Below are 72,089 nucleotides of genomic sequence, written 5' to 3' on the forward strand. Positions count from 1 at the left end.
TACTCATGCATGAATGGAACCATCAGCAGCCATGGACAGGGCTTAGGGCAGCTTCACGTGGGTACCAACACACTGTCAGCTTTTGATCAAGGGCATCACTGACTAACACAACTGCCATTAAGTGTGTAAAGGGAGGTCCCTGAGTCCGCCAGTGTTTGTCACCTTCTACAGATGGCAGTGATGGCTCTGTGGTGCTCCCCTTAATTCCTCCTGTAAAAACATATTGGCAGCTTTGTTTTATAGATGATGAAATAGAAAACCAGGATTGAAGTAAGTGTTTGAGGTCTATATGGACTTCCAGAAGCCTGGACTGAGAGCTACGTAGGGCTTGGCACAGGGTGTCTGGTCCCCTCCTTCCTCTCCAGTCGGTACCTCTGCAGGGTTTCTTCAGATGCTCAGTGTCCCTAGAGTGCAGCCAGGATCTGACCCAGGGAGCGATATACGGGAATGGCACAACCTGGGGGAAGTAATGACACCCAGAGATGACATGTACTGAGTTCTGGCTATCTTCAGCCCCTGCCACCGAAGCACAGGCTGCCTCTGGGAGACCTACTCACTCTCCCCATCTCTAGAGTGGGTTGAAGAATCTTGAGTGTTTTCACAGTGATGCTTCTTGGGGCCTTGTGCAGGGAGAAGCTGCCACGGGAGGTTTTGTTCTGGGGCCTCCTGGCGTCTCCAGCACACCTTCCCATGGGCAATTCTTGCCCCTCTCCTTTCTTCCTCTCACCCTTGTGTCTCTGGCTTCCTGGGGAGACCATTTCCCACCCCATCTCTCCTCACCTGCTCTTTTTCCTGCTTTCATTTGACCACAGTCAGGGGCACTTTTGCTGAGGACAAGCCAGGACACAAGGAATCAGTCACATCTTTGCCCCTCCGACACCATTCTTCCTCCCTAGGGCCCCTGTGAGCCTCTCCTCCTGCTTTCCTTTCCTTCCCTCTTGCCCTTTGCCTTCCCTTCCCCTTCCCCACTGCCTCCTTTCCTCCATCTCTACCTTCTTCCTTATTGACTCTGAATATCCGCCCCATTTCCCCAGCAATTTCTCTACATTCCCCAGCATGCTCTCTTCCCTCTGTCTCTGACTCTCTCTCTCCCTCTCTTTCTCTGTCTCCCCCCTCTGTCTCTTATCCCATCTTTCTAGCGGAGTCTGTCTTACAACCCTAACCTCTCCGTTGGCACCACCCTCAGACCTGAGACAGGAGCACCCTTCATACCCAAGACAGAAACTTCCAGAATCCACATGGGAAGAGGTTGAGGGCTTGATCCAGATATGTCAGCAACTGTTGCCTTGACTGTCCTGGAAGCCAGGTGAGCCCAAGAGTAGAGAGCAGTTTCTTTTTGACCTTTAATATAGTCGTTCTCAGCCTTCCTAATGCTATGACCCTTTAAACAAACCATAAAATTAATTTTGTTGCTACTTTATAAGTGTAATTTGCTATTGTTATGAATCATAATACAAGTAGCTATGTTTGTCAATGGTCTTAGGTGACCCATGTGAAAGAGTCATTTGACCTCCCCCAATAGGGTTGTGACCCACACGTTGTGAATTGCCACTTTAAAACAACCCAAAGTTGTGTGAGCCAGGTGCTGTGAGGAGTGACACTGAGCAGAAATTGGGTAGAAGTCCTGTCTGTCCACTTCAGCACTGCCATGAACATCTACTGAAGACAAACACTTTCCAGACTTGGTTGGTAGTGGTGTAGAGAACTACAGCCACACCACTGTTCTCCATAGTTCATGGCCTGTGGTGACTCCTGAGAGGGCCATGGAGAGCAATGCCTTGCCCACTGCAGGCAGGGGTCTGAGGGGTGGGAAGCCTTCTGAAAGAGCTGTTTGCCTCAGAGGAGACCCAGGGAACAGGGATTCTAGTGACAAGATGTAGAGCAGGCCCGGGTCTTCTGGTCTTGAATCTTCGCACCTTCTGACTGTGCTAACCTGGTGAACACATGCCTCTCTGGGGCTTGGTCTTCTCATCTAGAAAATGGGGTCATTTTCATGGTAATCTCTTGGTGTGAGCACAAGACTTAAATGACAGACATAGTGTGTCTGAATCTTCAAAAAATACAAAAAAACTTCCATTGCTTTTGTTGTTGTTTTGAGATAGGATCTTTCTTTGTAGCCCTGGCTATCCTGGGACTTGGTATGTAGACCAGGAAGGCTTCACACTCACAGAGCTATACCTGCCTTTTCCTACCAAGTGCTGAGACTAAAAGTATATCACCACACTTGACTCAGTGGTCTATTTTTTTAAAAATGGTGGGGTATTTGGGGGTTTAAGCATGTGTGTTAATGTGTGTAGAGGACAGAAGTCAACATTGGATGTCATCCCTTAAGAGATATCCGCTTGGGTTTTGAGACAGGGTCTCTTACTGTGGCTCACTAGTTAAGCTAGACTGGCCTGGCTGGCCTAAGGAGCACCAAAGACTCACTTGTCTCTGCCTTCCTAGTGCTAAGCTTATAAGGACTTGCCACCAGGTCTCCCAGAATGGGAACAGTGGACTCAGTCTGTCTGACCAGCCATGTGCCTCTCAATGGGACATCTGCCTTGGTGAGCTTTCCTAATTGCTTCTATAAGAGGAACAGAACTTGTGGATGTCACAGATGAGTCTAAAGTTTCTGTAGTTGTGATAGTCTCTTCTCAAGAAGTCATTGTCACCATTTTACCCCATTGGTCAAAGGTAGTGAAGACAATCTCATCGTGACTGGGGTCTGAGAGGACAATCTCCCCCAAGCTGAGGAGACTCATGTGGGAGAACTCCTTTCTCAAGGAAACTTCTAGAAGGAAATAGGGTCCCTGCATGCCCTGGAGTCTCAACCCAAGCCTTTGGAAGCTTCTGCCCCTGGGGTGTCGCAAGAGTGAGTCATCTAACAAGGAAAAACATTAGGAAAACCTTCCCCTAGTCCTCCCTTCCTCCTCTTGTTGCTCATAAGTAGGGATGTTGAGCAGGATCAAAGCCAGCCACACCTCTTGACATCACCATGTTTCACACCAGGATAAGCCAGGGAGGGGGCTGAGGGGGCTAGAACAAGAAGAGTGCCCACACACCAACGCACACATGCATTGTCTTGGAACACACATGCACACATGTGTGCTCACTCACAGCATGTCCACACTCATATATGTGCTTGCTTTTGCTTCCTGACCACCCCTTGCAGTGGCCCTGTGTGAGTTCCTTGCAAAGATGCAGCCCTTTCAACAGGATCCACTAGTCCACGTGGGAAAAAACAAATTAATAAGTTGCCCAGGGCACCCAGTAATGATTGAGATCTACCGTGAATCAGGGGACACCAGGGCCTTGAAACTTGAAAGAGGACCTTTCCTGAAGGGAGGCGATGGGTCTTGGTAATTGTTCTAATAACAGTTAGGTAGGCCTGGGTTGGTTCCTTTTATCCTGTGATGTCATAGGTGGCTTTCTCCATCGGAGAAAGGCTGGGGCCTCCACCCATCACTAACACCCTCTGGCCCACACTCACCCAGCTGGGGACCTGCCCAGCTGTGATTTTGGGGTTGGGGAAACTTGAGGATAGTTAAAACAAGTGAGCTAATCGCCTGCATGCCCCATTCTCCCAGGATGGGACTGGAATTTCCACTTGCCAGGTAGGCTTTTGGAGTCTTCGGCCAGAAAACTCATCCCAATGCATTGTTCCAGCTTCATCCAATGCCCCCCCCCACAAGCTTCTATCTATGGCGCAGTTAAAACCCTGTCTGCTGCCTGAGTGATGGTTGAATGTCAACTGATGCCCCTCTTCAGATGCCTTTACTCTTGGGAAGTTGGAAGTCTTGAGGCTGAAGAGTCACTCTGATTTTTCCAGGGAGGCAGTAGCCACAGGGTAGGAGCAATGGGAACATCAGCAAGGCCTCTGCCAATGTCTGGGTCTAGTGTTGATCAAAGGAATTTTGTCTTTATCTGTATTTTTTCTGTAAATCATCCTGAGATACTATGCCCCCAAGAGTACACTTGGCTGTGGTTCCCACTTGAGAGGGCAAACTCTCCTACAGACACACTCAGGGTCCCTGGGGTTGCTGGAGAATAGCATCCCCGTGTTCACTGTTCAATGTGACACCACCTGGTTTGTGCCTAGCATGCAATGCACCTCTCATCCTCTACAAAGGCTTTTCTAAGGTGTTGTCACAGCTTCCCTATGAGTCTGGTAGGAATTGCATGCCCTTGGCTTTCCTGGAAAACTTTGTGTTCAGTTCAACCCTTTGACAGGCACTAGGCCCACATGTAGGATTTGGAAAAAGAGCCCCTTGATTTATTCTATTAGGGCGCCAAACTGTTTTACACATGGCTGACTCACAGCATCTCAGACATGCATGTGATTGATCACTGTGAGGTTGACTTTTTTTCATGTTAGATTCTGGTACATCTGGCTATGGATGAATCTCCCTTCTGAGAATGCTGGTGAGGTCAGTAGGGAAGGCCAGTGAAGACGTGCAGGTGTGCAGGGAGCAGGCACAGGGCTTCAAACCCCAGATTCTGTTGCTTCTTTGCCAGGTGATGTGGTTCTCCTTGTTTTTCCTCCATAGTTTTCTCAGCTGCAGAAATGATTGACAGCACCTTGTAGGACTATATGAGGATTACATATTTCAGTCCAAAGATCCAGGGAGACCAGGGCTGGAACCTAGAGTGTCCATTACTATAGTAGCAACTGTGATTTTTAGTATGGTGCAGATGGTAGGCTCAACTCTGACTTTTCTCAGTCCCACCATGACAGACAGGTGTGGAAGGCTTTTCAGTTTTTAAATGGCCAATTTCCAAAATCACTTTATTACCTAAATGCTAAAGAGAAATTCAGGCTGATTTAAAACTTAGATCGCAGTAGATTGCTAGGGACCAAACCCAGAGCTTGGCGCATGCTAGGCATGCATACTGCCACTGAGCTATGGTACTAGGCCCGGTGTTTAAGTGGATGATGGTCCAAAGGCTAGTTAGGGCTTTATTCCTTGGTTTATCTATTTACCTAAATTTCTTCTCTTCCTTTTATGAATGGTGACTATCCATTGTTTAAATAGTTTACTAAGTGGGAGCAGGATGAGTCACAGGCCATCACTCCTTGCTCCTGGTTAAGTTCTTGTGGGCAAAGGATTCTAAGACCACCCTTAACTCTTAATGAGTGCGTCAAACCAAATTTCCCCTTAGATCAGACTTCTTACCTGCACTCTATTCTGGATTTCCTGTATGCACAATACAGAGGAGACTGGTCTGGTTCACAGGTTACGAGGAATCCCCATGAGCATAGCCATAAGGAGGCCTGGAGGCCCTTCCACCCTAATGCCCAGATACCTGTGGTCCTGGCTCCTTGGACCCATCCACTAGAGCAGTTCTTAGGTTTTGCCCACTCACTACCCCCTTTTCCTCTGGCATTTTTACACTGGGTATATTGGTTCATAAAGTAGGTAGGAGCTGGAGTTATGACTCAAGCAGTAAAGAACACTTGTTGCTCTTCTAGAGAACTCTTGTAGAGAGACTCACTACTATCTGAAATGCCAGTTCAAGGTCATCCAGTGCTCTCTTCTGACTGCCACAGACAGCAGGCATCTACATGATACTTAGACATACATGCAGACAAACACTCATACACATAAAATAAAGTGAATAAAATCTAAGGGCATATAGGGGCTTGGGTGATGACTCAGTTGGTAAAAACACTTTCTGTACAGTCTCCAAGAGCTGAGGTCAATCCTTAGCACCCGGGTTAATAAAGCTAGGCATAGCAGCATACATTCCCTGGGTTCTGCTGGCCAGCTTGCCTAGCCAAACTCATGAACTCCAGGTTCAGTGAGAGACCTTGTCTTCAAAATTGAGGAGAGCAGTTGAGGAAGATACCCAACATTGACCTATGACCTACTTGTGCATATACAGGAGCACTTAGTAAACAGGTAACAGATCAAAAGTACTGTTCACAAGTCATAAATTTATTTGGCAACTTTTTGGCTATACATATAATCTCATTTTAAGGACAAAAGTAAATTGCTATGCTAATGAGACAGATTATCCACCTAACACAATAGAATAGAAAGGTACACTGATTTGATACATGCTGAGGAATGATGATAGAAAAATAACAAAGGTCTTCATTTTCTTTAATGAAGCCATCATGTTTCTATAAGAGCAGAAACCTTGGCACAGTAAAAATATGGCAGTTCTTGGACAGCAGTATTGACTTTGAGCCACGGCACTAGAAGCAGCACTCAACAACATCGGAAAGTTCACGCAAGTGTGTTCAGAGTCAAGGCTGCAGTGATACATCACCGGTGAGTACTGTGAAAACCACCCATGAGCCATTATGCTTTGGAACTTGAGTTAATTTTTAGTTGTCATAAATATTGTATTTATAAATATTTAGTTGTTATAAATATTACAATGGTGCCTTTTAGCTGAGTTATTTTATTCTCTTTTTTCATGTTTCCCATTATTTTCTTTTTTTAAATTCCATTTTACACTCCAACCAAAGTTCTTCTCACCCCTCCTCCCACCACCCCTCCCTCCAGCCCACCCCTTATCCACTCCTCCCAACAGACAAGGGCTCCCACGGGGAGTTGACAAAGTCTGGCTCATTAAGTTGGGGCAGGACTAAGCCCCTCTCCCCTGCGTTAAGGCTGAGCATGGCATTCCCTCATAGGGAATGGGCTCCAACAAGCTAGCTCCTGCACCAGATCCTACTGCCAGGGTGCTCCCCAAATAGACAAAGCTTCACAACTGTCTCCCACATACAGAGGGCCTACTTCAGTGCCATGGAGGCTCCATAGCTGCTGCTCCGTAGTTCACGAGTTTCCACCAGTTTGGTTCAGCTGTCTCTATAGATTTGTCCATCATGATCTTGATCTCTTCCTTGTAACGTGTATTCCCTCCTCCCTCTCTTCGACTGGATTCCTAGAGTTTGGCTTGGTGCTTGGTTATGGATCTTTACATCTGGGTCCATCAATTACTGGATGAAGGCTATTTGATGATAGTTAGGGTAGTCACCAATCTGATCATAAGGGAAGGCCAGTCCAGGTACCCTCTCTACTATTACTAGGAGTCATAGCTGGGGTCATTCTTGTGGATTCTTGGGAATTTCCCTAGCACCATCTTGACCCCCATCTTGGGTTGTGTGTGACCCAGAGTGTGAGAACCTTTTTCTGAGAACAATATAGCTACTTAAACACCAAATGGAACACTCTCTGGGGTTTTGAATACAGACTTTATTTTGTCCACTCCCTACCTCAGAACAGCCTTTGGGTATTAGGGCCATGTGGATGCTCATCTAACACAGGTCAGAGCATGTGTCCTTTGTCTTAGCTTTTTGCTTCTTGCTGTAAGAAAGTACTAAGAACTATACAATTTTCAAAGGATAAAGGTTTATCCAGCTCATGATTGTGGAGGCTGGGAGGTCCAAGGTTGGGGGAATGTATCTTCTGAGGGCCTTATTGCTGATGGGATGCCTATAAAGTCCTGGGGGAAGAGAGGGACTCATCCAAGAGATGGAACCACACTTTCCTTTATAACAGATCCACTCCCCAAGTACCTTGATAGCCCATTAATCTATGAGTGCATTAACCAACCATTGGCGAGGGCAGAGCCCTCATGACCTCATCACCCTGTAAAGGCCCCACCTGGTCCTGCCTCTTAACAGTCACAATGGAGATTAGATTTCAACATGAGTTTGGTTAGGACATTCAAGCTGTGTCTCCTGCCCCCAGCTCCTAGCCAAGGAAGGAAAGATAGAGCTGACGTTGCAAAGGCTGTCCCTTCTTTTCTCTGTCCCAACTCCTGTCCATCCTCAAGGCTCAGCTCCCATGCTGTCTCCACTTGGAAGCCACCTCTGGCCACTTTAGTTCACATGGATCCCAGAGCTTCTCTGGCTCCTGGTGTGACTATGAAGCAGGGCCAAGCTTGGCTGGGCTCATCCCAGTCTTCCACCTTCCGCTGCTCCCCACTGTGGTGACTGATGTCTGGTCAGGATGAGACAGCAAAAGGTTGCCATGGATCTTCAGAGACTGAGAAAGGGACCTGCCCTGCTGCTCCACTGGCCCTCAGCATCTTCCTGAGCTGAAAGCCATGATGGGGGATGGGGCCTCATCCGCACTGGCTCTGGAAGAATGAACTTGAAGTTGCTCAAAGGACACAAGGTTGTAAGCTGGGTTCTATGTGCTGGATTTGAAGGTGAAGAATGAAGGAAAGGTAATTGAGAAACTGGTATTTCAGGAGAGCCTTCTCACAGCTGATTTAGCTCAAACTTTTTTTTTTTTGGAACTGTCTAAGAACTAAATCTTTTTGGTTCTCTCAGTTCTCCTGCTTCTGTCTCTTAGCTTCTCTGTCACTATGACCTTGCTTTGGACCCAAAGCAGGAAGGCAGAAGGTGGTAGGCCAATAGGGTCTCAGTTCCAGACAAACTGTGTGTGTGTGTGTGTGTGTGTGTGTGTGTGTGTGTGGTGGGTTCAAAGGTCAGGAGAAGCGTATCCAAGTCAAGCTGGCCACAGGCAAGGTGGACTCCGTTCCCAGGTCTAGGCATCTGACTCTGCTTCCTGGCTGGACACACCTTGCTTGGCTCTCTGGAGATTGTCCTTCTGCCCCAGGAGTTTTCGCACACAATGGTTGGCAGGCTCCGGTGTTCATTTTCAACACTGTTTTAAAGGTGAATGGCATTTGTCACATTCCTTCCTGGCTGGCTTTGATGTGGGGCGATTTCCCACTCCCTAATGACAGCTGAGGAGCCAGCTAACACCCAGCACCTCTGGGCGGTTGTGCTATCCCCTGTGCATCTGGTTCCCACAGCTGCTTGTTTTGAGTATCTATTTCAGGGACCTTAATTAAGATCCTCGTTAATGACGGAGAGGAACTTCTCCAGCGATTACTCCTGACTTTACAGCTCTCTCTGGCTCTCTTGGGCTCCCTCCTCCTCGACTCCCACAGTCTCCACTCACAGTGCTCATGGAGCCCCACAGTGGACACAGCTTCCTGGTGGGTCAAGGCATGCTAGAAAACTTGTCCCCAAACACTCCAGCGATGTCAAGTAGGATGGGTGAAATGTAGTTCTCAAAATCACTATATACATGAGCTTAGTACTAAGCAGGAAATGTTGACATCTGAGGCTGAACACTGCTGGCTCCTTAACTAGAAGCAAGGGCTGGAGATGGAACTCAGGTGGAGTGCTTGCCTAGTGTGCACAAAACCTGGATTCAATTCCTGTTCTCTCTCTCTCTCTCTCTCTCTCTCTCTCTCTCTCTCTCTCTCTCTCTCTCTCTATCACACACACACACACACACACACACTCACATGCAACTAGAAAGAATGGGTGCTGCAAAAATTCTAACTGGAAGCAGGTTTTGATACCAAGCCTCTCTCCATGGCCCAAGCATTTGTATGCATTCACTCTGAGATGGAGAATCTAGCCAATGAGTGATGTCCTAGGAACAAGAACTCTACAGTGTGGAGAAAGCACAGGTGCAGGCCCTTTGGTGCCTGTTCCTGTTGCAGTTCTGCCCTGGCCACACTTCTCTGACCTTGGTTTTCTTGTCTGCAAAAAGGGAAGGTTAATCCCAATGGCATATTAGGCTATGGAACAGCAATGAGATCCTGCAGGGAAATTTGTTTGGCACAGATTGCTCAGAGTCGGGTCAAGTTAACATTCAGGTGTGTTTTTCTCTCTGGAGGAAGCAGGGATTGGACCTATTTGGACAACAAGCCTTGGACTGAGCTGCAGCCACATGGAGAACAATTGGACCTCCACCCTTCCATGCCCTCAGTTCCCTCTTTGGCCTGGGCCTCCTGGGCATCCTTCTCAGTGCCTCTCTTGTCCACCTAATTCAAGGTGCTCTTCCTGTCCCCAACCCCCATGGCAATCCAACACGCACCTCCATCAACACTGCCCTCCGTTGAATCCCATCTCGTGCAGAGCCAGCTTACATCTCCAGTGAGAAGTCCTGGCGTTCTAGACCCCGAAGTTCATACTGGTCAACACTCACTTTGTGGTAAAGACTGATAATAAACTCTTGGAATTTAAGAGAGGGTCAGCTGCCAAAGTGGGGTCCAAGAGACAGCAGTGCTCAGTCAGGTGTTCCTCCAAGGGTGGCTTAGACAGACAAAAGATGGAGGGTGAGAGGCAGACATGGGTTAGTGTGGCTGAGGGAGACTGTCACCCTGACCCTCACCTAGGTACTGGTGGCCAATCCTAATAGACTGAGCACTCAACAGATGAGCCTTCCTTCTCTCTGAGCCTCAGTTTCCCCACCTGTAAAGTGAAGAGGTGAATGGAGACACTTGGGTTCCTTGATAACATAATAGGGTACCAGAGGGCCCTCCTCTCTTTGCCTTGTGTCTCTACACACATACCTAGGACTATACGCTCTTAGTTCCCTAATACAGCTGACCCCCTCCTGCTTTCTGGGAGGGGGCTGGTTTGGGAGGGTCAGAAAGTGTATAACACAAGTTCAGAACTTGGAGTACAGAGCTGTGCTTCCTGCCTGGACACTCACTAAGGCATGCTTGTGGGAAAACCATGGGGCGATTCTGAGCCTGTTTATTTATTTGTAAAATTGAGATGATAATTAGCCTCCCACCACCTACCTCCTTGTGGTTGTGAGGCAGATGGAAGGTGATCTTCTGCTCTGCTGATGTGATGAGTTATTATGACTAACTCTAAAGAGCAAGTTGGAGTTTAAGACAAAGGAGACAGGGGTCAGCCAGAGGGACTGGTCCAGGAGCCTAGGGCTTGTGCAAGGGTGAACTGTGCTTCTGCGGACCAGGGCTAGAAGTGGGAGGTCATCTGAGAAGGGACCTGCAGTGCCCAGGAGGCTGTGGACAGCAAGAAGGGCAAATGACACACACGCCTTTGTTTCGCTTTGGTCTTTGAAGGTACTCAGTGTTGGTGAACTCCACCATGGGCTTTAATGTGGCTCAAGAAGAGTTTATGGGCCTGGGAAGATGGCTGAGTAAGTAAGAGCACTTGCTGGGCAACCATGAGGGCCTGAGTGATGCCCAGCAGCCAAGTAAAAGGTAGGCAATGTCCGGGCGTGCTCCTGAAGGCAAGTGCTGTTGGAGGCAGAGGGCAGGAGATCTGCCAGGGTTCCTAGCCATCGGTCTAGCTTCAGGCTCAGTGAGAGACCCTGCGCCAGGGGAATAAAGTGGAATGCGATGGAACAAGACTCCCCATGCTCTCCTATGACCTCTACACACATGCACAGACATGGACACCTGCACACACATGTGCACATATGTTACACCCGCGGGGGGGGGGTCTTGATGTAGAATGGAGGATCGCTGTTAGGACAGCCTAGGTTATAAAGTAAAATGTTGTCTCAAACTGCTAAGAAGGAGGAGGAGAAAGAAGAGAAGCTTTGCCTTCCTTCTCAGAACCTCAGAGGAGGGGCACTTCACTTCGGTATCTCCAGACTTTCAGCACCCCAGGAAAACATGCAGACAGCTGGGATCCCTATCAGGGGTGGGGATGGGAACCAGCTCTGCTCCAGCCATGCAATCTGAATTTTCTGGGGAAATTCAGCTTCAGTACAGAACCCCAGGACACAGCTAGTCTCACTGTTCACTTACTGCCAGAAAGGAGACTTCAGAGCAAACCGGCTCTCAGCTAGCTGTCATTGTTGGTAGCTGTCACTCAGCTCTTAGACAGTCCTTTATTCCATGCAGATCTCCTCATAGTTAACTTGGTATATGTTTCACAAATGGTTTATCTTGGAAGGAAGAACAGGTAGAAGACTTTACTGACACTTAATCACACACACACACACACACACACACACACACACACACACACACACGATAGGTTTTTGGCTGGGTTAGCTCTAAAATGTTCCTAGGCTACAACTGTACTGAGCCTGGAAGAGGGCACAGCCAGTAAAGCACCTACTATGCAACTATGAGGACTGATGTGTGGATCCCCAGCACTAACAAAACACAAACAAAACAACCTGGGCTTGGTGGTGAGTGCCTTAGTCCCAGCCCTGGAGAAGCGAAGGCAGGAAGGTCTCTGGAGTTCCTGGCTGGCCATCAACTGGTAAACTCCAGGTTCAGTGAGAGACCCTGTCTCAAAAATTAGACGGAAGTTGGATGTGGTGGTGCACACCTCCAATCCCAGCTCTCAGGAGGCAAAGGAAGGTGGATCTCTTTGAGCTTGAGGCCAGCCTGGTCTGCTACATAGTGAGACCCTGTCTCAAATGAACATAAGAAAACACTAAAAATAAGACAGGGATCAGTGGAGGACGATGGCTGACATTGACCTCTGGCATCTACACGTGTGCACACAAATGTGCATGCACACACATGTACCCATGCTTTATTTCACTACTTGTTCATTTCCAGGAACATGAACATTCTCAGAGAGAAGACATGACTTTCTAGGGCCACCTTTCCTCAGCCAGATGTCTGGCGGCCCTTGGCATCACCTGGAACAGCTTCAGCTGAAGGCTGGTCATGAGACCATTTGGTTCCCTACCACCTCCCAAAGCTTGGTCTAGGACATCCGGGAAGCATAGCTCTAGGGTTCTTTAGACCACACCGTCTATCACCTGCTAAAACATGTGTGTGACTGGACTGAAACCCTGTCACTGATCCCCCAGACAATGGCCCCCCCCATGCTTGGCTGGGAAACATAAGAAGCCAAGCTCAGAGATGTCTGTGAGCCCCCCCAAAAGTGCCCCTGTCCCCTCTGGGTGGGATCAGGGAGATGCTGCTCCGTTTTCCAGGCGTCAGGAATGTGGCTGTCTGTCCTGAGCTGGTGGTCTGCTTTAATCTTGAGGATCCTGGGAGTCACGAGGAGGATCATGTTACATGCTGGCACTGGCAGTAAGAAATATTAGAGCCAAATTTGTGGCCCACCCCTCATGAATGGATCAAAGTTTATGGGATGTTTATTTTGTATTAGTCCCATCCTTGGCTCCACTTTATAGCTTTAGCCTGCAAGGACACCCCCCCTCCCACCTGCTTCTAATTTATGTCATCTTACTGAGCGCTCTGTAAGCTGTCTTAAATCCTTCTGTGAAACAAAAGGATGCCTTACCAAACAGACAGACAAACAAACAAGGGAATACCCTTTCTCTCTTCGAGACAGCATATCATAATTTTTGGCTTGGGAGACAGGATCCCCAATAACTCCTACTGCCCCCCCAGGGCTGTTGTTCTCCAACAAGACTAGCCAAGCAGATAAACAAAGCCGAGCATCTCCTCCCCTAGGAGTGGAAGGGCAAAAAGCAAATAATAACACCGGAAGTCAGGTGGTGATTGGGCTGCAAGCAGAGTGGGCCAGTGGTGCACACACTGAGAGGGAGCATCATCGGAGCAGAGTCTGGGGGGCGGGGGGAACATCGGAGCAGAGTCTGGGGGGAGCATCATCGGGGCAGAGTCTGGGGGGAACATCGGAACAGAGTCTGGGGGAAACATCGGAGCAGAGTCTGGGAGGGAACATCGGAGCAGAGTCTGAGGGGGAACATCATCGGAGCAGAGTCTGGGGGGAACATCGGAGCAGAGTCTGGGGGGGAACATCGGAGCAGAGTCTGGGAAGAGCATCATCGGAGCAGAGCCTGGGGGGGAACATTGGAGCAGAGTCTGGGGGGGAACATCATCGGAGCAGAGTCTGGGGAGAGCATCATCGGAGCAGAGTCTGGGGGGGAACATCGGAGCAGAGTCGGGGGAACATCATCGGAGCAGAGTCTGGGGGGGTGCATCTGTAATAAAAGATTTTGCAGGCAGGGGGAGGACTGGGCATGGCGCCAGTACGGAGGCTGCGGCGCTCAGGCTGAGTGAGCAAAGAGGAGTCTGATGACTGGTCCTCTCAGGCAGTGAAGACCTGTGCTCTGACATGAAAAACCACCTATGGGTTTGGGCAGAGGCCTGACATGATCAGACTTAAGCGCTAGCACAATCCCTGTGACCCGTAGGGCACAAGGACAAAGTGGGGAGCTGCAGAGTCCAGACAGCAGCAGATGAGGTCAAAACAACAGTGGTCCGAATCGGGAGTTCTCCACACTCTATGACTCCTCTAGAAGTCAGGTGTGTGTGTGTGTGTGTGTGTGTGTGTGTGTGTGTGTGTGTGTGTGTGTGTGTTTGTTTGCGTGAGTGTGTGTGTGTCTGGGATGCACTTGTGTGTGAGGTTGTGTATGTGCACGGGTGTAGAAGTGTATGTGTGTGTGCGTGTGTATGAGTGTGTGTATGAATGTGTGTGTGAGTGTGTATGAGTGTGTGTGTGTGCACGGGTGTAGATGTGCATGTGTGTGGAGGCCAGAAGTCAATCTCATGTGCTGTTCATCTTGTTTTTTAAGACAGGGTCTCTCACGGACCTGGAGCTCAACAACTAAGTGAGTCTGGCTGGCTCAGAGATCCTCTGTCTCTTTCTTCCCCACGCTGGGATTACAATACCTGGCTTATTCTGTGACTGATAGGGATCGAACTCAGGTCTCATGTTTGCACTGAAAACTCTACTCATGGAGCCATCTCAGCCCCAGAGTTCAGTTTTGCAGCTGGTTTATACACTCATATTGCATGCTGTTTGTCACTTTTGTACCCCAAATGGTGTTGTGGAGAAGATGCCCAGAGCTCCTTCTAGCTCACTGCTCCTTCTTCATGTCCTGAAGGGCCTCAGGGCCCTTGTCTCTCTCGTTTCCATCCCCCGCTCACCAGCATCCCCTCCCACTTGGCATGGGATTCTGTCAGCCTCTGGACTTCTCTGTGTGGTGAACCTTTCCTAGCATAGCTTCAGGTTTTGTCCCTCTCATCTTAGAAATGACGACATCATTTTCAGGACCCAGCCACAGAGGAACTGTGGGCTCCTACCCCAAAAGTTTCTAAAGAATTCGGGCTTGGGAGATGACTCAGTGCATAAAGGACTTGCCTCACAAGCATGGGGACCCAAGTCCAGATCCTCAGACCCATAGAAAAAAGATACGTGGTGGTGGCACATGCCTGTAACCCTAGCTCTAGGGGCAGTGAAAGAGGATCCCAGGGGCTTTCTGGCCAGTGAGGGTGGTAGAAATCGTGAGCTCCAGAGTCAGTGACAGTGAACCAAAAAATACAATGAAGAAGTGATCATGCAGAGTGCACACCCATGCAGGCACACACACAGTTATTAAGGGATGACAGGTGGCGACGTCACTGTGCAAATAGCATGGGGCCCATGAATCCAGCCTCACTTTCTCTGTGTGCTCCAGAACAATCACACCCATACTTGCAGTCACAACCACACTCGTGGATAACCACCCCAGCCCCCCCCCCCCGTCCCGGATGCATTGTGATTCTTGAGCCCTAGACCCAAATGTTGGATCAGCCTATTGACCTCAGTCAGCCCTTTGTCATTTTTGCAGGTTAGAAGCAGTAAGTTCAAGCCTAGGCTCACACTCTCCCTCCAAACCTGCTTCTCCTCCCTGCAGTCTCGTCCCAATGAATAGCGACATAATCCTCTGAGTTGCCTGAACCAGAGTTCTCTGAGTCATTCCTGGCTCTTCCCTGTATCCCGTAGGTCTCCAGGATCAAGCGAACATTATTTCTATTATCTTGTGCTCCATCTCCTCCTCTCAGCCTTCTGGCCACTGCCCAAGTCCAGGGGTTCAGCATCTCCTGCTTCTGTGCTGCAATGGTCTCTTCTTTTCCACCTCTGCTCTCAGTCTTCCTCCACCTCATCTCTGCAGTGGAGTTTCTAAGACACAAACCTGATTTCCTTCTCATTTCTATGACTCCCAGAACAAAGTCATACTCTGGCACTGGGTTTTGAGGACTAGGCCCTGCGTGTCTCCAGCTCCCGGCCCAGGACACACCCTCTTCTCCTGGCAGGTGATACCTGTAGTGTCACCACCTGCAGGCCACATGGAGTCATACCTCTTTCATTTCATCCTACCCTCCCAACGGCATGTCCCCTCCCTAGCTTCCTTTGATGGCTGCTGTCCTTCCAGGGTTTTCCTATGCACTTCCAGTATATTCAGATTCAGGGTGACAAGTTGCAGTTCTTCTGACACCATCGATAGCAAAGGCAGCGTAGCAGCACTGACCACAGGCCTCCGGAGAAAGGAAGGGATTTCGGGATGGAGGCCTGAAGTGAGCCAGCAAGTAAGGGAGGGGGGTTCCCAGCATTGAGGGCTGGCCCGCCTGGTGAATCCCAGAGGACGGATGACCAAGGAGGGTGTGTGGTGGGACAGGTCCTGTTGACAAATTCAAAGTAAGTGAACTGGAAACCTGGAAAGCGGGTCACTTTGCCTTGATGAGAGCAGCAGGGTCTCAGAGCTGACTGAGCTTGTCATGGGTGGGGCAGTGCCTTGTGACCTCTGGGCAGCACTCTGGCTCTGGAGGATGGGAAGGAATCTCAGTTGGCAGGAAGCCCCGAGGCCCCGGCACCCGCAGGAGCACCTCTTTTTTTCTCTTTGTTGGCTGGAGTGACTACTCCAGAACACGCACACCAACAGACACACCTAAGAAAACTCACGTCTGGGAGGTCATGGGGTTATCTGTGGAGCACCACCCTGGGTCCCGCCCTCCTGCACCTCGGGACCTCTCTGTTCTCAGTGTCCTGGAAGGAAGCTCCCCGTCAGTTCGTGCAAATCAGGCTGCCTGGATTGTGGAAGCCACAGCTCAACCACCTTTGCTTAGATATATAACACACCCATGGGATGATCACTGTTGGGAGACCAACAAGGATGTTTGTGGACCAGAAGGCCTTGTACCTGCTGAAAGCCCATTCTGAAGGGAGGAGAAAGACAAGCCAAAAAGGACCGGGGTAATAAATCTAACAAGAGGGAAATGAAATCCGGTGTAAAAGAAACAGTTTAGCAGAAGATGTATCAGCCATGGGACTTAGGAAGGTCACTAAATACAGAACACCGAAGAAAAACATGAATGCAAAAACCTGGGAATGAAACATGGGTGAGACAAGAAACTCATAATGAAATATAAATGAATTGTGATAAATATCATGAAAACAATGCCACTGAATAAATGTCCCTCTTGTTTACTGAGATAGACTTTTTTTTGTTTGGTGTCTGAATTTTGTTTAGATTTCTATGCCTAAATTAGAAACCAACAGGCAGGACATTAAGATGGAGGGTGGAAGGCTGTCGCATCTGCCACGCAGCCTGTGTCCGAGAACGTGCAGAGGGTGTCGGGGATTGACAAGACAGAGACTCGTTCAATGATGTAAAGAAAACTTTAAGCAGGCCCCAAAAAGGTTCAAGAAAACTTCCTAAGAAAGGCTCCCTCCAGTAAAGCTTCTGCTCTCTCCTCTACCCTGGCTGGTTCTGTTCTGACACCAAAAACTGATCTGGGCGTGTCAGAAGAGGCGGTTAGTCTTTGGACAAGGTTGAGGTCAGGGCGGTTTCCATGGGCAGGCCTTTTCCAGGAACTTATTGCCCCGGCCATTGTATTGTTTTTAGTAAACATGTTTTTAGAAAACATTGTCTTACAGCCGCCTACTCCCAGGCCGAAGGGGAAGTGGGTCTCTGCTCAAGGTCTGGTGTCCCCACAGAAGGCTGAGCTGGCGCAGACGCTGGTGATTTCATGGTGGAAATAGAGATCTGATTCCCCTAAGTTGTCTTCTAGCCAATACATGTGCCCAGTGGGACACACACACACACACACACACACACACACACACACACACACACACTGAATAAACGAAGTGAAATAAATAAAGGAACACATTTTTATTGCATGAAGTTCTGGAAAGGAGAAATAAAAAGCAAATCTGAAAACAAGAAGGTAAGCTATGAGGGATGAGCTCAAACGCACACATGATAATAAGTGTGACTAAGCTAAACTTCCAAAGAGAAAGAATTTCAGCTTGGTTGTAAAAGTCGAATGAAGAACTGTGATGAAACCTTACAATAAACAGATAATTATAAAAAGACACAAACTGCTAGAAATGTAAGAAGCCAGTGAAGGTCCAAGAATTGCTAAGTGACAGCCAGAAGGTCAGCACACTTCTCTCACAATGAGGCAGACTTAGGTGACACTGGTGCTAACTTTGGTTCAATGTACATTAGAACACCATACCCCATATTCTAAGAAAATTCTTTTCAAATACTCCAGAATTGCCTATAAAAATTGTTTATGTATAATCACATAAATGAATTATCCATCAATTTCTAAAACCTACTGAACAACGATGGAGCTAGGGGTGAGCAAAATCACTTGGAAATAACCTTCACTAATTATTTTAGGGGCTGGAGAGATGGTTCCACAGTTAACAGCACTGGCAGCTCTTGCAGAGGACCCAGGTTCAATTCCCAGTACCACCAGGTTCAGGGGAATCCAGTGTCATCTTCTGGAACGTATTCATACACACACAAAAATAATTAAAAATACTATTTTTCTCATAATAGCATATATATAAAACCATATGTGGCAAAACCCATGAGGTTCTCAAAAAGGGACTCATCGATTTAGTTATTCATTTTAAGAATGGGAAAGAACTAACTGAGGCCTTTGTTCTGATGACTTACTTTTGATAGAGAAGGAAGAGCCAGAGAGAATAGAGAAAGGACCTCCATCCTGTGGGAAATGGAATTAATGAAGGAATATGAGAACAAGGTCCTATGGACTTAGCTTGTCAGTAAACATTCATCCCTGTCTAATCAGTCAGTGCTCTCAAGGCAATGCTGAGATGAACAAGAGGAGGAATCCATTACCAGTTCTGTTTGTTTGTTTTTGTTTTTTTAACGGAGTCTTACTATATGGTTCTGGTTGTCCTGGAGCTCACTAGGTAAACCAGGCTGTCCTCCAACTCATAGAAATCTGTCTGGCTGTGCTTGGGATGAAAGGCAAATCCTGTCACACCTAACTATGTGCACACTCTTAAAGAGAACTCTTCTAAGACTACCGAGAAAGAGAAAACAAAAAGGAGTAAAGGAGACTAGTAAGAAATCAGATGTAACAAACATGGAAGGGCAATTTTAAGATGTGATATTATTGGGATTGACCTAGGCCCTCTGCATGTTACAGTGGGAGCAGGGGCTGTCTCTGACTCTGGTGCCAGTTTCTGGGACCCTTTACCCATACTGGGTTGTCTTGTCCAGCCTTAATACTAGGAGAGATGCCTAGTCTTACTGTAACTTAATAAGTCATCTTTGGTTGATATCCACGGGAGGCCTGCACTTTTCTTAAGAGAAATGGAGGAGGAATGGATTGTGGAGGATAGTGAGGGGGTGGGGGAGGGCTGGGAGGAGAGGAGGGAGGGGAAACTGTGGTTGGGATGCAAAATAAAATAAACATCCCCAAAAGATAAAAAAGATGTGATATCATGCATAGATTTACATGAGGAAATTTGAGATGCTGGACAAGAATGCCTCATACCTAATCAAAATCTTCATGCACAGAGAAGACAATAAGTAAGTCTAAAATGGAAAAAAAACCAAGCCATCTTGGTAAATAAAGAGAGAAAACCAGACTGGAGAGATGCCTCAGCTACAAAGAGCACTGGCTGCTCGTCCAGAGGACCCATGTTCAGTTCCCAGCAACCACATGAGGATGGACGGCAATCTCCGGTGACCCTGGCTCTAAGGGACCCAGTGATTTCTTCTAGCCCATGAAAGTACCTGCACATGTGGTTTTCACACACACACACACACACACACACACACACACACACACACACACACTTTAAAGAAGGGAGAGAGACATTGCCATTGCTGTGGATGATAAAGTAACTGAAGCACCCAAGCAAAGCCATCAGATTTGCAAGTAGTGAATTCTGTAAGACAGTCAGGTTACATTTATATGAAATTATCAAGTCAATTGGCTTCCTACACTGGTAATAACTTATTAGTAAAAACTCTTTTTAGAGAAGTATTTAAAAATTATTCAGAGAGCATGCTTAACCATGATCTAGTAGTAAAAGAAGAACACATAAGACATCTAAAATTACATAATTATATTAAAGTACATAGAAAATGCTTAAATATTTGAATTAAAGAGATACAGTGAATCTTTAGATGGGGAGACTTAATTGTATAAAGATGTCATCTCTTCCCAAATTAGTTGTTAATTTAATTTAACTCAGATAAGAAGCTAAATGGATCCTTAACATTCTGACATGACAAATTGCTTCTCATTTTGCAAAAGAGGAGAAGTTCTGAGAAATTTTATTTTTCACATGCTCAGAGTACTCTAAAGCTACTGAGATGAAAGCTGTTTGAAGGAGGCACCAAACAGAACAGTTGCTTGAAAGGACAAAAATAAAGTACACACAAATAAACACATGTGCAGGTGCACAGGGCTGAGCATGTAAAGTGCCAGCTGCTTTAGAAAGTTAGTGGGGTCAGAATGTTTGGAGACACATTTGAAGCATAGCATCTATAATTACTTTTTACCGCTCGCAAGAGCATTTACAGACTAATTAAGCAACTAAATGTAAAACACCCTGACATAAGGTACTGGAGAACAGTTCATCCTCTTCCATTTGAAACACCTTTATGAGCACAACTTAAAGTCATAAAACCATAAAACAAAACTTTGTAAGATACTAAATCAGTTTTATTGATAAAGTTCTGTCTAGAAAATTTTTTCCTAAGTAGATTTAAAAGATAAACACAAAACTGGAAATAAAACTAGGGACTGGAGAGATGGCTCAGCACTTAAGAACACTGGCTTTTCTTGTAGAGGACTCATACTCACAACCACCTGTACCTCTAGTTTCAGGGGGAGCTAATGCCCTCCTCTGGTGCCTGCAGGAACTGCACACATGTGGTGCACATACATATAGGCAAAATGCCTGCACACACATTAAAATTCTTTGCTATATATATATATATATATACATACACATGTCCCATGATATATAAGGATGTGTAGAGACATTTATCTAAATAGAGATATGTAAACAATATTTACAAAATATTGACAACTCATGAAATGGGCAAAGATTGACAAGAAACTCTTAGGGGAATGGAAAGATTGCACAGCAGTTAAGAGTACTTGCTGCTCTTTCAAGGACCTGAGTTGATTTCTAGCATTTACTTTGGGCAGCTCACAACTGCCTGTAACTCCAGCGCCAGGGGATCCGACAGCCACTTCTGACCTCTATGAATCCAGCATTCATGTGCAAACAAACACTTTTAAAAATAATAAAAGAACAGTTCACAAAAACTCAGTAATCATAAGATGCTCAACTTCCATGCTAATCTTGAAGTTCAAATTCAGGTCATCGTTTGTTCAGTAGAACTGATGGTCCTGCCTTGGGCTGGGTGCGGGCACACACTGGTGAGTCATTAAGGACCATTCAGGTTGCATGTCTGCTCCTGGGACCTTACCCTGTAAAGATATTAATGCAAGTGTCTCAAAAGGATATTAGGTATTTATCATAGTGTAATTTGAAAAGAATCATAGGAAATAAACTGGAGGATCTTGAGTTGGGGGTCTAGTAAAAGTAGAGCACAAATGTACTCATGAGACACATTGGAATCAAGGGGAGCCTGGATGCCTCACACTTCCTACTCTGTGACTGGGGCCACACTCCACCTGGGCAGTAGGAAAAGCTTGGCCATTGTCAGCTTTCACTCCTTTGTTTTATAGGCAAGGGCTATGATTGTTGACTGAGGACTGTTCATCCTGGACTTGAAGTCCTTTTGGGGAAGCCCTGGCATCAAAACCTTCCTCCTTAAGGAGTGACCCTCTGCCTCCTGGTCAGGGAGCAGACAAGGAGAGAGGGGAAGATGTGGGCAGAGGAGGCAGATGAAAACCAGTGTCATCTGAAGACTGGTGAACTAGTTCTTCTTTGATGGCCTGGTTGTTCACACATTTCATTGCTGAGAACACTCTGGAAGGAATATTGAGTGAAAGCAGGCTGGTTGGCCAAGGTCACCTCCAGCCATCGGTCTTCACAAGTTTATGGTTTCATGGCTTTGATCCCGTTTTGATGTTTGGAGAAACAGATTTGATTGGATGCCTCCTCTTCCATCACCCACCAGGTATTTGGAGATAACGCTCTGATTTGTGGCTAGTGTTTCTTTTAAACCCTTCCCATTCCAGTCCCCCTTATTTAGAGATTTTTTTGTTGTTGCAATTCTTACACACATACATTTAATTTATTTATCTATTCGTTATGTGGGCACATGCATGTGGAGGCCAGAGAACAACATGTGGGGGTCATTTCTCTCCCACACCCTGTGGGTCTTGGGGCTGGAACTAGGGTCACCTACTTGGCGTTAGGACCCTAACCACTGAGCCATGTCACCAGCCATGCTTCTTTTTCATTAAAACCACTTCATCTGACTTCTTTTCTCTTCCATTCCAATACCTTTTGGTCTCTTCTGTTTTTAATCTCAATGATAAAATCAAGAATTCTGTCTAACAGATTACATGATTTTGACCCACATCAGCATAGAGCACAGTGGAATCTGACTTGTCTTACTAAGTCCATATAGTTCCTGTCTATAAAATCCTAAGATATGTTGGTAACAGCCATTTTCACAGCTGGATCGCATTAGACTCCCAGAAAGACATTGTCAACTATTGTGAACTTATGTTCTGCACACCTCTAGGGGGCTCTGTTTATAGTATACTCTAGATTTATTGATTCCTTTTAATAATTTCCCAGCAGGTGGCAGTACAGGGTCTAAGGAGCCTTTCCCACTTCGTGGCTCAAAGTCGACACAAGGAAAATACCATGTTCAGGAGTTAATGAGATGGCTTAATTGATAAAGTACTTGTGCATACATGAGGACCTCAATTTAATCCCCGGAACCCACATAAAAAAAAGTTGGGTGTGGTACTATGTGTTTATGACTCCATCCAGTATTGGGGAGGCAGAGACAGGCTGATTTGTGGGACTCACTGTCTGGGTAGGCTAGCCAATTGGTGAGTTCCAGTAAAAACAATCAAGGCATCCTGAAGAACAGTACTGAAGCTGACCACAGGCTTTCATAAATTTGCATGTGTGCACACGCACGCACGCGCGTGCGCGCGCGCGCGCACGCGCACACACACACACACACACACACACACACACATACACACACACACCACAGAGTGGGGAGGGAGAAGGAAAGAAGAGAGGGATAAATCTTGTTCAGCATGCATGGCTTGCTGTATGGAAATCTTTGCTCTGTCAATCTCCTTTGTTACAAATCCCACTTTTGCTTTCATATCTGCTCCCATTTGATGTGGAAAATGTAATCCTTCCACATTCAAGGGTAGATATTTATTACTTCAAGTCAAAGTTTTCAGTCTTGAACTCCTGCCGTTTGGGGCCAGGAAACTCTTTGTTGAGTTTCCTGCACACAGTAGGTACTCAGCAGCACCACTGGCTTCCCTCTATGCACTAAATGCCAGCAGATCATCCCATTCCATCAGTATGATAGTAGAAAAACATGGCTTTAATCAGTGCCAAATGTTCCTTACGGGTTAAATTGTGCCAGTGCAGAGCTACTGCCTACAGTACCTCAGATGGATGCAAACCTTTCCTCCCTTCTGCTGTCCCATGTCTCCCTCATGGGACGTGATGCACAGCCACATCCATCTTTAGTCAGGTTGTCACTTGCATCCCAAAGCCAACCCTACCCAATGTAAGAAATCACCCAGAACTCACGCCCACACTTCCCTCATGCTTTGTCCCTGCGTCATACCGTTTCCTTTGCTCCGTGACTGTTCCAACTCAAGTTCCAGTCCAACAGGGGACTTTGGAACCCTGGTTTTTTGCCCTTGTAACTCAGCATCATTTGAAAACTTGACAAGGTCATATGCATTTTTGTCCAAGTTGCTGATTAAAGAGTATTGTGTTGGGGCTAGAAAAACGGCTTAGACATTTGGCTCCCAACATCCTCACAACTACCTGTTACTCTAGCTCCAGGCATTGGACACCATCATCTGACTTCTGTGGACACCTTCATACATGTGGCATACACACACACACACACACATACACACACACACACGCACACACACACACATGCACACACACAATAAAATGAATATGTAAGCACATCCTATCAGCATCCTTCGGGGTACCTGTTTAGTTGTTTATAACTCAAGTTGCCAGAGGCTGACTTTTCCACAGAGGCTCCATCAGTTGTCTCACCAGAGCCCACGGTACTCTCTGATCCGTAAGTCAAATGGCCACACGGGAACACCATGTCATTCAGGGTGAGCTGTTCTCCAAGAACCAATGATTATGTTGGATGATTTAGTGTGCAAGAACTGTCTGTCTACTCATTAGCGCATTCCGGTGTCTTCCGGGTAAAAGATGACACCCTTGCCAGTGTGCGGTTTCCCCATATGTCTCCCATCTGGTCAATACGCAGTACTCAACACTTCCCAGTTTCCTGTCTTGTGGCTCACTTCTAGCTCTTCCTGACCTCAGAGGTACTGTCAGTAATGGGTTAACAATCACATTGGCAGTCATGTTGGAAGCGTTGAGAGTTAAGGCATCTAAGACTTGGAACCATTTAAAGTCACCTTGTGGGTAAAAGCATTTAAGTAAAGGGAACTATGTACCTAGTAAAACATCACAGATTCAAAGGTGTGTCTACTACACTCAGTGCTGGTGAAGTGGGGTGAAGAGACAGCCTGAAGTGCTACTGAGCTCTGCCTCTGCATCCAAAACCAGTGGCCCAGATGTTTGGCAAACTAAGGGGAGAGAGAGCCCTTGTACCTGTGTAGGCCCTGTAGACACAAGTCAGGACTCTACAGAGAAAGGAAAGTGGAGCATGTTTTCAGCTGGGCTGGGGAGAGGCTCAGTGTGTAAAGTATATCAGTCCCAATGTCAAAACCAGGGTCATGGCTCATGTCTTCAAGCCCAGTCCTGGGATCGGGAGACAGGTGGAAACAGGTGGATCCCTGGGCCTCCATGTTCAGCCATAAGCCAAATCGGTGAGCTTCGTGTTCAGTGAGAGACCCTGTCTCAGAAAACATAAGATGGACAGTGACTGAGGAAGACACTTGACAGTGACCTCTGCATGGACATGTACGTGCACTCATACACACGTATGTATACATAAATGAACACACACACAAGTACATTAAAAATTGAGTTCCAATTTGACATCCTCCACTAATTTGGAATTCAGTTCCATCTCTTCTTTACCTGAGCAACAACAACTTCCCCTTCCAGAGTTCAATCATATAGCTGTCATGCACTGATATGAGTCTTAGGAGTTATGGTCTAGATATGATTTGTTCCTTCTAAGATCACATAGAAATTGAATCCCCTTTATGAGATATTAGGAGATGGATCCAGGTGGGACCTTGGAAAGGTGATTAGGGTCTTGCTGTCTTGGATGGGTTAATTCCACTCATGTGATTTAATGTATGAACAAATTAAAGGCCTAACAGGTTTATCTGGAGAGTGGGTCTGGTATAAAAGCCAGTTTGATTGGGTCTCTCTCAAACTCCCTGTCTTTTACAATGTGATGCTATCTCCAGACACTGAGGAAGCAGGATGGCCTGGGCCCAGATAAACTTCTTTTCTTCACCACTTAGTCTGTGGTGTTGAATCTTTATCAATAGAAAGCAGACTAAGACAGCAGGTAACAGCCCTGTAGTGATGATGTGGCCTGTCAAAACTAACCATGCACATTTGGTTCCAGCCCCTAATAAGCCAGCACCAAGAGAACTAACAACATGAGAAACAGACCTAAGGAAGGCCCCACAGTTCTCTTGAACAGTGGGGATTGGAGGTTGGATCCAAAGCTACCTTCTCCTTCAGGTTTAGGATGGGACAAGGGGAAGGGATGCAGGTTGAGGGTGATCAGGTGTCATCTGACAGCTCTATGTCTATACACAGAAGGACAACGACTTTTCTGGGTATACTAGGAGAATGTGGGGATACCTATAGTCTGCTCTCTACTCCCTGCACTGGATTGGATTCTCCATGTGGGAAGCAAAGCAAGCCATGGAGAAGAGGGCTGGAATCAGACATGTATGGTTCACATAATGGCTTTCATGGCTCTGGGCTATGGGAGCCTAGCAGAACCACCTAACCATCCTGAGTTTTCCCCTTCTTTTCTTTCTTTCTTCTCTCTGGAAATACATGTAGATTGTTCAGCTCCTGCCAGCATTGAATCACTTGCTTTGGAAACTTCCTTCTTGTAGAGGCTTTCATGGGTAGAGAAGGTCAAGGCATTCTGAGCTTGCTCTTCAAAGTAAAAATGGGCAGTGCCCATGTCATCTAGATCAGGAAGTATGAAGTATTGGCAGCCTCAACTGCCACGATTTCAAAGGTTCCAGCATCCTTCTTTGTTGCTGGAGGCTGGTTACTGGATTTATTCTTGGGCAATGACCCTTCTGATTAAGCAAAGCATGATCCCACATTTCCAAAGAGTTTCATTTCTCAGTATGACAACTGCTCACAGGTTCCCCTGGACGGGGCTGACACAGGTGGGGAGGCGTGGATGGTGTCGCACCTCTGCAGATATAGGGACTTCCTTGAAAGAAACCTCTTTTGCAACCACTGGGTTGGGTTCTTCCTTCATAAAATATTGCTTATTCTTATTCTCGTTTCTATGTGACCTTTAGGCCTCCAAACTTGGTCTGTTAGTGGTGACACATGGCCTTTCCAGTACAGAATAAGCCAGTTTGGGAAATGCCTTTATTTATAACTTTAGGCTCAGGTAGTGTGTATGTGTGTGTGTGTGTGTGTGTGTGTGTGTGTGTGTGTGTGATAGGAAAATCTCAGGTGTGGTTTCTTAGGTACTGTTCACCTTTCTTTCCCCCCCAGTTCTGGGATTACAAGTGCATGCCACCACACCCAGCTCTAAGGAAATTATTTATTTTTTAACACAGGTTTTGGAATTAAATTCAGGTTCTTGTGTATGTAAGGTAAACGCTTTATTAGCTGAACTACCTCCCCAGCTTCATAGGTCCAGACACTTGGTGGGGGCACAGTTTTTTGTGTTTCTATGTGTGGAGGCAAGGCGTGTTTATATGTGAATTGTGTATGTATGTGTGTAGTGTGTATGCATGTGTGTAGTGTGGGCACTATGGAAGCCAGAGGACACTGAGTGGCACCCTTTATCACTCTCCACCTTGTTGCCTTAAGACAGAATCTGCCTCTGACCCTGTCACCAAGCCCCAGCCACCTCCCATCACTCAGCCGCAGGGTTACAGACGCCTATGGCGACGTGTAGCTTTTTACCTGGTACTTGGGTTGCAAACCCAGGTCCTCACACTTGTTTGCGCAGGAAGTGTTCTTGTCTACCATGTCATCACCCTGGCTCCCAGGGTTGGATAAATTTTAAGAGCAATTGAGGAAGACTATGTTTTGAAGAGTGGAGTCTAAAGCTTTCTTTAAGGGGACTTATTTATTTTCTACTTAAAACCATGTTTTTGAAAGGCCCTTCCTGTTTTCCAGGAAAGAAAATAAGAACATGGAAGATGGGACACAGAATTAAGTTAGGGGAAGCTGCCCCCTCACTGTTGGCCAGAGAGATAAATGAACTGACTCTTGCCCTAGGCTTCAGGCTTAAGTGGATTGTTTTGAGTTATACATAGTGATAAGGAGCAGAGTGAGGAGAGGAGGAAGAACCTACTTCCACCTTATGGAGGCCGACCAGACCCCAGGGCAAGAGGGACAGCCTCTGACTCCTGTAAAGGGACCCGGGCCTGTGAGGCCGGCTGTAGTATACAATTTCACAACGCTGTGATGAAAGATCTGACAAAGTCAACCTAAATGTGGAAGGGCTTATTTTGGCTCACAGTCTGAGAGGACCGTTCATCCTGGGGTGGGGGGAGCCATGGCAACAGCGGTGTGAAGCAGTTGGTCACTTTGCATCTACAGTCAGGAAGCAGAGACTTGGAATGTTGTGGGAATTCAGAGAGAGAGAGAGAGACAGAGAGACAGAGACAGAGATATATATAGAGAGAGAGACACACAGAGAGAGACACAGAGACACAGAGAGAGACAGAGAGATACAGAGAGACAGAGACAGAGAGAGATACAGAGAGAGAGAGACAGAGAGACAGAGACAGAGAGACAGACAGACAGACAGACAGAGACAGATACTAGGTTAGCTTATAGATTGTGGTCTAGGCCGAACAATGGCAGAGCATCTAGTGGTTGTTTAGCCCATGGGACTGGATATCTCAGTAATCCCAATCTGGCACTGTGGTCCTAGAGGATCCCTGGAGAGCTACCGGTCTTCAGTCTACATTGGAATCCTAGTTCTAACACACATGAAGGATAGATGAATTTCCCAGCAAGAGTGAGGGCAAGCAGGCAAAAAGCTTCCATCTCCCAATTCCTTTCATGTGAGTTGCCTCTAGATGATGTGGTTTAGACTTGGGTGTGTGTGTCTTTCCACTGCAAATAATCTGATCAAGAAATCCCTCACAGGAATGTCCAGTGGCTTGGGTTTTGGTTGATTCCAAATGCAGTTAAGTTTACAACTGAGATTAGTTCTTACCACTCTGTCCTTTTGATTCTGTCTGGAAACTGCAGCCCATGGAAAGATGTCACCCATGTGGACTGTCTTCCCACCCCAGCTAACAAGTTTAAAAACTCCCTCATAGACATGCACAGAGGTATGTCTTCTGGGTAATCCTAGATCCTGTCCTGTTGATGGTTCCTATTACTCAACGAAGCAGCCACTGATAATATTTGGTGTAAACTCTGTGTGTTGTTTCAGTGTGTTAACTGGGTTTGCATTCTCCATCTCAGGCTGGTCTCAGAGGATGAAAGTGCTCTGCTCCCACCTGGAGAGGAGATAGTGCAGGTGGGAAGCTTACTTTGAGCCTGCAAAGGGCAACTTGGAGAAAAGGAAGCAGCATCCTAGAACCTTCAGATGAAGGGGACAAACATGACCCTGGGGACCAGTGTTACCAGGAATAGAGGGGCAGGGACAGCATCTCGGCCTCCTGTGGTTTGGGGGCGAAGGTGAGGTGTGGTTTCCTGAATCTGCACAGCCTGGATGTAAGGAAGAGCTGCTTTGTCTAGTACAGACTGCACTAGGCTATTGTCTCTATCAACTTCTCAGTCTAGGAAATATGGATGAATGATGATACCTATCTCCTAGGATCCTCACCATAAATGACCCAGAGGAATAACCTAACACATAGAGGCTATTAATGTCATTCTTGTCAACCTCAGAAATGCTGGGGAAGGGGTTTGAGAGCATTAAACAAGTATCCCCTATATATGTTTGGCACAATCACCTGAGTGTAGGAAGAGGAGCATTCTTGGCACCCCAAGCTTCTGAGATGAGAAATTCTGCTGGAGTGCCCAGCCTGGCCCTTCCCTGCAAACCATGCTGTCTTACAGTAGCATCTTTAAGTTACAAGTCTCACTTCCCAGAGTTGATTCAAGCAAGAGGTCTGACCTGAACACCACTGGAAACTGGTGCTGTGGGCTGAGTGCTCCTACCTGTTCTCGCCCGTTCTCTGCCCCTACTCATTCTCCTCCAAGTCAGCTTTGGTGGAAGCAACTTCAGAAGGCCCTCCCAGCATGCCCTGTACCTCCCTCTAGCTCTTTCCTTGGGCATGACCTTCCAGCTCCTTCCTTGAGAACACCTGTTTTTAGTCTCTAGCTCCTTCCTTGGCCACACCCCTGCACCCTCTAGCTCCTTCCTTGGCCACACCCCTGCACCCTTTTGCTCCTTCCTTGGCCACACCCCTGCACCCTCTAGCTCCTTCCTTGGCCACACCCCTGCACCCTCAGCTCCTTCCTTGGCCCCACCCCTGCACCCTCAGCTCCTTCCTTGAACATATCCCTGTAACCCCTAGTTCTTTCCTTGGCCACACAGCTTTGGAAATGGAGCCCTCATGCTGTCCCCAAATGTGGGTGCTCCTCAGTCAGTGTCTTTCTTTGTGTGGTTACTGCCTTCTGGAAGTTTCCCTCACAATAGGTGACATTAAGGCCAGAGTATGTTATTCCACATGGCTTGTCTTCTGGCCTCCCACTGGAACATCTGCTGTGTGAGGGGGTCATGGCTTCTTCCCATGTTTACTCCTACTTCTGGTTCATTGTTTATCCTTCAACCCAGCAAACGTTTTCTTAAGCTTGTGTTAAGTAATCTGTGAGTTATTGAATGAATTCAAGTACAGAGAAGTCAAAATACAAAACACATTCATTTATTCATTCACTAGAGCTGATTCCTTCTAATCACATTAAGCAATGACTGAGCACCTACATTCATACACACACACACACACACACACACACACACACACACACACACACACACACACACACACGCAGGGTTGAGCCTTTGCTGCTCCACCAGACATTTTGAGGGCTTGTTTTCAGACATGAATTTTCAGAAAAATTGTTGAAAATGTAAATAAAATTACCAGACAAAAAAGGAAGAAACATCCCAGGCATGTTTTAGAAGCAGGTAATACTATTTATAACCCTGAATTTGATCTCTGAGATGATAACAGAAGAGGCACGGTCACTAACTTATTTAATCTCCCATAAATGACTCCACTATTGGTCTTCATTTTCATAGTTCTTGTTGATCTGCGGCTAGCTAATTTTACAAGAAGAGTATAAATGTGTTTGTCACCTCCCATTTCATTTCCGTCTTTATGCAGTAGCACGCTGATCTGTGTTCACGACCCAGTATGCCGCTTCCGCATTTGTCTCCCTGCTAATCCGTTCATTTATTTTGTGTATGTAGATTGTTAGATGTATACAAAATTATGCTTGAGAGTTTGTTTCTCTGTTGATTTTTTAAATAAGAAAATAAAGAGAGGATACTGTTTAACCCTTTCTATACTGTGATCAATAAACCGTATGTAAATTCCTCTAGAGCAAAAATGTATTTCTAGTTCCACTAAAAAAAATAAAACAAAACAGTTGCATAATATTCCATGACATGCCTGAGACATCTTTTATCATCTATTCCCCTAATTATAACAATTAATTTTATTATTATTATTTCCCAAATAGGAATAGTGCAAATCATTAAATATATGTGCTTATATATGAGTTCTGTGGCTAGGACCCCAACAGTCTAGTGCTTAGGACACACACATGCACACAACTGTCCCACATATATATATATATGTATATATATATATATATATGGGTGCTAATAGGCTGTTTTTCAGATATTTCTTGGTCATGTGTGTTTTTCTTTTAAAAACATTGTCTCAGATATTTTGTCATTTAAAAAGTATTGTTCAGAGTTTTATCAAACTGTCTGTGTTCCTTTCATATTGTAGATACTCCTCCATTGGGGTGAATGCTTTGCACACACCTTCTGTGAGGGGTCCCCTCTGCTGCACAACATTTCTTGCATTAATGGAATCCCATTTGTTGGCTTTTGCCTTCCTTGCTAGTGATTTGGAGGTTTTATCCCCAAATGGTTGCTTTTGCAAATGTATTATGGAGTATTTTCTCCCCTCTTTTTCTTAAAGTAATTTCACAGTCTTAGTATCTTAACTTTGAGATTTGATCCACTTTGAGTTGACTTGGATCAAGAGCAAATCTGCACAGGTAATTCAGTTTTCTCAGTACTGTCTGTTCTCTCAGGCTGCCCCTTCCTTTTCTTCCTTCATTTCTTCTATGATGCTGGTATAGTATCTGGGGCTCTGTGCATGCTAAGCAAGCACTCTAGAACCGACTAGTGAGCTACAGCCCTAATTCTTGGATTGCTCCCCCTGCCAGGACAGTGCATCTCACTTTATAGCTCAGGCTGGCCTTGAACCCACTATGTTGCCCAGTGTGACCTTAAACTCCAGATCCTCCTTCCTTGTCTCAAGCGCTGAGGTGATAAGACTTGTGCCCTATGTCCTGCCAATGTGGATTTTGGATGCCTTTGTTGGTTGTAGATCTGTGACCTCTTTTCTGGACTCTCCATTCTGCCCCTTCCATTTGCTCCCGTTTGTTTTGACACCTGGTTCCATGCTGTGTTGGTTCTTACAGTTTTGTGGTATGCTTTGAATTGGGCAACATCAAGTGCCAGCTTCATTATTTGTGTCCAATGTGGCTTTGGCTCCTTAGGGTCTCCTGTTTCTAAATGAAACACAGAAGACTCTATCTCTTTAGTGTCTTTTTTTCTAGTCCCAAGAGGAATGTCTCACTGAATATGGATTCACATTTTTGTTACAGGGTCTTGCCTTGTAGTGTAGGCTAGCCTCAAACTTATAACTCTCCTACCTCAGCTTTCTGAGAGGTAGGCTGAGTGTGGTGTGCACCACACATACACAGAAAAGTGAAAATTCCCATATGCAGCCTAGTGTACAAATCTCTAGAAGAAAGGCTGTTAAGGAACTGCTGAGGAGTTGCTGAGCTGTTGACGAGGTCTGTGGAGTTCAGCATGTACCTGTGGGATCTGCAATACCCTCTTTCTCATTCCCTATACTAGAACCTCTAGGTCAGCAAGAAAGACTTCTGCAGACAGGCTACACCAACAGCCCTCACTGGACCCTGTAACCTACAAATCCCACTCCATCCTCAATACAACATCAGTTGCTCCCTGGGATACAGACATCAGAGAGGGTTGGGAGAGAGGATTAAGAGGGTTGGACCAAGAAACAAAAAGCAGGTCCAGGTTAAGAACAGATGATTGAGGTCTGGATAGAGGGTTCAGCAGTTAAGCACTTGACTCCCAAGCTTGAGAACCAGAGTTTGGATCTTCATAATACACCTGGTGGGCACAGTGGTCAGCCTGTGATTCCAGCTTTAGAAGGAGCAGATAAGGAATCCCTAGAGCAAGCTGGCAGCAAGACTGATCAGATCATTGAACTCTGGGTTTGATTGAAAAGTCCTGCCTCAGGGAATAAGGTGGAAGAGCAATTGGTGATGACTCAGGGCATCAACTTGTGCCTACACACACACACACACACACACACACACACACACACAGAGAGAGAGAGAGAGAGAGAGAGAGAGAGAGAGAGAGAGAGACAACAGATGGCAAAATAAAGCTATCAGCTCCCAGAAGTTCCTTCATGATCCCTGATAGTCACCCTGCCCAGACCTCACCCAGCAAAGCCACCATTCCAGCTATATCCCCCAAAGTTACTTTTGCCTGTTTTTGAAAATTTGCAAGCATATTCACACAGTCTACGTGCCTACTCCTACCACTAACTGGCAAAATTCCTCTACATCATGGTGTGAAGCGTCTCCATTCTTTGCTACATAGATTTGTGTCATATGATAAGCCACCAGAAGGGAACTGTAGCCACCAGGCAGTCATTCTCTTTTTCTGTCTTGACCTGCTCACAACCATGGGTCTGACTTCTGTCCCTGAGGATTTGCCTTTTCTGAGTATTTCAGCTCAGTAGGTCATATTCTTCCATGGTTTGTGCTGTGGTGTGTTACTCTCCTGTTCCTTTCCATGCCTGAATTTTGCATTTGCATGCCTTATTTTATTTATCCATCTGTTAATTGCTGTGCATTGTGCATGTGGGTTATAAGCAATGCTGTTTTGAACCTCTGTGTCACCTGTGTGTGTGTGTGTGTGTGTGTGTGTGTGTGTGTGTGTGTGTGTGGTTTCTTTCATTCTTTGAAGCATGTGACAGTCTGATTGTCAGTGAGGCACACCTTTGGGTGTGTTTGTGAGAACATTTCTAGACACTGATTGGGTAAGATGTGCCCCGAATTTGAGCGGCACCAAGACTAAGCAAAAGAGATAGGAGAGAGGCAGGCGTGCGTGGGCAGCCCTGCTGCTCTGCTCTCTGTGAGTGCAGATGTGGTGAGCAAGCTCCCACAGCCACGGCTGTGCTACTGCCACCACCCACACCATCACGGCATGAGGGACTGTCCTTCAGCACAGGCTAAGCGAGTTCTTCCTCCCTGGAGCTGCTCTTGTCTGGTAATTGGTTTCAGAAATGAGACGCAGCTAACCCAGGGTCTACACCTGCTAGTGGAGCCACTGTGCTACCCAGCAACTGTATTTAAGTCACCAAGTGACTGCTAACCTGCTTTCCACAGTGGCTGGCCACGTGACCCTCTTCTCATTTCTCCACGTCTTTATTGACACTCGTTCTTGAAGGACCTCATCACACCGATGGACAATTACACAGACGTTAAAACAGCTTCCTAAAAAGTCAAAAATGAAAGGAGTTTTCCGGATGTGCCTCAGTGACAAAGTGCCAGCCTGGCACCAAGCCCTGGGTTCCAAAATCTCCAGGACTAAAATAGAAAATTTGCTTAAATGGGGCACCAGTCCCCCAGAAATTAACTCCTAATAGGCAGATATTAGAATGACAGATACAGTTTGAATCTCAATTAAACGAAGAATATCCCTGAAATGTGTCAAATGTTCATATGACTGGATTAATCACAGCTCCTCACTTTTCTTCATCTTCCTGAGGGTGTGCACTGTCACATGCTGTGTGCCCTTAAAGGGGCAGGACATCCAGAAAGACCCAAGCTGTCTTAGAAGCAAGGTATTTTGTTAGAACAGGAGCCCGTGTCCTCCCAACTGCCCCTCCTCCACACCAACACACCTTCACCCTTCCGAGGGGCTGAGACCAATCTTTTCCTCTCTGCTCCACACACCACTCAACACACTGACACTGGATATGTGTACGTTTTCCCCCACACACCAAGAAATTTCCTAGCAGGCAACAGCTGACAGTGTAATTTAATTTAATTCTGAGACTGACTACCTAAAGTTAGTGTCAGATCCACAGGTTAAGACTTCCCCATCTTCTGTGGGTCTTGATGAATTTGTGAGAACACCTTACAGAGCTGGGGAAAACACTTTACAATTACCCATTCATTCTAGAGGGCACCGCAGAGGAGGAGATGGCAAAGAAACACCGGTTAGGCACATGGGAAGGGCGCAGAGCCTCTGAGGGAAGGGCGCAGAGCCTCTGACCCCTCTGCTCTGACTCTTCCGGGTGTACCTCTTTCCAGAAATCCTCCTTATTCAGCTATCCAGAATTCCTCCAATCCTGTCTTATTGTTTTGTTGTTTTGTTTTGTTTTTATGGGGCTTTTGGTAGATAGGCATCATTGGCAGCAGGTGATCATCTCATCCCTAGTCTCTCTCTCTCTGTCTCTCTCTCTCTCTCTGTCTCTCTCTCTGTCTGTCTCTCTCTCTGTCTCTCTCTCTCTCTCTGTCTCTCTCTCTGTCTCTCTCTCTCTCTGTCTCTCTCTCTGTCTGTCTGTCTCTCTCTCTCTGTCTCTCTGTCTGTCTGTCTGTCTGTCTGTCTGTGTCTCTCTCTCTCTCTCTCTCTCTCTCTCTCTCTCTCTCTCTCTCTCTCTCTCTCTCTCTCTCTCTCTCTCTCTCTGTCCCCTCTTCCTAAATTGGGGCCTGGAGCTAGAAGTCCCAACCTTCTCATCTTATTTGGTCCTCCTGGTGACCACACCCATCCTGAAAAGGGACCCCAGTTACCATTCATTAAGGACAGGAGGATCACAAGTTAAAGCCAGCCTGGGCTATGATGTGAGGCTGTCTCAAAAAAATGTTAAAGAGCTTTTTTAAATTTATACTCTATTATGACATAAAAGTTCTGCTTTTGTAAAAATATCATTAAGAGGGGCTAGCAAGTGGATCTGTGGGTTAAGGCCCTTGCCACCAAGCCTGACAACCTGAGTTTGATCCTCAATACCCACATGATGGAATGTAAGAACGAACTCCCACAAGTTGCCCTCTGACCTCCAAATAAATAGATAAGTATATAAATGCAATTTAAAACCTTAAAAGAAAATGCTTAAAAAGTCACAGTGTGGGAGAAAACGATTTGAATATATATATGTAGGGCAAAGGACTCATTTCTATACTGTAAAAGAGATTCTTAGAACTGGTTGCTGAGAAAAATCAATAAAATATAATGTTTTTCCTTTGTTAATAATCTAGCTCCAAAATATTAAAAAAGGAATTCTTGTAGCCTGCTTTCAGTAATAAACAGATATATTGTTTTAGCAGTACCGGTGAGAAAGACTCACTGCTGGCAAGAGACGCAGGCCCGGTGCCTTCAAGCTCTGTTGGGATGTGAATGGGTACAGTCCTTCTGAAGGGCCATTCGGCACAAATTACTTCCCTAAGAAATTGCATGTCCAGGAACTTTTTCAAAGGCTGATTGTTAGTTATAGAATATTTTAAGAGCATGTATACTGCTTAAATGGCTCCAGCAGGGACTAGGGATGATGGGACATGATACAATAAAATTACATGCAGCCAATAAAATATTGTTATAGAAATATAAAAATTAACATCACAGTGCATAAAATGAAAGGGGAAATAAGTGAAACCTACATACATATTTCTTTAAAACACATAAACCTATATAAAGTGAACTCTAAAATTCAACATTGTGATTTCAATTGTTGGGTTTGGTGTGTGTATGTCTTTAAGTCTTTATATTTTCTTCTGAATTAACTGTATATTATCTTAGTCAATTTTGTGCTTCCAGAGTGGAGTATTTTCAAATTTTCGTTTCTTACATGCTGGGAGCTGGGAAACCTGATATCAAGGCATAGCATGTGCTATCTGTTGAGAGATGACTTGCTGGGTCCTTACACAGCAGAAAGCAGAGGGAGAGATAGGACCAACTCCCACCTCCAAGCCCTTTTATAAGGCATCTGAGCTCACATCCACATGGATTGAGCACTTTCATCAAAGATTCTCACTCTTATAACTGTCCAAGACACACCTGAATTTTGGATGAGATGCAGTCAAACTGCAACATCCAGTAATCCTATTGAAAAATGTTCCTGTTTACTAGGGAGTAGTCTGTATTTCCCAGGGGATAGTCTGTGTGTCCCAGGGGATGGTCTGTGTTTCCTAGGGAATAGTTTATATTTCTTAGGGAATAGTCCATGTTTCCCAGGGAGTGGTCTATTTTTCCTAGGGAATGGTCCATGTTTCTTGGATAATGGTCCATGTGTCTTTGGTGATGGTTCATATCCTAGGGGCTCTAATTATGTTCTTATTTCCTAGATAAGTTTGTCAATGGTCTTTCTTCTGCCTCTCTCCTTGGCTTATGCAGTTTCTGATTGTCACTCTGGTCAACTGTGGCACTTCTCCATACTCCCCTGCCTTTGAAGGACATATAACTCTTCAGGCTCTTTTCTAAGTATAGCACCTGAATCTTTCTTCTCAACATGCTTGCATAAAAGTCCTTTGTCTTAGATACTCTGGTGTAGGTTTAACAAGATACTCTGAATTCCAGATAGGGAGACATGATGAGCACCATGGACTTGCAGAGGTTGGGAGTCAGGTTGCTGTAGGTCCTGGCAGTTCTTTATATCATTTCACCTGTGTATTGAGTGTGTCTGACATATGAATTGTCTGCTTTCTGTCTTCCTCTCTCCCCTTACTCCCTGTGGTCTTTTCCCATTCTCTCCTCCTGCTTGCTGTGCTTCAGTGGATGCTGTCTTCACTTCCCTGCCTCATCCTACATATTTCCTAGCTTCCCATCCTTCTCCTTTCCACTCGCATGTTGCTCGCTCTTTATGCCGAGACCTTCAGGGTTTTGCTCAGTTTTTCTTGAGGACATTGGAGGAGCCATTACTTCTTTCTCCCAGGCACCCCTTTTCTCACCCTTCTCTTCCACATGAAGGAAGTCCAGGTCTTAGGCAAAATGTTTTCTAGATCAGAGTGTTTTGGCCAAGTATTGGGATATAAAATAAACTTGCCAGTCATAGCCTCTCCACTGTTGACTCCTATCCCATTCTGCCAGAAGAGGTGCCTGCAACCCTGTTCTCTACTGTGTATGAAGCCAGCTTGGGAAGCAAGCTCAAACAGAGATGAGATGCATGCAAGAAGCATCTTCTGAGAAGTATTTGTTTCCCTGGTCCAGAAGCACTTTCCATTTACCTGGTTCTTGGTTATCTCATCTAGCTAAAGGAGATTTGGATTAGAATGGTCCCAAATTCCTCAAAACTCTTACCTATTGTGGTTTCATGATTCCAAAGTCTACATCCCCAGACAGACTTATGGTACTGTGTCTGCTCAGCATTATGGCTGCCAACACATCATATCACATTTTTATCTCAAAGGCAACAACTCCAAAGCTGGTCTCTATTCTATGTACAGCTCTTTTTGTTTCTTCCGGTTGGACCAGGTCTCCTTCCAGATATCAAGATTCAAGTATTTTGAATAACTTTTAGCTGGTTACATATTTTGTCACATATCACTTGAGGCTATGTTAAAATACTTGGACTTGACCCCATGAGGTAAAGGTGAGTTGTGAAAGTTGCCAGTTTTAGATAGTTTTGGTTGGTTTAAGGTCCTGGGATGATTATTCTAGTATCAATGTACACAACAGGTAGGATGTACACAATAGGAAGCCATCTATTCATCTATTATCATGAATTTCTTCCTTGGGAATTTTTTGGAGTCATCTTGGTTTGGGTTTTTATTATGCCTTATTAAGATACATGTAGATCTCTCTATCTCCCTTTCTGCCGGTACCTCTCATATGTATCTGTACAGATCTTTGAATCTTAATTGTTGTACAGTCATGCCTATATCTCTGTATATGTCTGTCTATATCTAACACCTATATCAGCAGTGTCTAGATCCATCCCTATTACATTTCTGGCCTTGGCTCCATGCTCCAATCTCACATATCCATATATATTCTGAAAATTACACCCCCAAACATCTCTCAGGCATCTCAAAATCATTGTTCCTTTAGTGCCTGCCTTCCTTATGTGTTACATATCTTCAATAGACTTATCATTGTCTTTTTGACATCCAAATCTATGGCCACTTGATGTAATATACTTACTCTTCAGTCCTAACCACCTCTCTCTCATCTCACTATATCTACCTTAGAAATGGCTCTCAAGTCTCCCCTATTTCATTGGAACAGCCTCCTCAAATCTGAGTTTAGGGATCTTAGTTCTTTTTTGTTTCTATAACAAAATACCCGAGACCAGATAATTTATCAAGATCAAGATTCGATATTTCTTGAGGGCATGCTTTTAGAGTTTAAAAAGTTCAGGATCAAAGCCCCATCAATAGTTTTGCTTGTGGGGCTTCTTTCTGCATGCAACTTGATGGTTGGCTTCACATGAAGAAGCAGTATAAGCAAGCCAGAGAGGCCTTGCTTTGGGGAGAAAACCACTCCCTGCTCAGTGAATAGGGTCCTCTGAGTACCCACAAAGCTCAGAGGCCATTGTGGATAAGGGGAAAGAAAAATTTTAAGATCTGGAGGTCAGGGAAGATCAGGTGAAACAATGTCTTCTAGATATGAAAGGATCGCTGCACTAATGAACTCCCAGCAGCTGAGGTCACCTGTACAAGATTAAGCCAGTCAACACTCCATCAGAGACTAGGAAGGGGTTCATGAACCTCCACCCTTAACTGAGAAACCATAAACAGTCGATGGCTTCTGGGAGAGGGAGAGCCTGTTTTCTTTATTATGGCTCTTCATAAGTCTACCATACTCTAGTGGATGACCTCACACCCAGGTGTATATGGGCATCAAAAGTGGTACTGTTTTTAAATTGTACTTTTTTTTAAAAGAGCACAAAGTTGGGGGATAGGGGGGTTGGGGTGAATCTGGAGGGAATTAGGGAAGAAGTAGGGAGTACATATGATCAAAATACATTGTATGATATTCTCAAAGGATGAAAAGATTGAAAAATAAAACCATCCACTCTATAACCCATTAATCTCTGTGTTAATCCCCTCATAAATGCCTGATGTACTCATCCTCAGAGTTTCACCTCCAAACACTGTAGACCTATAAAGTTGGGATCAAACTTCAATAACATGACACTCAGTGGCCATATTAAAATGATGACATCATTCTATTGTTATCTCTCACTAAGCAAGCAGGACACCTTCTTCTTGTCGGAAGTCTTAGCGTATCTTACCTGCTGTGAATGTGGATACTAGAATGCTCTTTTTAGGACATTAAACTACCCAAGGCTATTTACCGGCTGGAAACTTCCAAGGCTCATCCTTTACCTCATGGGGTCAGTCCAAGTAGCTTTTTCCTGTAGGATTTATTTATTCATATACATGTGACTGCATACGTGTGTGTACATGAACCTTGTATGATCAAGCTGTCCCAGGAGACCAGAAGAAGACACTGGATTCCCCAGAACTGAAGTTTCTGATGTTTGTGAGCTGCTATTTAAGTGCTGGGAACCAAAACTGGGACCTTTACAAGAGCAGACATTGCCAGCAACCCCTAAGTCATCTTTCCAGCCCCAAGTCCAAGTGTCTTAACCTGGCCCAAAGTGCCTAAAAATGACAGAAGGAATACATTCTAACAGGTACGGGAAAGCACTAAATTATTCAAAGCAGGTTTTACCCAAAGTTTTCAAGGCAGTTGACTAATGAGAACTGGTACAATATAATCCAGACAAAAATGGGTATCTAAAGACAGCCTAATTTCACAATGAACTCAGACTTGGGGGTGTATAAAAAGTCAACTTAAAAGATTGTTGTCTGGTAAGAGGATGAAACTCCTTTTCATTTTCTGCTCCCTTTTTCCTCCCATAATAAAGATGCTCACGGTCAAAGGTTGGTCCCCAAGGTCAGAGGTTGTCTGCTTTCCTTCCAACACTGGGTCTCTGGGTGGTTACTTACTTTCACTAGGCTGGTGCAGTGGGTCATTCTGTATCACTGCTGCTCGGGGCACCGCCCACCTCTTCTCCCTAGCCTACAATGACAGCTTCCTTGCTTGGTGAGATGGCTAGCATCTGAGATGGACCTCGATCAGAAAGTTGATGGTCACCCAGCCTGGGAGACCTGGTTCAGTTCTACACCAGGATTGGGGACAAAATACCACCTGGGAATGATGCACTTCCTTTACCCCACTTATCTTCTGGGATTATGGAGGACCAAAAGCGGGATTTGGAAGCCCACACCTGGGCTGTTTATGTCTCTATAAATACCCATCAGTGCTCCCCCTTGATGAATGCCAGCTCCTCCCTCTGATAACTTTTACCACGCCAAGCGAGAAGAAGAAGGAAGAAGCGAGAACATGTTTCCTGGCAGATGGTGCCTGAGAACAGATGACAGGGAGGAGACAGGTCAGGCAGCTCCCACTGAAAGGAAAATTTGGCTTTTCCTGTCCAAGTCAGAGCTCTCATTCTGAGAAAATTAGGAAGAACGTGAGTGTGAAAATAGGATGGGGTGGTAAGAGAGCAATGTATTGCTTTCGAGAAAAAAGTTTAAAAGGCCCCCTTTCCTCTCCAACTTCAAAGCAACAGCATAAAAGTGAACTGTAGGAAGAAAAGCGTCACTGGCAGTCACAGGAGATGAACCTGTGACAGCTGCGTCCAGTTCCCTCTGCTCTCTCATTTCATAACATGGTGCACACAGTGTTTTCAACTATTTCCTTTATAAATTGTGATCTTCCTGTAGACAAAAATTTGTGTTCCATCAATATTGCATAAAAACTCACATTTATGTCTTCTTGTGCAGCTCTTGTAAATCATTGTTTATTTAGAACAAATACACATCAGGTACTTGCAGTGCCCTGGGCCCCAGCTCCTTCCTCCAGGCCCTTATAACCAAGGGAGGCTCATTGACAAGTAAGCCTGTAATTCCCCAGGAGTGAGATACGAGCCAAGAGAGAGACAGGAAGGATCCTGGGGTAGGCTTGAGCAAGTCCTGGAGGGTAAGACTAGTAAGGAGGAGAAGGTAATGGACAAAGGGCCCTGAGGTCTGGAAGACTGCAGGAATGGAAAGATGAGTTAATTTCTGGGGATTTTCTGGTTATTGTGGGGAAGGAGCAGAAGCCATCAGATTGGGGAGTTGGAGAAGAAACAGGGTGGGCCTAGGGACCCTGTCAGTGCACAGGCCTTGCCAAGACACCGGAACAGCACCTTCAAGGACACAGAGTAGTAGTGACTTAGGAAAGGAGTGAGCATTTTGACACTGCCTTGGCTGCGCTGTCTCACACACACGGAAGGGGTTAAGGACATCCTTAGAAAGACTGGTTAGGAGACCCTGGTGCAGTCCTTGTGGGAAAGAACCTGAGCACTCTTCTCTTCCATAATCCCTGCTTCACCCAACTGACTTCCCCAGCAGAAAAGCTCCTGGGGTTCGCTCTGGGCACTAGTTGTGGGATGGATGGACATCTTTCTTCTCATCCTCAGTTTCCCAGTTTGGGCACATTCTTAGCTTGCTCCACAGTTGTGCGATTTCATATTCTTACTTGCACCCTATTTGGGGGGCAGTATGTGCGTGTGTGAGCCTGTGCAGATTTGATCACGGGGTGTGGAGGCAAGAGGACAATCTGCAGGGTAATCCTTCAGGAGCTATGCACTTTTCATGTTGAGATGGCCTCTCTCATCAGCCTGGCTCATGTTAGGAAGGGCAGGCTGGCCAGCCAGTGAGCTCTGAGATCTGCCTATCATTGCCTCTCTGGTGCTGGGATTACAAGTGTGCACCAGCACCACACTGGCTTTTAAAAATGTACACATGGGTTCGGGGTTTTAAACTCAGGATCCCATGCTCACAATAGACAAACACTGTACCAACTGAACCATGAACCATCTCTTCAAACCTATTCTTTTAAAGAGTATTATTTATTTATTTATTTCAACGCCTATGTGTATGTGCTTGTAGGAGCTGAGGTGCCAGCAGCCATGTGTTCTTATGTGCTAATGTATATGGCTGCTACACTGCTACACTCCCAAGAGCAGACACTTGGTCTGTTTTGTTCTTGAAAACAGTGCCTAGCACATCATTGTGTTCAATCTGCTTAATGAGTGAATGAATGCCAGGATTAATGGATGAGATTTTTATAGGTCAGAGAGAGAGAGAGGGAGGGAGGGAGAGAGAGAGAGAGAGAGAGAGAGAGAGAGAGAGAGAGAGAGAGAGAGAGAGAGAGAGAGAGAGAGAGCTGATAATGATCCTAGAGCAGCATACCAACCATTTGGCTTCTCTGGGCTATGTAGGATGAAATTGTCTTTGGCCACATATTAAGTTCAGGAGTGTCCAGCCTGAGGCATCCGGGTTTTGAGAGTATACATATATTTATTTTGTGAGATGTTGTGATATTACACCATCATTTGCAAAGCTCACTCTTACCAACCATGCAATGAAGTTACAAAACAATCAAAACTATCTAGGGATGCTTGAGTCATTGGTCTTGTATTGGGTTACATTCACAGCTGCTCCAGGGTGTGTGAATGTCACGATACATGTGTTGGAATCACTGAAGATGTGGAACTGGATGAAATTACCCAGGTAAGATTAGAGAATTTAAATAACGGAACTCTGAATGGACCCCAACAGAGAGTGGGAAGGTGCAGTCTGAAGGTAGGAGCCAACTCCAGTCACGCGAGCTGAGAAGGATGACAGATAGACTGCCATTACAGAGAGGCAAAGTCATCTGCTGCTGCATTGGGAGTTAGCAATGCCAGAGCCTTGGTAGGAGCAGCTGCAGGAGAACAGTGGTGATGGAATCGCAGGGCCACAGGGGGAGAAACTTACCGTTGGTATGGTCTTCGTTCCCGAAGAGTCCATGTGCTGGAGACTTGGTCCCCAGAATGGAGTGTTAGGAGCAGTATAAGTCAGAAGTGATGATCTACTCCTGTCAGCTCAGCATTTGGAAGCAGAGGCTGGAAGATGGCAAGTTCAAGGCCAGCCTAGATTACACAGCAAGACCCTGGAAAGAGAGTATGTGTTTCGGGGGTGGGCCTCAAGCAAGGTAATTAGGTCATAAGACTCCAGTCTCAGAAGGGATGGATACTGTGTGCTAGACTTAGGTCTTGGGATCGCAAGTTGTCACCAAAAGTCCAAGCATGTGCTGACAGCTGAGCAGAGTTCAGTAGTTAAGAGCAAGAGCTGCTCCCACAGAGGGCGGGGATTCACTTTCCAACACTTACGTGGCAGCTCACAACTGTAACTCCAGTTCCAGGGGTTCCAACAACCCTTTCTGGCCTCCATGGGCACTGACTCATGTGGTGCATGTACACATACACACCGGCAGAACACTTGTACTCATAAAATGAAAACAAATAAGTATTTTAAAATATTTCTTTAGCATCTAACTTAGACTGGAGAGTTGGCTCAGTTAGTAAAGCACTTGATGTGTGTGAAGACCTGAGTTTGAATCCCCAGACCTACTTAAAGCTACCCAGAAGCAAGAAATTGTAATCTAGTCTTCCTATGGTGAGATGATGAGAGGGGGGCACAGGGGAATCCTAGGAAGCTCTTGGGCCAGATAGTCTGACTCACACAGTGGTAAAAACTAAAATGAGAAACGCTGTTTCAAACAAGATGGAAGGTAAGAATTAATATCTGAAACTGTTCATGTCATATAATGCACATACACACACACACACACACACACACACACACACACAATCTAAGCTTGTCTCTGGCTTCTGTCTTGGCCATGTGATCCCTTGAACATGTGCCCTCACCATTTTGATAACAACAGCAGAGATGTCCTCACAGAGACTTAACACCTGGGGCTAGCCCATCTTGGACCTTTAGTCTGAAGGACCATAAGCTAAATAAATCTGTTTCCTTTACAAGGTACTTAGTCCCAGGTATTTTTTAAAACAATTTTCAGGTATTTTTGTATAGAGACAAAATGTAGGTTAATGCCAAGGAGAAAAACGAAGAGGAAGGGAAGGCAGCCAGTGTGCACACTTGTAAGAAGTGGCTGTGAACGGGAGAAGGGAGCAGGGTTGCAGCTGCAGCTGCTTAGTCTTAAGTTGCCAGGCACTTGAGCACCATAAATGCTGATGGGAGTGGAAAATGGAGAGTGATGGAGTGAATAATGAGGCCAGGGTGCTGACTGCAAGAACCATACCCTGGGAAGGCAGAAAGATTTGACCACAGCTCTGCTCGAAGACTTGGGCTCTCTGTAAAGACCCCACTCCCAGGGATATGAGGGCTTAAAGCAGACAGACAGCTTCCCTATATCACCCGGAGGGGAGGGACTGAGGCCACATGGGGCCAGGCCCAAGGAGTTTTGTTCATGGGGCAGCAGATCTGGGGTCTTTATTCCATCCTTCCTCATCATGGGGGTAGGTGAGGGTTGGAAGCAAGGCCATTTGCTCAGAGGGCTGGGGAGGAAGCCATGAATGTGTTTGGCTTGGCCACACCCCTTTGGCACATTGAATAACTGTTTAGAAGTTGTAAGAGTTCTGCACCAAGGAGGATGCTGATGAGAGCCCCGAGGAGGCTGGGAAAGTGTTAATTCCCATCTGGAGTGTGGGGCCTGGAGTACTTTCCTTGTCTTAGGAAGAGCCCATTCCTTAAGCTCTTCTGAGCCTCCTCCCACCCTTCCTCTGGGAGCAGCCCAGGGGCCTGATGCCTGCCCTTCCCTGCCTGGCTCCACTCCTAAAGAGGGTAGTATTTTCACAGGTGGGCTTTGCCTTAAGAAGCCCCTTTATAAGAAGACTCTGGCTTTTAAACTGGGACCAATAAAAGAATTTGCCAAGAGGGTCTTTGAAGTAATGACCTCCCTAGTTACTGCCTTGAAACAAATTTTTATGTCCTGGAGGAGAGATTATGCATCGAGGGGCCTGAGAACTGTGGGAGGCAAAAGACCCTGAGGGTGGCAGAGTCCTGGCTCCTATCCAGAGGCCCAGTGAGAGGCAACAGCTTGGGGAAATCATAGTCACAGAATTCTGTTTCTAGACCCAGTTCTTGGGCAAAGCAAGGCCTGTCTTGATGGGGGTCTACTTATTCTCCATAAATACAGGCCTGCCGGCTGCAGTGTGAGGTCCAGGCCAGTAGAGGCCACACATGGCAGTGCATTCCCAGGGGGAAGTTTAGAGTGGAAACAGCAGGCAGGGTGTGGGTAAGACTGGAGTGCAGGGAAGATGGAGGGACATAGGACCATAGTAGGTCATGCTGCTTCTTCCTTGTGATTAAAAACTTCTCGAGGGGGCTGGAAGATGGCTCAGCCACTCAAATTCTTATCGCAAAATATGAGGTCCTGAGTGCTAACTCAGCACTGTTTTTTTTTAAGTCCAGGTGAGGTGGCATGCACTTGTCATCGCAGGAGTGGGGAAATGGGGACAGACAGATCCCTGAGGCTCGCTGAACAGCCAGTGTAGCCTAAATGCCAAGCCCTTGGGTCCTAGTGAGAAACCACAGCGGGCAGCACCTACAGAATAATACCCAAGGTGGCCTCAGCACATCTGCATCTACATACACACAAATGGTCTTTTCTTTTGTAACCATTCATTCGTCCTTCAAATCTTAAAAGATAAATAGCTTCAAAAATTACATTTACTTGTTGTATGTACAGGCAGAGGGCGACTTGCAGGAGTTAGTTCTCTGTTACCATGTGAGTGCTGGGAACCAAACTCAGGTTGTCAGGCTTGGTAGCAAGTGACTTTATACTCCGATCCATCTTGCCTGCCCCCAATTCTTCAAATCTTTATTCACTTATTCTGTTCCAGGTTCACTGGAGAGGGTTAAGTAGTAGAGGAGGGAGTAGTTGGGCCCCTATCCACACAACGCCTCATTCTGAATGGAAAGAGAATTCAAGAAATTAAAATGCTACTGTGAGATGCAAATCAAACGAGCTGTGGAGGAGGAGGAGGAGATGGATTTTACCAACATTGGAAAGTTCCGCCCTGTGGGAGAGGATGCTGGGTGAGAGACAAGACTTGGACTTGGGGAAAATGTCTGCAAAAGACACATTCTTTTATCCTTTGTGTTAGTTATTTTTCTGTCGTTGTGATTAAAAAAAAAATCCCACAGCCAACAGCAACTTAAGGAAGAAAGGGTATATTTTAGTCTGTGGTTCTTGAGAGGAAATCCATCATGGTTGAGGAGGCATGGCACCAGGCATACATGGTCACAGGAGTAGAAGCTGTCTACTCACATCTTTATCCATACACAGGAAGTGTTGAGAGAGAGCAGGAAGTGAAGCTGAGCTAAGAACCCCTAGTGATGTACTTTGACTAGCCAGGCTCCACCTTTTAAAGGTTCCAATGGCCTCCCCAGACAGGGCCAACAACTGATATCAAGTGTTCAAGCACATGAGTCTGGGGACACCTCTCATCTGAACCACCACATCCAAAATGTGTAAATAATCATTAAAAAAAACCACGACAAAACAAGCAACCTAATTAAAAGTAACCTAAAGACCTTCATTAGACCCTCACTAATGAAGACACACATGGCATTATGTGAATGAGACCATGTTCCCTACTACATGCCAGAGAGGAGATGTAAATTTCAATAGCACGGTAGCACCTCACTCCAGTAACATGCCTGAAATCTAGAACACTGATAACGCCAAGTGCTGATACCCAGTTAAAGAGGAAGTGAACTATTGAATCACAAGAAGATGCTGGAATATTAAATATATATGCTAAGTAAAATCAACCCAAAAAGGTACTTTTGATACTAAATACATGACATTCTGGAGAATACAAAACTATAGATAGTAGCTATCTGGATCACTGCCAGAGTGAAAGTAGAGAAGGTAGTTAGATAGGTTTGCACAGAGGATGGGGCAGGGTGTGGAAACACTCGGCACACTATTTAGTATGCACTTTTATATGTTTTTCTAAACTGCAGAGCGTACACCACCAAGAACGTCACTGTTCAATTCTGCTGAGTCATAACAGTTCATTGACTGTGACAAATGTGACACTTTAATAGGGGATGCCCATAACTCAGAAGTTTGAAAGTGTTGGGCTAAGTGCTAAGTGGGAAATTTTTCCTTTCTTTTCTTTTTCTTTTTTCCTTTTCTTTTCTTTCTTTTCCCTTTCTTTCTTTCTTTCTTTCTTTCTTTCTTTCTTTCTTTTTTTCTGAGGCAGGGCTTCTGTGTAGCTTTGGGGCCTGTCCTGGGTCAGGCTGGTCTTGAACTCAGAGATCTGCTTGCCTCTGCCGCCTGAGTGCTGGGGTTAAAGGCATGCACCACCATTGTCCTGAGGGGAATTTCTATACCTTTTCAGGTTTGGGTGGCAATAAACCACTCTTACAAGGTTGAATCTTAGGGTTGGAATGATTAAGAGCATTTGTTGCTCTTGCAGGGTATATGAATTTGGTTCCCAGCACCTACAGAACGGCTGGCAACTGTCTGTAACTCCGTTTTTAGAGGCTCCAGCACCTTGTTCTGCCCTCCACGGGCACTGAACACATGTAATGCTCATGCAGGCAAATATACACTGACACACACAAGATAGAGATAAATCTAAAAAAAGAGTCAGGAATGTGACACAAGCCCTGTCATCTGGTTTACTTTAGAGTCACGAAAGCAGTTTCCCAGATACAGGCTGCTCTGGGACAGTCATAGTGTCTTCCTTTAGGGGATGAGGAGGCTGACATTCAGAGAGGTTGAGTGACTGACCTAAAGTCACAAGCCACCAAGTAAAGAAGCACGTCCCATGCTCCAGTCCTCCAGTCCCCCTGGGTTAAAGATTAATGATAGTGCGTAGAACCAAGAGGCAGGGCCAGCAGCTCAGAGGTTACTACATCTGAGGTGTGATTGTGGGAGTGCCAGAAAGGTTAGGGAAGGAGAAGATGTGACATTGCTGGAAGAGACTCTAGCAAGACATTGTGTGTGTGTGTGTGTGTGTGTGTGTGTGTGTGTATTCCAAGAATACAGCCAAATGCTCTGTGTGATGGTTTGAATGAGAATGGCCCCAGTAGACTTAATGTTTGAATCCTTGGTCCAAAGTTGGTGAAACTGTTTGGGAAGGATTAGAAGTGACTGCTGGAGGAGGTGTGTCCCAGGGGTAGACTCTGAGTCTTCCGAAGCCTCCTCCCGCCTCCCATGGCATGTTCTCTCACTCCTGCTTACGGCTTTAAGATGTGAGGGCTCAGCTGTTCCTGCCACCATGTCTTTGACCACCACCATGAACTCTAACCCTCAGGAACTGTAGCCCCATTAAACACATCCTTTTATAAGTTTCCTTGATCATGGTGTTTTCACAGCAATAGAAAAGTAGCTAAGACAAAATGTGCTATCAGGAAGTAGCCTATTGCTGTGAAGACCTACGAATGGACATGGCAGACTTTGGGATTTTGAACTAAAAAGGCAGTGGAGCTTAGTGGACCGTACTAGCAGGAGCTTGGAAGACAGAAGTGCTGAAAGCTTTGGATTGCCATGATCCATGGCCCCGGTTGTTGGGGAGCTAGGGTGAGGTGTTGAGAGGATGCATAGCTGGAAAAGCCAAGTGAGGCATTGAGAAACTCATCCTGGACCTCAGGAAGGAGGGCCTCTGGAATTTGTCAACTTCTGCTTTGAATTAATCACCAAGAACCAATGCAGATTACTGCTGGTAAGTCCCCCTGATTCCCAGTCAGACTCTGCAACCCCAACTACTTCATTCCAGTCTGTCAGTCTTCAGAGGAGCTCCACCCTAGGCTATCAGTAGTGATAACATCAATTCACCCTTCATTTTCTATGCATTCCACTCTGCACTCTCTGCCAACTCTGGGCAGAAAGATGCAGGGAGTTGCGTCTCAGTCCCCACTCTGACTCACCTCCATAGCTTCTCCAAGGTTCTCTCACAGCCCTAAAGAAGACTGCAGGGGCCAGCACCGTTCTGTTCCTACCAACACTTGTCTTGTGTTCTCTCTATTCTGCTCTTATAGCTGGAAGGCCTGCCAGTCTCCTGGGCCCATCTCAGCTTTCCCAGGTAGGCAGTCAAAAGTGTTAGAATCAGCTACAAGTCTTGTGAAAGCTGTGCTCAACTCCCAAGCCACAGCCCCTAGTTAGCTTCCTCCAGAGAGTCTTACAAGCTGCATCAGCTGCTCTAGCAGGGCCTTTGAGGGACTGGTTCTGGATAGGTCACCTAACACACTGGCTGTTTAGATTACAGAGGGCATTTGCCCAACAAGCTAGAACTTGGTTGTCTTCAAATGCTTTCCCGGTTCCTTGTTTAGCTCACACAGGTTGGCTGTGCCAGGCAGGAGAGAGTCACTTGCAGAAGCAGGCACCCCACTTGCAAGCCTCAGGAGCTTCACACAGTCTGAGCTCATTCCTTGTTGTGTCTACCCACTCCTTAAGCTTGCTGGAGGGCAAGGTTGAAGCTGACTCGACATCTTTTAGCTTCACCATTTGGAAGTTGTTGTACAATAGAACTTTCTAGAATGATCCAGCAGAGCTTTCTAGAATTATGGGGAATGCCAGAGGAGCTTCTAGTCAAATGGGACCCTTCAGAAACTGAATTGTGGCTATCATGATTAAGGAATGGAGTTTTGCATTTTATTTCTTTCTGTCTCTCTCTGTGTGTATATTTGTGTGTGTGTGTGTGTGTGTGTGTGTGTGCACGTGCACATGTGCACATGTGGAGGTTAGAAGAAACTTGAGCTGCAGTTCTTCAGATATGTCCACCTTTTTTATTGAGACAGTGGCTAGGCTGAATGGCCAGCAAACCCAGGGATCCACTCACTTCCCCCTCCAGGGATCATACGTGTGAACTGCCATTCCTGGCTTCTTTTCCTTTCCGTCTATAAGTAGGTTTTAGTGACCAAATTCAGGTCCTCATGCTTGCAAGACAAGCAGTTTACAGACTGAGCCATCTCCCCAGCCCAATTTCATTTCATGCTATATGTCTTAAGTGGTCATATGTGACTCGTGGCTCCCACAAGGCACAGCATCTACTTGTAACCGGAGGCCTCTGAAGTCTTTCTGTTCCCCTCCCAGGCATCAGGAGGAGGGTGCCCAGGGAACTTTTCACCTGCTCTTCTCTGCCCAGCCAGGCAGTAACTGTTGGTCATAAGTGATCACCTTGATTAAAAGGGGAAACTAGGGAAACACATAGATACTTGGGGCACAGGTGTGCCAAGTTTGCCACAGCTGTGCCAAGCCAAAATATGTGAGGTACTGGGCACTGGCATCCAGATGGAGAGGGGGCAGGGACAGAGAGCACAGGGTTCTGAGACCAGAGATGCTAATCTCTACTGATAGTGACATTAGAGTCAGGGACACAGGCCTAGAGGAAGCAAGGAGCCTAGTCACCGACACACAGCCAGACTGGTCCTCAGAGAAGCTCAGAGAAGGCTGAAGGCCCCGTTGAAAATATCTAGTCTATCATTCTGGGTCCTTGAGGAGGGAAGGGCTAAGAGTTGCCAAGTCAGTTCTTGGAGCTTTGAAAGGGAGGAGTCTTTCAAGGCTTTCAGTTTTTAAATGACTTTGGCTCCCTAATCCTGAGTTGTCCCCCACCCCGGAGGTGAGTCATCAGCTGCAAGGGTAAGGACATGAGGTCATCTGGGTCATGCTTCCCGCCTGACCCCAGCCCTGGGGCCAAGTTCAGGGAGTTTCCCAAGGCCAGTGAGGAAGAGGGTCATCACGCCAGAGCCACAGCTGCTGTCACTGCCAAGTGTGTACATGTGGATGGCGTGCTGCTGCTGGGGACAGAGAGCAGAGAGGAGTTGACTTCAGAGGAGACCTAATGAGACCACGAAATTGCGACCCAGAGAGGGAGGGGTCACTTGGCAGGTTATCAGGACAAGTGCACACAGAACCCAGAGACCAGGCCTTTCTAATCCAGATACTGAGATTCTCTAAGGCCTCCTGCCCATCTCCAGGTTAGTACCTTTGGCTGCCTGCAGTATAGCTCAACACACCTCATCAGATTATCAGATTTAAATCCTGCCTCAGAAAGTAGAACCCCAGACAACAGAGGAAGACCCAGGAGACCTAAGGAGGGGTCTTCCTGGAAACTGGTGTCCAAGGAAAGCCTCTGTGCACAGCAAGTCCCCAGAACAGCAGTCTACATTTTGAAAACACCCACACTGAAGGACATTCGGAACCTTTCAGATACCTGCCTGGGAGAGTTTGAGAAAAGAGGGGACCTCTGGGGTCCGTGAAGGAAGGGGTTCTCACAGAACACGAGACAGAAATATCATAACTGCCACCTTCAAGGTATCAAAGGCTTTTGCATACAAGGTCCAGTCAAAATTAGACCCATCTGTGGGTTCCTCAAGTTTTGGGGAACCCCCAATCAGCTGAACTGTGCTAGCCCCAATCTGCTTAGGCCAGGAGTAAACTCTCCCTCCCCACCCCTTTTAAGCACTGGGGATTAATTAAACCCATACCGTGTGCTACAAAAACATTCTACCACCCAGCCACATTCCGAATTTTTTCCACTTCGTTTGTTTAGTTATTTATTTATTTTTATAAGGTCTATAGCCCACACTGGCTTCCAACTTGCTTTGTAGCCCAGGATTACCTTAAACTTTTGATGTTGCTAATTCTACCTCCCATTTGCTGGAATTATGCCGAAACTGGACAACAAATGATGCATCTACTTCTCTCAGGACTTGACAATTAGCCCAAATTTTTCTTGTCAGCATCCCCTAAAGATGCTGTCACCCTCAATAATTGTTATCTGTTAGGGCTTGGTTATAAGTTGTAATAGGGTTGGGGTGGAACAATGAGCTTTAGACACAGGGATCTCTTTTGGAAAAGAAAAAAAGGGGACTAGATAGGATAAGATAATAAGATAGACTATTGTACCTACTTGTAAATTAATTCAGCAACTATCATCTTTAGATAAGTTGTATTGGTATGAATATTTTTATATTGATACAAATATAAAATTAAATTTCTATTCATGTCCATGATAATTTATACATTGATACAAATTCAAAACTACATTTGTCATATTGTACACATGTTTCTACTCCTGTTTAAAATATTTTTATATATTGGTACAAACATAAATTATACTTGTCATGCTGTATTCTGTACTACTTCTGTCTAGGATATTTTGTATATTAATACATATTAAGAATGTTGCTATCATATTGCATTATATATTTCTACTTCTGATCAAGATTTTTTGTATATTGTCACAATTTCAAGGTCGTTGTCCTTGTATGTCTGTTTACAGATTGTTTATTTTTATAAAGTCTTGGTCTTTAATACATTTAGGTTGGTAAGAAATATAGGTTAATAGTCATGTTAATTAGGTTTTCTAGATATACAGAAATATATATCAGATGGATAGGTAATCAACATTTCATAGACCTAGGGAATTTAAATGTCCTAATAACTTAGAATTCTGTTGATGTGAGACACGATTGCTTCTGGCAATATCAATCTACTTCTGAGAGAATGTTGGGCATTGAAGACATCCCATATGGAATTTGTCTTCTTCTTGACATAATGGCCTGTTGGGCAAAGAACTGCCCTTGCCTCAGCTGCTGACAGTAAGCATGCTGTTCATTCTAGATGAGCAGGAAAATGACTGCTGAACTTTGCCAAGTCAGGGTGGCACAGTCTTTCAAAATTTCCTGCTTCTGAAAATGGTCTGTCATATTCTATGCCTGTAGCCAAAATTGGATGCCCCAACATTGCAGAAAAATATTGGGTGACTGTACAGGAAGTTGCTGCTTGCTTGCACTTCCTGTTTACTCAGGTAATATTATTTTCCTTCTCAGGTCTTTGATGCGGTTGAAGACTAGACAATCACAGTTACCATCCTCTCATATCTTAACTAAGAACATATCATGTACAAGACTCAGATTCTTTGGGATAGGACAGTTATTGGAGTAATCTCTGTAATTTGCCACTTACTTATGATCTAGATATTTAGCATGTGTTTCTTACTTGACATTGTGCTTGTTGGTTGTAGTTCCATTTTTGTTTATGTTATTACTCTTTCTTTCTCCTGGACAATACTTGGTAATGGTTATTATTGTATATAGTATTGTATTAGGTTTAGAACCTTCTTGTTTAGAAAAATGGGGAGGTGTAGTGGGTATTTGCTCTGCCCATGACCTTGGGCTCTCTGGCCTGATAGAGTTGATGCTTCTTGTCTGCCTACATGACCTCTTATAAGGAAAAGGGGAGGGGGATCATGCTTTCTGGGTCAGGTGGTGTGAAGCAGCCTGTGATGGGTTCCCAGCTTTCCAAGGACTCTGCAACTGGATTTACCATATCCTATATTCACGAGTGTACTTTCCCCCTTTTCATTTCTTAATAAATAAATCCTCGATGCCCCTTAAATAGACACACGTGAATTTCTCATTACACACACTGGCCTCCAACTTGCTTTGTAGCCCAGGATTGCCTTAAATTTCGATGTTCCTAATTCTCTCTCCCATTTGCTGAGATTACAGGGTATGCCACTGCATCCAATTGTACAGTCCTGGGGAAGGAAGCCAGGGCTTCACGTATACTAGGCAAGCACTCTACCAACTGAGCTAATCCTCAGCCTCACTTTTTTTCTTTTTATAAATTCTGAGATAAGAGCTCACTAAACTGTAGAGGCTGGGCTTGAACTCATTCTAGTGTAAGTCAACCTTGAACTTTGAATCTTCCTGCCTCTGCCACTGCTTCTGGAATAGCTAGAATGATAGGCCCAGGCTACCAAGTTTGCTTCCTAAACTCGTTTTGATAAAAGGAAAGCTGAGACTTAAAGATTAGAGCCAGCATCCCAGAGCTGACAGACATCTCCACTGTGCTCAGGAGGGTGTATGCTGTCCCACTGTGCTCAGGAGGGTGTATGCTGTCCCACTGTGCTCAGGAGGGTGTATGCTGTCCCACTGTGCTCAGGAGGGTGTATGCTGAGCCCCACTTGCTGCAGAAGCATCCTCAATCCTGAATCCTCCCCTGGATCTCCCAGTGTCCTACATGCCTGTGGTTACTAGCTAAGGGCTTAGCTTCTCTGAGTGAAAAGGTAGGGAAGCACTTCAGGTACATACAAACTCTCTTGCCTTTCCTGTGTCAAGGATGGAACCCTGCCATTGCCCCACATGAACTACTCTATACTGTTATCTGTGGAAGATGGAATTTTCACAGATGTCCACATGCCCTCCTATGGCATGCCCAGTCTACCTCTGCTCTCTTCCTTCATTCTTGGTGAGCACTCATGGCCTTGAGGTTGCTGTGCTTTGAGGAAGCCACAGGAAGAAACTGTCACTATTGATGGCATGGCTAGGTGTGTGTGTGTGTGTGTGTGTGTGTGTGTGTGTGTGTGTGTGTGTAGGACCTTCAGATTGACTCCAGCCCCTGGATCCAGCTGTTGGGTCTGGCCCCACTGAATTGCCTCAGACATGGCACATCCTGGCACACTCTTTCTAACGGCCAGAACCTGGAGCACCACAAATGACTGCTTTATCCTGGGAGGCTGCGGCATCATTTGCAGCGTGGCCGTGGTAACCCTGCTCTGAGATCTCAGGGTGCCTGGCACTCTCCCTGCATCACTCACGGCAATGGGAATTGGTGAGCCGGCAGGCGGGTCCTTGAGGATTATTTTTCCATTGAACTCCACATTTGGGAGAGCAAAATGCTTTCAGGATCATCATTGGCCTCACGGGGGCCACAGAGATGCTCACTGAATGTTTAATGAGTGACTGATCCTAACACTGTCCCCTGACTGACCCCTGTACTTGCCCTCAAACTGACTCTAACCCTGGCCACAGACCAAGGCTTAATTCTGGCATCAGAGACCTAACCCTGGCCACAGTCTGACCCAGCCTCTCACTCCAGTGCCTGAACACTTAGCATGGCTTCAAATGACCCTTAATCTTAACCTCAAAATGACCCCTGCCTCTGACTTCAGACTGAGTCCTGCCTCACCTGGCTAGTGATGCCCCCACCCCAGCGCCTCCTCTTTCTGATCATTTGCTCATTTTGACTCCCATTTCTGCCTTCTCACACCTCCCCCTTGCAGTTATTTGGAGGTGCAAAGCCCTTTCAGGCTTCAGCGCCTTCAAATGCATACTTGGGTCAGCCCCCCAGGGGCACCCTCTGTGTGTTCCTGCTCTTTCTGTCTTATTTAAATGTCACTTCCTTAAGGATTAGCTGGTTTACATGAAACCCCTGCAGAGTGGCTCTTAGAATTTTGTACCTTAAAAGTGTGTGGTGTGTGTGCATGCGCATATGTGTGTGTATGTTTGTGTGTGTGTCTGCATGTGTGCACCCACTTACCCACTTACATGTACATGCATATATGCATGTATGCTTCTCTCTGTTTGGTGTCCTCTTCCTAAAGCCTATAAACTAATATGATTGCAGGGCTTGACTCCTACAAAGGACCTAGTGTGGAGTAGCTAAGTGAATGATTGAGTACCATATCTTCAAGGAAGCCTTGTCCGTGGCCTCCCTTGCTAGAGGAATTCCCACCTTCCCTCCAAACACCCCCCCCAAACATTCAGCCTCAGACTGGCTTCTTTGCCTGGGAGCCTAACCCTCCCAGGTGGCCTGCTTCAGCCAGGCCTCTCCCCTCCAGCAACTCCAGCACACAGGCCCTGGTGGCTCAATAAAAGCAGGTTGAACTGTTGAACTGCGTTGATTCTTTCTCCCCAGCCTCCCCTCTGGCCTCAGATCCCACTGATTCATGTGCCGGGACATCAGGGCCAGCACTTCAAGCAGGGAAGAAACAAATGAAGAAGCTGGGAGACCAGCAGTGGGAGACAGTGCAGACATCCATCTCCCTCTGCCCCCTGTCCTCAGTCCTGTCCTCCTGAGGGTTTCTGGCAGCGAAAAGTTCAGACTCTATGTTTTCTGGAAGAGGGAGGGGAAATCTGTGTGGGGGGGACGAAAAAAAAAGTCCCCAAACTCAAATCACGCACACAGAACAACAAGCCATAAAACAGCACACCATTGGGAGAAGAGGGGTCACATGGTGGGAATCTGCGGATTGCAGAGGAGGGGGAGGAGGCACTTGAGAAAACGCAGCCTCCTCAATGGGAAACAGATGGACTGAGCAATCTTAAATAGAATCCCAGACTCTTAGTTAGCTTTGGGCAGGAGCTGGCCTGGGTAGGGGGCGGGCATCCTCTTGACCCCTTGGCATCCAGAAGGGAAATGGAGGCAGAGAGAAGAGGAAACAGGCTGCGGCCTACTGATGAACTTTCAGACTCACCCAGCTACACAGTCTCTCAGCTTCTCTGCCAGGCTCCAAATTGGAAGCAGTGACAGTGACGTGCCCTCCCACCCTTTCTGAGTTTTCCGCCAATTTTTTTCTCTTTAGAGTATTATTTCAGAGGTGCCAGCAAGTCTTTTTGTTCCCAAATCTCTGCTCCACCCTGGTCTCACCCACAGGACCCATGACAACAGAGCTGTGCTTGTGGCCATGCTATGGGTGGTTAGCTGTTCGCTTGCCTAAGTGTTCCAGCACCCTTTGGATGACAGAAGTGTTGGTCCATCAAGCTCATCATCCCATGGGATAGATGCAGGATGGCAGGTAGAATGGGAATATAGGGACCAGACAGGGTCTCTGCCTCATATTAACTGAATTGGATTAAGCATCACAGGGACAGACCCTTAAAGCGACCGACACATGAGACAAAGCTGACTCTTAGAGGATTCAACAGATTTATTGAGATACTGACATCCAAGTGGCCTCTCCTTTTCCCAGCATTGCCTGCCGCTCCTCGTATGCAAAGCATCCCGTGCAAACATGAACTTGAACATCACTTTCGTTTCTTCTCTCTTGCCTCCTCCCAATGAAAAGGCGTCGCTGGTCTCCCTCCCAGCTCTGGGAGATAAAGACACTCTGGATGACTTCCACACAGTACAGCATGGGGCTCTCCAGACTGTGCTCCAGAGCACCAGGGGACTATTCGCATGGATTGCTGTGTCGATGACAGCCCCGCCTCCCCCCTGCATGTTTCTGATAACCCACCACAGCAGGAGGACTTCCGACCCCTCCAGAAGACAGCAAGGAATCCTTGATCATTCGGAGTTCAGAGCTCAGAGTCTCCCATCAGTAGGGCTAAAACCAGGGCACCCTCTTACTTTGTTTTTTTTTTTAATCTCTCCCCTTCCTGTCTGCTATGGGGCAGGTTTCTCTTTCTTTTGGGTCCCTCTTATGTTAGCATTGTCTCTAGTAACCAGCCATTCAATTTTCCTAACATTGTGTCCTGACACTGTAAGTGACATGTGAGTGAGTCCCCAAGTAGTGCACTTAGAATAACCAAGGTGACTAGGACAAGAAGGTCTGTTTTGATGACTTCTGTGTCCTCATGATCAAAGTACCTGACAGCCACAGATTACGGAAGGAACTACTGATTCTACCTAATGGTTTTAGATTGCTTGGGTCTATGGTTGTTTGGTTCTGTGTGACTGGGCAGAAGTCACGGTGGTAGGAGGGTATTGTGGGTAGCTGGTCACTTCATGGCCGAACCTGTGAGGAAGAGCCCAGAAACCAGGTATGGCCATCAAAGACTTGCCCTGTGGCCTGCTTCTTCTAAGTAGGCCCCACTTCCTAAAGTTTACAGAACTTCCCAGAATAGCACACCAGCTGGGAGGCAAGCAATCTACTCATGAGCCTGTGGGGGCGTATCATATTGAATTTGTAGCGCAGGCCGCCTTCCCTAACTCTGTCCCTGGCTGCTTCAAGCCAGGACTTCAGCGAGTGAGGATCTTGCAGTGGCCTCTTCCTGCTCCTTTCCTTGCAAGGCAGATGGCGAGGGAAGGAAGAAGGCCAAACTTCCGTGGCTGCCATCCCACTTTCCACTTTTAGCGCCGCAGTTGGGACCATGTGGCCTCACCATCCCTCGCCGCCCACTCCTGGTTCTCTTAGTTCTGCTGTGCGTCAAGCCCACTGTGCTGAACCTGACTCACTGAGTGCCTGCCGTGGCCTGCGAGGGAGGCCACCAGTGTCTCGGTGAGGAGCGTGAGGGTCCAGCCTTCCTCACCAGTGGAGAGCCAAAGACACAGGAGGGAACAGTGGAAGCAGCTAGGGGGACTCCTTGGAGAGGATGGGGCTTTGGTATGGCCTGAGGGATAAGGTGGGAGACACAGGAAGAGGAATCCCACAGGGTTACTTTCATGGGAGGAAGAGTGGTAGAAAGCTGTGGGCGTTTATTTGAGGACAAATACAGTGGAAACGCAGGTAAAGCCAGTAGCCGCATCTTCCCACAATGTGATGTACGTGTGCACGCATGCCCACACACATACACACTCACACCATCCAAACATACACACTTGTACACACACATACATCATACCCCACCCACCCGCATACACCAATGTACACATATACACCACATGTATCAGACCCCACACGTACACATACATCACACCCCACACAGACACCACACACACACACACACACACACACACACACACACACACACGCGCGTGTATCATGCCTCTCTTTCTTTCTCTCCTAGGAAGCCCCACTTTATTGCACCCGATCCCTAATCCCAGATTTGATATTTCTCTTCCCTGTCAAGTAGAGGGTGCCATTTTCTCCCCTGTGCAGGTCTTTGAAGACACCCACTGGCTTAGTTCTCTCTCTCTCTCTCTCTCTCTCTCTCTCTCTCTCTCTCTCTCTCTCTCTCTCTCTCTCTCTCTCTCACACACACACACACACACACACACACACACACACGGCAGCGTGTCGAGTAGGCCAGCTTGACTATTCTAAAAAGCTCCAGTGGTTTTTAAACTTCAGATTCTGTCCAGCAACACCAACACTACCTGGGACTGTTAAGAGAATTGTAGTCCCAGACCCTCTGAGCAGAACTAGAGACTCAGGCCTGAGGTCTGCATTCTCATGCCCACTCTGAGGAGTCCTGATGCAGACTCACAATGGAGAAGACAGACTTGTGGAGACCAGTGAGGAAGCTCTCATCTGCTGATTCTGTGAGAGGAAGTTTCTGCAGGAGCCCGCGGCCTCCCCCCCCCCCCAGCCCCAGGAGCCGTTTTCTCCCACATGAACTCTAGCTTTCTAAGCTTATTGCCCACTTCCCCCAGGACAGATGGCAGCATCTGCCTTCTTCTCACCCTCCCTCCCCATCTGCAGCCAATTCTGCCACATCTATGAGCCGTCTTCAGGAGAGCCAGTGTCGTCCAAGGAGCATATCCCCACACAGGAGAAGCAACAGGGAGGCAGCATTACAGCCAAGCTGCCCAAAGCTCGCATCTGGTTTAGGTCTTCTGGCTTCCTTTTTTTCCACTCAGAATTCTGTCCCTAGTACAGAAAACTGATTCTTGCCCCCTGGCTTAGACATAAAAGGCTGTGTGTTCAGATACAAAACCAGTTGTCTGATGCTAACTTCTGAGAAGGGAACATGTCACCCTCAAGAAGCTCAGATGCCAATGTGGAGCCAACCATCGCAAATGGTTTCCTCTAAACCAATAAACTAGATCCCTCATTGAACCTTCTGGTGAACACAGACCCCTCCACTGAACACAGTCTCCTCCACTGAACACAGTCTCCTCCACTGAACACACACCCACACACCCCTCCACTGAACACACACCCCTCCACTGAACACACACCCCTTCACTGAACACACACCCCTTCACTGAACACACACCCCTGCACTGAACACAGTCTCCTCCACTGAACACACACCCCTCCACTGAACACACACCCCTTCACTGAACACAGAACCCTCCACTGAACACACACCCCTCCACTGAACACACACCCCTCCACTGAACACACACCCCTCCACTGAACACACACCCCTGCACTGAACAGGGTCTTTTCTAGTGAACACAGACCTCCTTCCATGAAGCTTGGCACAGAGTGGAATTTGATTCTTGTCTGTGATACCCTCCTTCTTAGAGAGTGTTAGGCTAAGAGCAAAGACTAAAGCTCTCAGATGTACTACCCTGCATTCAGGATTTTCTGAGGTGAGTCTCTAGTGAAGGCCTGTAGCTCCTACTGCTGTGCAGTTCTGGTTAAGCTGAACACCTGGGAATAGACAGTGTATTAGTGGCTACGGTTAATGAAGCCAAAAATAGAAGAAGCAAGGCCCAGTCCCTGGCACAGGATGACAGAAGGGACTACAGAGTATACAGAGACAAGGGGTTCTTGCTATGATCTATCCTGAATGTACCATATGGCTTGGGGGGAGGTAGTCAACCTCTCTGGACCTCAGTTTATTCTCCTGACAAATGGGAACAATAGCAGCTCTTCCCCTTCCTCAAGAATATTGTGGCTGTAAAAGGAGCCAGCATCTAAAATATCATCAAATACTAATAGATCCTCAAACCAGAAACTACATCTTCTTTCTTGAGGGTAGGGCCCATGTTCCTACCATGTTTTGCATTCTCTGAAGCAGCAGGTAGAGCCCATGACAGGTGGCCAAACAATAGTTGTTGAATTAATGAAACAGAAGACGCTGTCCAAGTCCCTGTGGAACCGAAGCTCTAACCGGGGTGGAGGTGGGTGAGCACCACACAATGGATGGAGACAGCTTTAGAAGTGGACGGAGAGGCCCTCCTTCTCTCAGACACATCTAATTTAGAGTTTGTGATGCTTTTTACAAGGCTGGAGAGGAACTGGGCCCTGCTGATGGAACGAGTGCTGAACCAACTCCTGGTGGGACAGAGGTAGTCCCACCGGGCCCCGTCCGCCTGCGGGTGCACAGCGTGTTCCAGACGGCAGCCGCCACTGCCCTTGCACAACACCCGCTTGCTTGGGAGCAGTTAGCTTGTCAATCACAGGGGAACTCTGACCTTATCTATGAAGCAGCCAGACTGTTCCCTTGACCGTGATGTCTTAATGGCCATTTAGGGTGATTGGTATGTTTAAGGAACATAAAATTTTATGTTGTTAAAGCTAAACCATTCGCGGCCTCTGTCTGTCTTTTCTTAAGGCAGCTCAGAGCCATTCATAGATTTCAAATAGAGTCTATGGCCAGGAGTCTGCCATGGATAACTGTATGTGACCTCCCCAGGCCTGGGCCTGAGCTCATGGGCTCCTCCTAATGCAACAAGGGAGGCAGAAGATGTCTTCTTATTCACCCCTCCAAGCTCCAGACTGCTGGGGGCAGAGCGGACATCTAGGTAAGCTCTGGAAAACGGGTGGGAGAGAAGAGGTCCAAGGGGAAGTAGGCAGAGGGAAGGGTTGCTGCTCCATGATTCCAACCCAGGATCTCAGGGTGTGGCGAAGGAGTTGTAGACGCCCAGGCACCTTGGCCATCTGGGAAAATGGCTTCCTTCCACCTCAGGTTAGGGAAGAATCCAGGTGAGGTTAGAAAGCTACTGGGCTCCTGAGGGAATATTTGCCCCTTCTCTGGGATCTCTACACTAGCCCTTGTGAATTTCAGCCTAGCTCTCTGTCATAGGATGGCAACATGAATTCAACACTCTGAGAGTTGTCTCCTGTGGCCTCCTCCTGTTCTGCTGTCCTCTTGGTGCTTCCTGGCCTGCCCTAGAAGCGTGACTGGCATTGCCACCTCCTGCAGGAAGAGCTGCTGGAGCTCTTCCCAGGGGAGCAGCATGGCCTAGTGGCTGCAGAGCGGGACTGCAGCCTGGGTACTCAGGATCCCCTCAGTTCCCTTCCCACCCTGAACTCAGCATATTGTTCAAGATAGGATGAGATGGGGCTGCTCCTAGCTCACCCAGCACAACGCACATTCTAGACGCGGCCTCTCCTCTCTCCTCTGGTGGGTTACAGCTCTAGCCCAGTGCCTGGCCCTTAACAAGAGTGTGTGCATGTGTGCCTGAATGCACGTGTGTGTGTGTGTGTGTGTGTGTGTACATAAGCATGAGTGTGCATGTGCAGGTGGAGGTCAGAGGTCAATTTCTTGTGTCACTCTTCAGAAGCCATCCACCCTGTCTTTTGAGATGGGGTCTCTTACCGGCCTGGAAATGGTTGATTCACCTAGGCTGGCTGGTAAGTGAGGCCTAGGGATCCTCTGGTCTCTGCCTTCCCAGTTCTGGAGTTACAAGTGCCACCACGCCTGGGCTTTTTGGCATAGGTGCAGGGAATCACACTCAGGTTCTCCTGCTTGCAGAGCAAGCACTACCATTTCCCCAGACCAAGAGGAATCTTCACCTGGACCCTTGACTGGGTGCCCCACTAGACAGAAAGGTTATGAGGGAGAAAGGCAAGGGTGAGGTGGAGGGTGAGGTGGGGGAGGGGTCACTCAGGAATACTCGATAAAGGATAGCCCGGGGGAGGTCTCAGGCGTGGCTTTACTCTGGTCTGTCTGCCCCAGGCACATGCAAGGACATTTTGTGAAGTACTGAAACAGAGAACTGAAGTACCTGCTGGCGAAAGGGTAGGGTGTGGAAGGATGAGGGGGGGTAAGGTCTCAGCCCTGGCAGAGAAGTTACATCAGAATCCCGAGGAAGAGGTCGCCATAGGGTGTGAGCAAGGACGCTGTGTGACTGTCCAACAGGTGATGATCTATAGCCAGTCCCTGGACTGATAGGAGACCCAGGACAGCTGTCTGCAGGGGACGGCTCCTCCCCCAGAGGCTGGGAGGAAGAGTGGGAGGGCTGTACAGTGCTGGAGAGATCAGAATTGTTAGCCTTTGAAACACAGCGGGAGCTAGGAAGACCTCTGTTTGGAAGTCTCATGGATCAAACACCCCCCCCCCCCCACACACACACCGCCTTCCAGTCCCTACAAGGTACGGGAGACCGTGGAAGGCTCCTACACCCAGGGCCTTATTTTGCTTTGTGCAGCCCAGACATTAACATCGTTGTTTTATTTATTGTGTGGCTGGTGAATGTAAGACCAGAAGCAGCAGCAGCTCCTAGTAGCTCACCCATGGGGAGGGGATTAGAGCTGATTTTGAACTCAGGCCTTTTTAACTCTCAGAGCCCTGCCCTCTTTTCTGAGAGACAGAGGCCACAGAACTGGCCCAGAGACTTGTTCCCTATGTGGATGAGAAACAGGAGAGCACACAGAAGGTCTTATTCCAGGCCATGGTCCTGCAGGCATATTGGCATCACAGGGCCTGGACTCTCCGTCTTAGGCAGCGTGGTTGGTTCACGGTCTAGGCAGAGGAGGAGGTTGGATGATGCTGTACTGCAAACATGCCATGAGATTTCTGGCTCCACCCCACCCCATGCCTCAGTAAGTCACTTTCAGCCTGAGGCTGGGGACACTTCTCACCCAGCTTCACACTCAGATGTCCTTTTCTGCCAAGTGGGGCTAACACTAGCACAAGTGGTTGTGGGAAATGAGTGATATGATGCTGAGCAGAGGCCTAATGCACGCGCACGCATGCACACACACATGCACACACACATACACACACGCACACACACACATGCACACACACATACACACACATACACACACACATGCACACACACTTTACATACATACACTAACCTTGGATGTCATTCCTCAGAAGCCATCAACCTTATTTTCTGAAGCAAGATCTTGTACTGGGACTGGACTTTTCAATTAGGCTACACTGGCTAGTCAATGAACTCGATATCCACCTGTCTCTGCCATCCAACTGCACTGGGATGGCAAATGTTTGCCACCATGTCCGGCTTTTTATCTGGGTGCTGGAGATTAAATTCAAATCCTCATGATAACTGAGCCATCCATCTGTAGGGGACTATCTTAAATGCCTAACTCCCAGGCACTGTGGCCCACAAACTCCTTCTGTGTCCCCCTCCTTTGCTGTCCTCTGTTCAGCCAGTGTGACCTGGTGTAACTGCTCTTCACCCTCCTGAGTGTTGTCCTTGCCCTCTGCCTTCTGTTCTGCTCACAGGACCTTAATGGCTCACTCATTTGATAACAGGATCTAACTATGATGAGCTGAGTGTGGTCTGTCTTGAGCTGAGTGAGGTCTGTCTGCCCTTCCAGACGGTAAACCCCACAAGGACAGGACTGGTGTCTACTTCTGTTTATCCCCCACTTATCATTTGGCACAGCCATTTGCCTAAGTCCTCTTCCATAGACTGTCTTCTCAAGGGAGAAGCCTCTAGTCTCAACAACCCAGGTCCTCTAGGTCCCCTCACTCCCTGACTTGCTCTCAAGCCTGTTTTGTTGCCTACAAACCTGGACACCGTTGATTTTTTTTTATGAGACTGACTGTCTCTACCCAGCAAGGCAAGCCACTCTTTTCTTGTAGAAGCAAATCTCTCCCAGGTCAACAGTCTCCACAGCCCCGGATTTCTCCATTCTTTGGCCTTTCTTTGTCTTTTTTAGCATAGGCGGCTATTTATAAGACTTTAAGTGATTCCCTTTTGAGGCAGCTCTGAGCAAGTTCAAACTCTTCGGACTTTGGGCCAGGTATTCCTGCCAGCCCCACCCCATTCGCATGTGTTCCCCTTTACTGAAGTGACATCAGGAGAGGAAACACAGGTAGACCTTGCGATCGCCACTGGCAGCAAAACAAGTGTTCACAGCCATGTAATTCAGGGAATGTGAGGCCTGTCTCCAAACCTCACTTCCTCTGACTCCTGGGTCAGGCATCTCTAGCTTCTCTCAGAGGGACATGGGACTGGGTGACTAAGTTTCAGCCCAGGGAAATGGGCAAGAGTACATGACCTGGGGCTTGTGCCTGAAAACCTCCCCCAACTGGATGCAGGGGCCAGCTGGGAACTCTGTGACCTACGAGCTGCTGGGAAGAGTCACCAAACAGCAAAGCAGGCGTTCGATTGCTCATTTCTGCTAAGCCATTGCAATCTGGACTTGTTTATTACAGAGTCAGCCGCCCCTGATTAATAAAACCCTTAGGCTTTCTGTGTAATTTGCATGAATGCATACAAAGAGATGCCTAAAGTAATCAAAACAGGCCAAAACAGATATGGGAAGTCCCAGGAAATCAGCTGCAAAAAGGAAGTAGACAGAAGGTCTTGTCAATCAGGCAAACATCAAAAATAAAAGTAAGGAGGAAAGAGAAAGGGTCTGAAGAGGTAACTTACGAGATCAGAAAATTCACAAAGGGAGGCCTCTTAGTGATGAGGAAATGCACACTTAAATGGTGAGATACCACTTTAAATGAACTATTATGGCCAAACCCAGTGCTGAGCCCACAGGCTGAAGCACAAACTCGGGATCACCCATTGGAAATAGAAATCACCAAAACTTCTACCAACAGTAACTTAGTAATATCCAGTAAGGCTGAAGATGAGAATTCTATCCACTCAGCTAGGCTGTGGACATGCTCATGTTTGCACATTTGGTGGAGAGAGAATATCTTGGTTCTGAGCTTCTTGGGACCCTAAACAAAGAGGATGCTATGATTTAGATATAATGTGCTCCCTCCAAAATACTTGTCCCCAGTGTAGTCTTTAGAAGTGGGACTTTTAGGAAGTGATTGAGGTGTGAAGACCCTGACTTCATCCATTGACCATCTATAGATGATAATGGTGGTATTATTGACTCGGAGATGACAAGTAGGACACTGAAGCTATGCTTTTGAAAAACAAGGCTGGTCCTCAGCCCCTTCCCTCTCTGATGTTTGTCACTGTGAGAGGAAGACTTCTTTTATGCTCAAGTGACTGCTGCCACGATACTCTGCCTCAACCCAGGCTCCAGTGCATAGAGAAGCCAAAAGTTGCTTTCAGAACTCTTACTACTATTGCAATAAAGCAGGTCTGCAGTGCTGGCTTTCTGTTCTGAGATCAGACACAGAGTGCTTCTGTAGGTTGTTCCTGAGGGCTAGAGGCACTTCAATGAATGAGCACTTAAGCAACTTATCCAAAACGAATAGTAGATTCCATGCAACTGATTTTGAAATCCATACACAGTTCATAATGCACACTGTTGATTATGGGGGTGAGGACCAAATGCGAGCTGAGGACCAAAAGTTGGTTCAGTGAGAACAGTTCTAGAGAGTGCAAAGCCGTGGGGCCCACATCTGAGCTCTCAGAAGGCTCAGGACAGCCTGCACCAATTCGGGGATGAACATTTGAGTAGCCAGGGGAAACCCCTATTCCACAGTGACCATTACTTTCAAGTGAGTTTTTAAACAAAGCCAAGGGGAAGACAGTATAGGTTACAACTTCAAGCACACGGCCAGAGTAAAATGTCCTCTTGTTATTTTAAGGCACAGGCATGAGCTGCACGGGCAAAGCAGCTTTGCCAATCCCTGGAAATAAAGGTTCAGCAGGAACAGGGTCTGGACAGGTAGGCTAGTTCAGGGGTGTGAGGGAGAGTTAAAATGTCCAGGGAGGGGTAATATGAAGAAAATGCACACAAACACAAACTGGTCTTGATTGCTGCTCCCAAAAATTTGATGGGAGCTTCCCAGCAGCATAAATAAATAAATAATAAATAAATAAATAATTAAACAAATAAATACATAAATAAAAATAAGGACAATGAGAATCTGGAGTTCTGCCATGTATTATTTCTCCATGAGAGTTCAGCCTCAGGTTCAAAGTTCATTGACCATAGCGCTGAAGGGTCATGACCTGGCCCCAGTGCATAGCTTTGATAGTTCATGAGAAAAGTATGGGTCCCCAGAGAAGTGAGCTCTTGATCACATCATAGCAAAACCCGCACAGCATAACCAATCCCAGAGCACAGACAAGGAGCTAGAAGTCAGACTCGCTGACCCATTTTAAAAAGGAACTCTGTCATTTGTTATCCCTAGAGAGTGATGGGGCAGTCACCGAACTTCTCAGGACAAATCCAAATTACATTCAAATCCTGTAAAGGACCCAGGCATGGTTCCTGCCTGGGAGGCAAAGGCCAGGGCCTTGTGGTCCACATTGGGATGAGAATGGATAATTTCCACCTGCTTTTCTCTTGGGTAGAACAGGGTGACTTGAATCGGCAGGAGGAGCTACTTATTACTATCTGAAATGAGGAGTTTCCAGAAGCAGGTGCTACCATTTACTGCTCAGCATAAAGGTAACAAGTTCACTTGAGTCAGCTTGTCTTCACAGAACAGACGAGATGGCCATTCTCTGGCATCAGATCAGTCCTGTGGGGCCCAGCAGCTTGTCGGAAGCTTTGTCTAACACTCAGGGCCGAGCTCTGAAAGCCAAGAGATAACCCTGAACCGACGGCATGGGCGGACGCAAACGGTGCTGCACAGAAGTGCCCGTTGCCAGTGCTGCACCCCCAGCCTCCAGCTCCCAAGAGCTGCATTCCTAAGATCTTCTGGCTTGGAAGCCTGCTTGGATCTCCAGGGTCACTTCACGAAGACTGTGGAGACCCAAGCGCTGAGAGTGAGTCTGACTCTAAGTACTCATTGGTGTAAGAAAGCAAACAGTCTGACTCCCTGTCTCTGCAGGCCAGCATAGCGTAAGATGCACTGCACCCTGCAGGGATAGACTGGGACTGAGACAGCTCTGCCTTAGCCTCTTCCTTGTCTGTCTGTCCTGCATCCTGCTTCTGTCCTGCCTTTCTCCACTTGGGCAAGAGTCTTCCCAGGGTCTGAGAGACAACAGGCCCAGCAAGAACCTCCTAGGGTTGCTGTGGCTGGCAACAGCTTCCCCCAACTGGCACTCCATCCCCTCATAGTGCCTGAGTCAAGGGTAGTAGGACCCCAGGGCCTTTATTAACTACCATTCCATCCTGAAAGTGGGGTTCTCCAATGGCAGCTGTGGGCGTCTGGCTTTTGTGAGAAGCAAGTGACTTGCTGAGTGACCAAGATGGAATGCATCCTAGTTCCTGACTTGCTTTGCTGAGCTCCTCTGGGCTGCCCTGGCCTACCTGCCAGGGGAGTCTTGGCTTCCCAGAGAAGCTTTGTAAAAGCAGTGAGTTTATGGCCAGAGTCTCTGCTGTCTAGATGAGGGAAATCAGATGAGAGGCGACAGTCCCCATAGGAGTAGCAGGATCACAGGGAAAGTACCACACCCCAGAGGTGATAGCTGCACATAGTCTCCACCTCAGGCCCAAAGGCCTCTCCCCACTCCCTCCAGAATTTTTACAACTACCTGGCCAGACCTGCCAGGTCACCAACCTCAGCCTGAGGCCACTTCCAGGCAATGCAAGCTGGAGGGTGGAGGGGCTCCTTGTCATGCTTATGGCAACTAGTTGCATCATCAGTCAACAGGCCTCTGCCCGAACCTCAACTCTGCTTTCTTAGGCATGTGTTGTGAGCTACAGTTGAGTAATTGTGTGTAAGTTGAATCAGATGGCCCCCTGAGGCACTGATGAGTCTCTCAGAGGTGAGGCCCCTGCAGACGCCTTCTGGAGTCCGCATGCCAGAGAGGGTGCCCTGGCTGGGCCTTTTTTGAGATAGGTGACAACATTCCTTTCTTTCCAGTTCTCTCTAGATCTGTGTGGCTGTTGGGGTGGGATGGATATGGAAAGCTCGTGTGGCTTCTATAGCTTGGGACTGTGGGCTAAGGAGCTCTCTCTCTCTCTCAGCCATAGCAAAGGAATAAGGCTGAAACTGGCCATGTCAGGGCTGATGAGAGACCTGGTACTCTGCAGCAGTGAACAACTTTCAACAGGTCACCTTGTTAGCCAGTGGCAGCAAGGGCTGGGTTCCAGGTTCTTGGATTGAAAAGAGGGTTGGGACCTGCTTCTGGCCTTGCAGTTCCCCCAAGTTCCAAGGGAGTGCTTGTGTGTGTGTGTGTGTGTGTGTGTGTGTGTGTGTGTGTGTGTGTGTGTGTGTAACCCAAAGTTGTTTATCTTATTTTTTGAGATAGGGCCTCTCTTTCTTACTGTTCTGGAACTCACCAAGTTGACTGGGATAGATGACCAACAAGACCCAGAGGGATGCCTATCTCCACCTCCACAAGTCTTAGAAACACACATTGTCATGCCTGACTTTTTGACATCAGTTCTGGGGCAAGCACTGTCCTGACTGAACCATCTCCCTAGCCCTAAGAGAGTGTTTTGTAATTTTTTTTGACAATTACATATATGTATATAATGTATTGTGATCACATCCCCCATAATCCTCTCTTTATCCCTCCCCCATTCCTGCTGACTTACCAGTGAGTCCCTTCCTTCCCCCACTCACCCCTATTTATGTGTGTGCACACAGTCTTGTGCAGGAAACCACACCTGCTGTGTATTTGCGTCTGTGATGGCTATGCTGTATCTAGAAGACAGTGTTGCCTAGCATTCTTCTCCACCCTGCGAGAGAATCTCTACCCTCTCTCTGACCTTGGACAGAGTGAAAGTTGTCTTATTGTGACCCACTCTCTCCACTGTCACATTGACCAGTTATAACATCATTTACCATAAACTTCTTTAAAATAAAAAAAAGAGGCCTCTCTGACCCTAACTGACAGCCCCGCTATTCTACGGGCACAAACTTGGAAGCCGAGGAGGCAGTGTGGCTACATGCCCACTTAGCAAAACAGCAGTATGTATTCTCCCCCATGGCCTGGGACCTCCCAGTCATAGCCGCTCCCAGTTTCAGGAGTATGTTCACTCTTGGGTCTCCAATCTGGTCAGAGAGTGATTGGTAACCCTCATAACAGCCAAGCTGCGGTTGTGCCGGAGGGAACATCTTGCCTAGCACCTCAGAACTGTGTCCACAACTGAGAAAGACAATCGATGGCTTTTCCCCTCCAGCAGCCTCATAGCACCTTCCACCACTGTAGACACGACCCAGCAGGGAGGATGCTCATCACTTAGGGTAGCCGACAGGCTAGCAAGCCCCAGGGACATCCCAGCATTGGGATCACAGTGGCATGTGGTTCTGAACCCACCTGGGGATCAAAGTCGGGTCTTCATGCTCTTCGTCCATCGAGACATCTCCTCAGTCCCTAGTCTTCAGTCTTCGTTACCTTATTCTCTCTCTCAAGAGTGAACCCTGGTGGCTCTGTACCCATCACCGTGTCCCCTCACTCCCCTGGGTGTGTCTTCCCTGATCCCCTGCAGGGTCTATGTCCTGTGACCCTGGTGAGGCTCGGCCTCCAGCCCTTTGCTCTTTGCTGCATACTTTTCTCTACAGGTCTGTGTGGTCCCCCACTAGACACCTCCCGGAAGTTGTGGCAAAGTCCCAACCACCTCACAGAACTCATCCAGTCCTTGCTCTTCTCCTAAACCCACTCCTCTTCAGGGAAACTCATCTTTGGTACCTGCTTAGCCCTACAGCACACCCCACTGTTGCAAATGGCCCAGGAGTGGCTTAGTTGATCAAGCCACAAATCTGGCACCGCCCAGCTCCTTCCTGCCCGCTCACCCCTCTGAAGGGGTGCTGTTAATTTCTCTACATCTCACTCATCTTGGCACCTGCATCCTTCGTTTCTGAGGCCATTGGCCAGACTTCTGTTTCCAGGCCCCTCCTGGGGTGCTTTTCACCCGATTGCAGGGAGTGGATGTTTGTTTATTGTGGGAGGAGTCATGGGCCTGTCTACTGGAACAACTGGGCTGGAGAAAAGGTCCCACAGTCCTCAGAGAGATGTGGCTCTCTATTCAGGATAGAATTCTGCTGCTTGCTAGGCCCTGTGGGTTGCCTCCTAGCAGAGAAAACTACTGGAGCAGCATGTCTGCTCCCATGGCCAATCACAGCTGAGGGATAAAAGATGTCCTGGTGGATGAACGCTTCCTAAGGGAGCCCCCTCTCGAGTGTCTTATATCCAGAAGAGGCTAGAATGCTCCGCTCCTCCACGCACTCCGAAGTCTGCCCTGCAGTGTCATAGTCCCCTTGGCCTTGTCTCCCACCACAGTCACTCTGGAATCTCCCAATGGGTGGGTTCAGAAATCCTGATTGACCTTGGCCCAACAACTCAGTGCCCAGATTTCTGGGAACCCCTCACTCCCAGGTGAGTACCACTTGGATGTAGGAGGGAAAGGAAAGGGGGCTTCCTTGCACTCTGAGGACCGGCTAGTCCCTGCTCCAGAATCTTCCATGGTTGGCTATGAACGGTGAGGCAGACCTGGAACTACGTCATTTTTTCTGAGTACATGCCTAGGCAGGGTCCCAGGCTTGTCATCTGCCCTTCCTAGCCTCTCAAAGAATCTGAGTTAGCCTCTTCTCTTGAGAACAGTGACTTGCTTGGGGGGGAGAAGCAGAGGAAGGGCCAGCATCCCTCTGGGGAACCCCATGGGCACAGTGGGCCTTCTGGAAGCTGAGGCTGTGGGAGAGCACACCTAGTCCTGGTGGGCCTGGAGCACCAAGCACGGTGGCCTGGGGGAGGGGCGGGGCGGGTTGGGGAGAGGCTTCCAGACTTTCAGAGAACGTAAATTTTACCCCCGGCTACTTTCTCTGGGATTTATTTCTCCCTGAACTTGAGACTTTGCCTAATTACGTTTGGGTCCCTTTCAAAGCACATAAATTGTGCCCAGTTCCTCTCTGTCCTTCTTAGGAATAAATCGTCCCTGTGTGAGGAGACATCTGGGGGGAGAGAGTGAGACTTTATTAATTCGACACAGAACTCTGTCCCCCTGCCCTCCCCTCTGCCCCCTGTTGAATAATAAAATAATGAAGATTTGACTTGGACCAGGATGTGTGGATAAATATATTGGTGACATGAATGGAAATGGATTTATTACGTAAACAGGAGACTTCATCAATCTAAACCTGGCCTCCTTTCAATGGGCATAAATTACATTTTCTTTTTCTACCAGTTGCTGCATTTTTTTGAAACTGGATTTATCGGAATTGAGATCTCACTGATTTATTTCGTGGAGTCCGGTGCTTTCTCCTTCTGCCCAGCTCACTGAAGAAGCTGCCTTCCAGCTGCCCTCAGAATCCACTACCTCTGTTCCACGCTAGCTGGGATGTCCTTGGGCTGCCTAGGGCCGGCTCTGAGACACCCTTTTGCAATGCTCTTTCAAGAACAAAGTACTACCATGGGGTGTCCTACCCCGTAACAGAAAGGAAGTTCCTTTCTAGGCTCCCATCTAGGCCC

This window comes from Mesocricetus auratus, unplaced genomic scaffold (genome assembly GCF_017639785.1).
Source record: "Mesocricetus auratus isolate SY011 unplaced genomic scaffold, BCM_Maur_2.0 Super-Scaffold_100676, whole genome shotgun sequence".
NCBI classification, from domain to species: Eukaryota; Metazoa; Chordata; class Mammalia; order Rodentia; family Cricetidae; genus Mesocricetus; species Mesocricetus auratus.